Source organism: Patiria miniata, unplaced genomic scaffold (genome assembly GCF_015706575.1).
Source record: "Patiria miniata isolate m_02_andy unplaced genomic scaffold, ASM1570657v1 HiC_scaffold_7, whole genome shotgun sequence".
NCBI lineage: Eukaryota > Metazoa > Echinodermata > Asteroidea > Valvatida > Asterinidae > Patiria > Patiria miniata.
This window is the reverse complement of record NW_024037074.1, coordinates 27,374,279-27,435,226: the sequence shown is the minus strand read 5'-3', so window position 1 is coordinate 27,435,226 and position 60,948 is coordinate 27,374,279. Positions and strand designations below refer to the sequence as shown.

Genomic DNA, 60,948 nt, shown 5'->3' with positions numbered 1-60,948 from the left:
AGCTTTAAATACGTCTGTGTGAGGCATGTCCATGGGTCTGAAAAGGAATGAGGCTGATTTTTAAAAACAGATTTTTCATCCCTCGCCAAGCATTTTTATTGCTATTGGAGTCATGTAAAACGCGCTTTGACTTTAAAATTCAACGATTTTTATGTCTAAACAGCCATCACTGCCATCTGACAAAGATTTGGTCTCACGGATCTTCAGTCCACCAAATTTCTTTCCATTCTGCAATGAGCTGCATGAGAAAATCTATGTAAGTATGACGAGCACGAATAACGAGGACCAAACATTTTAATGTGACTGAGTATCTGTTTGAAACTTTAAAAGATCGGCTTATGTGTCACTTATTTTTTTATTCACTTGCAGTAGAACTGCACTATACTAAAAACCGCAAAAGTGTACCTAATATTTGGCTGTAACAAACATTTACTTAATTAATATACAATTAAACTAAACATTGCAGGCCAAAATTGGTGTAACAACGTAAAACTAACCGGACAAGCTTTGGGGAACCCAAATAATATTAACAATCTGTAATTGTTGAAAGACGCTAGGCTTTGAGTTGTTAAACAAACATGGTCACTTATGATACCACATTCGTGAGAAATGGTAAGACACGTTAAGTGTACCATTTGGAGCCAAGCCATCATGGTGTCATCAGAAAACAGGTTCTGTGTCGATGATTGAGAAAAGACATATTAGCAAAGGTTAAAATAAATAACTTTTGTGTATAGCATTGTAACAGATCTATGCTGTATATATTTCGACTTGTGTGACAAGATTCATTTCACCTCAGTTTCTTTATCCTTACCATGTGCCAATTTTATCCACAGACTTTGGGCTAAGTATTGAAAAACAGAAATTTGTGTATATTGCAATTACAGTAAATTTTGCCCCTGGTGTTAGTGTTTGCTCATTGCTAATTTATGGTCTTTGTGATACCGACAAGTGCTTTTGCTTACATAAAATTGTGGGCGGAGCAGTGCCATGAAATTGTTACATATATCTAAATTGAAAGTTTGATTTGTTTTTGCTCTGCTTACACATCTTTGATTGTCTGTTTCATCAGTTCACAGATAATGGTGTAATCGTCTTTACCAATGCGCAAAGTCTGAACAAACGAGCATATCCCCGTACCACAAAAAGTTTCTTCAGGGGCCCCACAAAAATGGTTGCGCCCTTTTGGGCTAACGTCAACAGCACAAGGTTTTCTCAGACAAGGAATGTCTTCTTTCAGGTGAGTTGGCTTTGACTATTATTACTCCCTTTATGAAGTGATTCTGTAAAAGAACAAAACAGCCAAAAACTAGCGATTTGCGTTTGTTGAGTTACAAACGCCGGGTGATCTTTTGTTTATTGGACATTGTCCAGTCATCTTTAATTGTTTGTAATTGAATATACGATGACGTCACAAACAAATTCTCATTTCCAGTCAAGGGTCCATGTCCATAGACGTTTCATCATCTTCTCTTAACTCGTTTCAAACAAAAGTTTTTTTTTTTTTTATTTTCACGCTTGTTTTGCACATTCCGGTAATTACCCTTTGAAGGAAAGGTCAGACGATTTTGACTTACAATATCCAAAATCTTTACCGGGGTGATTTGCCCCCCCCCTCAAAAAAAATCCTTGTAACTGTTGAAACAGATTCGCTTGATTGTACAGAGGTCTTCCTATTGGCTTTTTCCTTGGCCTTATCTTCACCCATACCCCCGTAGACGTTCTTTTCCACATCTCGTCTTTGGCGTCTTTCAACCAGTCTCGACAGATAGCATTGTTTTTTTTTAAGTTAAAACTACTCTCACCTTCATCCGATAATTCGTCTTCTTCCACTTCTGTTTCGAATTCCGAATCATCTTCCTCAAAATCGTAGTCCTCTTCCGGCGTAGATTCAGTTCCACAATTTGTTTTATCCAAATTTTAAACATTTGCTTTTAAAAATCGGGTTTATAACTTTCCACGACATAATTTTTAGATTGAATAGTTTCCACTAGAGATCATCGTCAACTATATTCATTTTAGATTCCTCTTCAGTATGTACACTTTCTGCATGACTCCGTAGGTTATATCTGATCCAAAGCTTTTGTCACTCTGATGACGACTATGGTGTTAGATTCAGCAGGAAAAAAACATTCACGTTGAATATGTAACTACTCACTTTGCGCGTATCTCTGGTCTCTGTGCTCAATGAGCAACCATGAGCGAATCAGCTGTGTAATGAGTAAACTGAGTAATACAAGAACAAGCAATATGCGAATGAGCAGTGAAATTAGTAAAATGAGTAATAAAAGAGCAACAAATATGCGAATGAGCAGCGAATTGAGTAAAACATGAGTAATAAAGGGCACAAATGAGCATCCGTGCAAATGAGCTGCGAAATGAGTAAAATGAGCATTAGTACAGCACGTCGGGCCATTAAGAGAACACATTCACCCGAAAACTTGTGAACAAATCGTGAAAAAAAACACACATGTATATATATTATGTTAGAAATCAATGACATTTTAATGTGGAGAATTGAGGACTTCAAAACTGCTTTGTTTAATTCAAAGCGGCATGCACTATTGCTTTTTTCCTATCTGACTCTACTCATGAAGCATGCAAGTATGCGTTGCAAGTACACGTACGCCGCTTTTAATACCCCCTGCGTACTGTCATGTTTTCGTGAAATGGATAGTGGACTGTCAGTATATTTAAGCTTATACAAACAATATTCTTACTATCTAATTACCTTTGGAAAAAAACATATGCGCAGTAGCATCTTCCACCAGAAAAAGAATGGGGGGGGGGGGATAGCTATGAAAGGAATATGTTTTCCAAGTTAAATGATGCTTCCAGAAATGTGCTTCTCAAATGTGAGCGAGGACGGTGCGTATACAACCGGTGCCCATATGCAAACCGCTAAACTTGCACCAATGAAAATAATAGATTAATAACCGCTATGATAAGTGGACATTGCAAGCACTGAATTGGATGGACACAATGCATCTTACTGACTGGCAAGCGTATGGCACTCTCAAAAAAAGGAATTTTATTTTGAACAGGCACGAGCCTGTATACCATGCTCCTGGCTCTCAGTGCAACTGAGTCAAGGGATGCTCTGTGTACGGATTGCTAATATTCAACCCTCCTTTTTTTTTAAAGGTATATGATGACAGTAGCTCCACCATGTTATCTACATTGAGTGGTATCGTGTCTGCCGAGTATGGCAACTTTACTGCAGCCTGGGCTGTAGTCATCACATGGCGCTATGTAGAACCTCTCTCACCTGATAAGGTAATTAAATATTTGCTGCATTTTCTGTCATACGTGTGGTGTAACCTGAACTTTCTTAGCAAATAATATGCAGATTTTGAAATTTTTCTGCAATGCCGAAAAGGTGAACTTTACATCCACAGGCAAAATGACCTTCTGACATTTGTACAGTACCGTATTTTCTTTAGGCACAGTTTAATGTTGACTACAAATTGGCTAGAGTGGGCCTGAATCTCCGACCCTCGGATTGCTGTTTCAGTAGCAATTGTGCTCTCCAGCTATGGTTTAGTCAGTTTACCATGTCTTTAAAAACATTTCAATTACAGAAAAAAAATCTAAGCTCCACTTCTAAGTTAAATTTGGGTTTTTCTGTAAATGTAGGATCCAAAGTCACATCATTTTGTATTTGATGGCTAGGTAGCTTGCTGTTTACGATACTCGTGGAGGACGACTGCATTCAATGCACTATAACGTTAAATGGTTTACACCAATCGATTTCATGGAACCCTGTGTATGGTACATGTAACTCTGTGCAATGTTTGGTTGCAAATAATATAGTGCAAAAAGTGCAAGAACATCACGTGCATGACAACATGATGATGACGTTGTTTCTAAAGTTGTTTGTAGGGGTATGCAAAATAATTTGTGTAACAAGGTTGAATACCATGCTTTAGTTTACACTGATGTGTAGAATAGACTGCCAGAACAATTTTCTCAGAAACATATCAAACCCGATAAAACTAGTCAGTTTTTGGTGTGTGAAGAATAATTTTACCAAACTGTGATTTGAGCCTGTTTGGATTCATATCATTATCCTTATTGTGCCTTTCCCCTTGTTTCAAAGAATACCAACTCTTTCCAAGCTGTGCTTGTGACAGATTACATTCATGGGTATGTTATCTTCAACTACGACCGCTGCGGCATGAACTGGAATATGAAGGCCTTAGCAAACGTCAACGTCATCCAGGGCTTCGCCTGCGGACAATCTGGCACCAAATTCTACCTGAACATACCGAGCCACCTGCGTTTCCGCCCTGGAAATGTTGTTGGGAATACTGGGTTATACGGACGGTGGGTCCAGCGACTTGACAGCCTGCCAGACGATTTTGTCAATCCCCGCTTGTTCTGTCGGAACTGGTACAGTAGGCAGGTTTTTGATGACTTCTCCCGTTCGTACTACAATTTGTTTGCTCACACATGTCCGTGCAGCTGGATCCAGGCATTTTTGGACCCAAGATGGGAATACATCGGCTACAGATATTTCCTCCCAAATTCAAGAAGGAGCACATATTTCGGTAAGTAGCCTATCCACTTCCCTTATATGTCAGTGCATGTTTGAATGCCCTCGCAAACAGTGGGCACTTGTCTTTTGACTTGATAGTCTAACAATCTTAAAACTATTTGAATAAGTCAAAAATTAACAGGTCAGGTAATCCAAGGCTTTTTTTATGAGTTAAAACTGATGCTACCGAGATATTAGGACTCTTTCAATCCGCATAAAAGCAGACATAATGTACTTAAAGATTGTTTTGGAGAAGTTCTGCATTTAGCACTTTCAGAATTTAGGATATGAAAGCCCAAGTCATAAGCTTTCTTTTAGTACAAGGAATAAATCAAATCACTCATGTACTTTTCAAGTTACGACATTTTCAACACAACCACCGTTTCAAAGTTCTGTTCACGGATCACAAAAAATGTGTGTGTTCTTTCAGCAAAAGGAAAAACAATTCACACACATCCCTATGTGACTTGTTTTCGTTTTGCTGAAAGAACACGGAACTTTTTTTGTGATCAGTGGACAGAACCTTAAAACAACGGATGTTTTTAAAACTCTGTACCTTAAACATGAGTGATTTGAATGATTCTTGTACTGAAAGAAAGCTTATGAATCGGGCTTTCATATCCAAGATTTTAAAAGTGCTACATGCAGAACGTCACTAAAACAATGGTCCCGACATTTGGGTTTCGTTATTTTTTACTCACCCTGTACAATCTCACTAAACATATTGCTGATAAATTCAAAATTGTAGAATCTTCTACAGTGCTACACTAAGAAAAAAAAATAACACGTAATATGCGTGACAACCAAGTTATTATGTACGTCTCCTTGCACACTAATAACTCCCTGTACTTTTCATATTCAATGTAATTTCCATGCAGCTGCTGTTTGCTATGTACGGATGTGGCAGTTTCCTTATACACCAGGCCCAATATGCTGCTACAGTACATGGACTTGGAGTCTTATCCGAGGCGTGAGAAGTGCAGTAATTGCTTCCGTATTTGCGTCTTATCCAGTCAGTCCGTGGTTTTACTCATCTAGTCTGTTTAATCAGTGGTATGGTAAGCACATAATAAGAAAACACATCATCCATAGTCCCCAAATACCTTAGCAACATTACATTTATACCATTAGCTAAAATACCTTTCCACACTTTATTTTGTGGGAGCTTGGTGGGACGAAAACCACCTTGTAAACAAAGCGAAATGATCATTATGTCTCAGGTAAATTCAATAAGAGTGTTGTATGGTACGCAAAACAAATCGAACAATATTTGACAGAACCCCCCCCCCCCCAGGATTTCAGCCAAATGTTCATGCAGTGCATATTGCCTATGACCTCAACCGATCCTCAATCGATCCTTAGCTGATGTGTGCAGTGCTTTCTGCTGAGCAGCTCGGTGACAATGAGGCCCAGCTTTGATGGTGTAATGTATTGTTATCGTGAATCCAATATGTTGTCCCATATTTGTTTTGGAACAAGAAGCAAAATGATGAGGTGGCCCAATTGCTTGGAATTTGCTCAGCAAATTTCCTATTTTATACACAGATGAGGATGTACTGGCTCGGTATTACTGCTGTTCATCTTCTACACTCTGCGACCTGTACCTTGAGAACAGACCGGCCATGGGTTGCTGGAGATACCAACCCCCACGGCGGGGTAGGTTTGCAACATTGATTTTAAACATTCTGAAAGATCGATGAAAAATATATATTACACAGACGAGGCTGGTGGAAAATAAGTCTGCCCTTTCAGATCTAGGCTGTGCAATCAGATAAGTTTCTGTATACATAACAAATATCCATACTAACTATACATCTGTACGTATTCAATTATATGAGACAGAGGGAATGTTTTTGTTGTAACTCACTTCGTAGGTCCAAACGTGAACACTCTTTCATGTCAATGAAAAGCTATATATTTCTCGGTGTTTAACATGCAAAAATTGGACATCCTGCAATATAGTGAGTCAAATTAAATGATCAGGCTGGTGTCAAATGGTCGATACAAGAGTCTGACATATTTGTTGAAGATTTTTTTTTCTGGTTTTATTCTAACACAAATGCAGGCATTGATTTTAATTTTTTTTATTTTCAAAGTCTGGTCTTGGGGAGACCCCCACATCAAAACTCTAGACGGAATGGAGTACACCTTCAATGGTCTTGGTGAATACACGGTAGTACTCGTCGAAGATGACAAAGGAGCAAACAGCTTTCAGCTACAAGGCCGGACACAGCGCGCTACCAATGCAGAAACTGGTCAACTGACGGATGCAACATTCTACTCTGGGTTTGCGGCAGAGTATCTCGGAGTTGCAAGGGTTTGTAACACTTCATTTTCTCGTGACACAACACAACAACCTTTGTCTCCAAACTTACAGAGATCGCACGTTTCTGCACGTGTTTTACACCAGATCAAGAACGATCAGAAATATTTCACTTAGAATAAAATAATGCACTTTATCACTGAAGGATATAATACATTAATCTCCACAAACACACGGTTGAGTCCCAAACTCTCTTTTATCACCTGATGGTTGCTATGGTGCCGAAAAACGCCTGATTGCAGCTGGACACCCCTTGATGGCATGAAGCCAAAAACGATATTCATAGGTGTAACGATAGATAATTTTCTAGGGTGATACAAATATCATAAGTTCAAGCACGCGCACAGCGAACTACGTCCATATCCAGGGCAAGAAAGGCCAGTTCGGCTTAGTGTTTTGAAACATCACAAATAAACCCACCTCCTCCCCTTCATATGCACCCACCAAATTTTACAAATTTATAAATGACAAAAAAATTGTTGCGACGAGCAGTGCCTCATTCAAACTAAATAAACAAGACTTTGGATTTGGACGTTAAATATTAAAAATATTAAATAAGTTGTGTTTAATCTTTTTAAAAAAGTAAGCGAAGCGCCTATTTGTACTGATGGGGCTTTATAATCGTATTTACGAGCTGTGGGAAAAATCAGCGTGCTTTTCCAATTTATAAAGTACTTTTGGCATATATTCAAGTCACGTGACAAAACTTAAAACACTTTGGCTGATGTGGCTAGTGAATTGTTGGCGAGGGTCCCAAGGTTTTGGGCCCAGTGATGCCAAGCATGGCAAGAAGGGGGAATCGTCCCCCGTTTTATAGCAAGCGTGCCAAAATGTTTAGGCAAATATCTTTTAGCAACAGAACGATAATTTGATTTGTTCCTTTAAAGTTGATCAAGGGATTCATGGCCATTTAATGAAGTTAAACATTGACCAAGTACAAATAAGATAGCGGTTCAAAAACAATGCCTCTCAAAAAAAAAACCAAGTCATCACCTGAATGTGTGGTTTTGTGTGTTGCCTGGCTTGAGAATAATGGTTTGTAAAGTTGCTGAACCTCTTCAACTTGACGTGCATCTGTTGTGTTTAATGAGGGTGAGTTTTCCCCCAGGTTGAAGTGAAATTGAACAGAAGACAGCAGGCTGATGATCTGATAACAACGGTCAATGGAAATATTGTCACGCCTACAACAGCAGGTACATGTGCAATTGATGGTGTTTACTTTTTATCTTCACGGTCACACCCCACCCCAGCCCCCCCCCCCCAAAAAAAAAAAAAAAAATAAATAAAAAGTATGGTAGAGTAATAATCCCAACATCGGTGCTTATCACTCCACCATAATAGCACGAGTAACTTGTTGACGCTATCGGATTAGGTCATGTGCAACTTCCTGTGCTGTCCTTAAATATTTTAGTGGCCCTTAATAACCCTTTGAGTGACAATTTACTAATTATAAAAATGGCCTTTGGATTAAGCTTGTGCAAATGTATTACGGTGACTTCAGTATATACAATTCCATATTTTCAGGATTGCTAATTGGCAATGTGACTGTCAAAAGGGATGCATCGACTAACAAAGTGGTCACCACGTTCCCCGGCGATATTCAGTTTACAGTAGGAGTAAACAACAGCATTGGAGACATGACTGTCCAGTTTGGGGAAACATACCGTGGGAAAACCAAAGGATTAATGGGTGAGTGCAACTCAAATTACTCAAATTAAATCTTTGAATACTTACTTAATTCCCTTGTAACTGTATGAAATTATAGAATGCACTCTGCCTTCATTCTGATTTATACGAATTTCCAGTGTTTTGTCAAGTCCTAACAAGCTGTTAGAAGTCCACCACTATCCAATTGCAAGCCATCTAGTCCTATTATTTCAATGAACTGACAGACGCGTGCTTTTGTTATCACCCATTTGGATATCTCGATTTACCTGTGATAGACTCTTTTTACAGTATTCGAAATATTTCCCGATAAATGCCAGCGCACCATTGGCCCAATGTTCTGTCACAAGGGTCTACTAATAGATCTCCAAAGAAATGCGAAGAAAGTGCTGCATTCTACGCATGACATGAACAAAGTGTTGCAAAAACATAAGACAAAAGGGAAGCCAGCATCATAAAGGCATCCGGCAAACAATACTTAGCAAATTATTATAGACCATGTGGTTTTGCTTACAGAGTTGGATTGTATGGTCATGTGAATTCAACATAAATCAAATGGTTTTCTTCCGCACTAAGTGTACATCTCTTGAAATATGACTGGTTGAAAGGGGTTGACATATACTTTTTAATGAGGCCAAATAACGTGCAAAGATTCTTACTTTTTTGCGGTTGCCCATCGGCATGACGTCACATGGCACATAGTTTATAAAATTTCAAGATCTTTGAAGGCATGGACTTTTTTTACGATGAAACCATTTCGGTCGGGTTCCCTGTATGTATTTTATTAATGTTTAACTGTTGAATTGGACGGTGCCAGACTATATACATCTTAGCCTTACTTTAATTTCTTTTTAAACATTGGGTTGTGTTGATCACACATTTGTAATTTATTCATTAGAGCAGACTGGTATGATAGGCCTATGTAATTAATTAATTGTTATGTCGTTGCTTTCATTTCTCTTCGCAAGATTGACAAAAGAAGATTTTACCTCACCTTCATTTCAATATGGCCGACCCGTGAATAACGCCCCTTGCCGTTCTCATATATCCTTGTCGTTGGAGGGAAGGTTCTTATTCTGTAAATATGAATGTCTGCTGTTTAGGTGTTTGGGATAGCGACCAAAGCAATGACGCAACCAGACGTGATGGTACTATACAAGCAGGCACCGGTGAAAACGGAGAGATGATTGAAAAAGACTTTTATAGTTTTGGTGAAACGTGTAAGTCAATCAATCAGGTTTAAGTCAATCAACTTTAAACAGTTATTGATTGTTTTGAAATTGTTTTGGATGGTATATTTACTTGCATTAAGTTGTGATACCTCTTCGAAGTTTAAGGTATTTTCCGAATGGAGTACGCAGGTAGTTTGGGAAGAGGTAGGAGGCAAACCAGGCAAAGACTTCCCAAGAAAAAAACCCACCTAATTAGGTAGGGACTAAAAACGCATTCCACATAATGGTTTCAGCAATATTGGAACCCAGGTCACAGTAATGGAAGGGCGAAAGATATTTAAACAGTAACCTGAGCCCTGATACATGCAGAGTATTCATGCAAATGCTGATTACAACAACAATTGCCGGATACAGATGATATGTGTTTGCCAGGTAAAGAAACCATTCTTTTCCTAGTTAATTTTTCAGCTTTATTCTTGTCAAAAGTCTTGTATACCTTTTGCTGCTTGCAGGGCGTATCACTGAACAGGATTCCCTCTTCTACTATGTGGGTGATGAGAGTTATGCTCTCTCAAACGACCATTCCTTCGTGCCAAGTTTCTATGAAGATCTTGTCGCAGCTGCCACTCCAGAAAAACTTGAAAAGGCACAAGAGCTGTGCGGGGACAACAAGATGTGCTTGTTTGACACTCTGGCTACAGACGACGAAAACATAGGACAGTCTACAGTGATGCTGAATGAAATGAACTCTGCAACCGAAAGTGCTGCAAGTAAGTACAGCCTATAATTAATATACAGGCTAAGTAAAAAAAAAAGCGGAACCCAAGCCTCCAAAAAAAAATTCATATTTCAAAACATGTAGCACCAAAAATAATAGAGACTGGAAAGCCAATTTAATAAACTACTTTTGGATAAACAATTACCTAAATTCCTCAATCCCTTCAAAGTATATCATTTACACACAATGACCTTAAAACCTCTCTTGTCCAAAAATGCAATTTCAAGAATTGTCGTCACAATGTCTTCAAACATCACCAGCGATAAAACCTCAGTTTAAAAGTTAAAAATATTCAACAAAATCCTTTTGAAGGCCCGCTTTGTTAAAAAAAGGGATCTCATTAATCATATTATTTGCCTAAGCGATATTCTTTGAGCGGATTGAGCAATTTCTGTAATTTTTTTCTCATCTAAAAGCAGTTTCTGAAATTGGCTATGCAGTCATTCTTATATTGAAATATGAAATATTTGTTTGGGGTTTGAGTTCCGCTTTTTTTTTGGACTCACCCACTAAGTAGCTCTTCGTAGAGAGCTCTTACGCATGCTCACTTAGTACCATGCTGAAGAGTATGCAAGTAACCTATCTTTCAAATACAGTATAACTTCCCTACAACCTCCCTATTTATTTTTGTTTTTGGTCAGTATTGGTAAAAAATGGGAGCCAAAGGCGATGATAATTATAGCCAAATGTCCGGTATTTGACTGTTGTTTGTTTATTTTTAACATTTCGCAGCCAATTTCCCGCCAAACATAACCGCTTCGGATACCTTGCGGGTGATCGTAGGAGTGGAATTAACGGAGCAACTGGGAGCCATTGATCCAGATGGAGACGATGTTACATTTGCATTGGTTGAGCCACTCGCAAAAGCAACCATCACTGAACAGGGTTTGCCTTCCATGAGCATTATTTTATGAGAGCAGTGTACTCACTGCAGTCAAATGTAACCTGCGAGAACAAAAGCATTGCCTCAATTGTGTGACTTGAACCAACGAACTAAAGCTCTTGCCAAGTCCAGATCCAAAAGAGATGCTTTCTTAACTCTTCCCGAACCACTCCTCGACTGGCCAGTGTTACTTATATGCATAGGCCTTATGGAAACTATCCAAAATGCCTGGGCTTACAAAAAGCCCAGCAACCCATGTCAGGAAAATCCTTGATCTGCCACCGCTAGCTACTTCAGTGCTGATGTTCATAAGCATTAGACTTAAAATGTACTGCTCACGCTTTTTGACAACAAATTTTATTCTCCTAAAAGATTGTATTATTGTATATTTTATCTTAATAACAAAAAACTACTATGTTCTATTTTGGGCAACCTTAACCCTCTGTAAAAACGGAGTTTACTATTGATCTGCCCTGCAAGAGTCGGTCCCTACATTACCCATTCTGATAGAGGCAGAAACAAACTAACTAAGCCGACCCTTCTAGGCAAACACATATTACAAACAGCACATCTAAAAGTAGAAGTACGGCAAATAAGGCACATTCAACTTAAAAATTTTAACATGCATTAACACTTCGATAATTACAGGTGGTCTCTTCAAATGGACACCAATGGACAAGTCAAAAGTAATGATTGGTTTCCTAGCAACAGATGGCAAAGCTAATGCAACACACGAACCTATCGTACAGCTCTGTGACTGCATGAACAGTGGCATGTGTTTGTGGGATGAGTTTGTGATCGGCACAAATATTGTCGAAGACCGTTTTGGGGTAAGTGCTTGTTGCTTTTACTGAACCTGACGGGCGTCGACGAGCGTGTCGGCCCTGATGGGCCAATGGACCTGACAGGACCTGATGTACCACATGGACCTGACGGATCTAATGAACCTGAGTGACCAAATCGGCCTGACATCCTGATGGACCTCAGGGACCTGATGAACCTGACGGGCCTGATGGGCCTAACATATACCTGATAGACCCGACAGGCCTGACGGGTCTGAGGACCCTGTCAGACCTGACGGTCCTGAGAGGCCTAACAGGCATGATGACCCTGAACCCGATGGACTTGACAGACCTGATGGACCTGTTGGGTCTGACGGGTCCGACATGGCTTAGGAGCCTGGAGGGTCTGATAGGCCCAACATACCCAACGGGCCTGATGGACCTGACGGACCTGGTGGACCTGGCGGTCCTGATGTACTTGACTGACATGAATGACCTGGCGTTCCTTAAGGACCTCTCAAGCCTCATGGGCCTCATAGACCTGACCGATCTGACGGGCCTGACGGACCTGACGGACCTGACGGACCTAAGGGACCTTGAGGGCCTAACGGACCAGATGGACCTGAACGGCCTGATGACGACGTAATGACAGTCACGAACCAGGCAGACCTGACAGACATGAAGAACTTGACGGGCCTGACGACACTTATATAAGTTTGTAAACGATCAGATTTTCCAGACGGGTAGATTTAGCCACGTGTGGAAGCTGTGTTGGATGCTAGTGTGAAAAATCGTTAGGTTCAGCACTGAGATTATGAAAGCATGAAAGGGCTTTCACAGAAAGTGTCCTGCTCGAGGACATGGGCTAAATTTGTAGAAACTACCTTAAAAATAGTTGGATGTCTATAGCAATATAATCACAAGTATGAAGTAATTTAGATTTTTGTTCACATTTATAAATTGGCCATTGTCAATCATTTCATATCTAGGTGGTGCTATGTGAGTGTAAACCTGGCTGGAGTGGTGAGTTCTGTGAAGTGAATTACAATGCCTGTGAGGACGGCCCTTGTTTCATGGGCGTAGCCTGTTTTGATGAGCAACCACCGTCTCTAAACAGCACCTGTGGCCCTTGCCCTGAGGGACTTGAGGGTGACGGCAGATTCTGTCAGGGTAGGCACAGACTTTCTTGGTAGGCCCAGACTTATTTGCCCATAGACCATAATATTAACAGTGACGTCAAATAGACAAGCCACCAATAAGCAACTCTAAGATTATTGCATCTTTTGCATGTTATGTCGCCCACAGTCAATTCAATTTCAAGAGATATGCATGATGTATCAAAAAAGGTAATCCACAAATAATGGGTTAATATGTAAACGTTACGAACTTGAATACTGTCAAAGTGGCTCCATCAGAAGGGGTAGTTCACTAACGTTTCGATAATATCTTAATTGCATCTCTTCAGTCATGATGACCGAGCACCATTGATTTAAAAAAAAACAAAGGCCAACAAACCCCTGTTTCCAAGTTTGCTGAATCAGTGGTGAGATATGTCAGAGATGTTCAAGCTTAAAGCATGATATTCCATCTATACTTACCTTTCAAGATGTTTTCTCCTACCCAATCAACACATAATCCACTGTGTCTGGGCACTTTTTCGGACAGCTGCTCAATTCACCAATGAATCAGCCAAACGTGGAAAAAGTGATGACAAAATCTCTGGAATGTTAAATAATTCATGGACTACATTATTTTGTACCATTTGAAGCAACAACATCTTTACCTTACCCCTTTTAACGCACTGTCCACAGCGACAGCGCATTCATCCCACAGCTTAACTCAGCAACAGGGGTTTGTTGGCCATTGTTTTGAAATCAATGGTGCTCTGAAGTCATCCGTGACTGAAGAGATGCAAATAAGATATCAGCGAAGAGCTATTGAACCACCCTTTAAGGTTCAAAATTCAAAACTGTTACATATTAGCCCATTTTTGTTTATTACCTTTATTTTGTACACCCTGTTCTTGCAATGCAGGTGAGAACAGAATTTTCATAAAAATTGGCTTCACATGACCACAGTGTATAATTGTAGAAAGTACTAAAGGACGTAAATCCTCGGGATAGAGAGGATATACCCCCACTCTTCTTTTGGCCATGGAGATGGGCCATTTATCCATTCCATTCCCCCCACATAAACAGAATAAACAGTTGAGTAGCTAAAAATGCACCAATTTTATTTAGGGGTAAAGGATGTAAGCGGGAAAGCTTACATCTTACTTAAAAAAGAATATGAGCCTATTTTGAGGGCCATGTTGTATGGTCGGTCAAAGTTTGAATGTAGTTTGCATCATTAGAAAACTACATGCAGTTGCAGAGTTTGATGGATCGGTGTTAATTGTCTAATTCGGCGAATGAGGGGTTGACGTCAGCAGCACAAAAGGAGGCACATATGGCCTTGGTACTTACTGAAAGGGAGGGGGAGGGGGGCTAAGCCACCTCTACCACCCACCATCTTCTCTCGTGATATATGATATCGACAAAGAACACAGTGATTCTAATCATCTGATAATGACGTTTTGAAACTGAATACTTAATGATTGATATGTATGGATCTCAGATCAATTTTGAATGGTGCACCATGTTACCCTGAAGATGCGCTGTTGATTTTCCTGCAGATGTCGACGAGTGTGAGCTGTACAAAGACGAGCCGGCCAGCAGTGGTGGACGCGGTTGTGATCAGATCTGCGAAAACATCCTCAAGGACTACAACTGCAGCTGCAAATCTGGCTACTCTTTGTACATTGACAACAGGCGATGCATCGGTATGTCCTGTATTCGTTGTCTGCACATATACATAGATAAGCCTGCGGAAAGTGAGCGGACACCATACATCAGAAGTGATCTCATTAAAGGCCCATGGTTGCAATTTTTTTTAATGCAGTCCTTGAAAATGCTTCTTTTTGTCCCCTTTAACCTTATGTGTAATTTTCGTTTTGCCATTCTAAGAGTTTTTAGTTGTTTGTTTTCATGCGAATCCGAATTTCAGTATTCGTGATCAAAACTGTAATCTCATTACGGGCAGAAACCTCAATGTCACAACTTTTTCAGCCCACAAAAATTGCTAATATGATTGATATTATGATGTCATTCTTTTTTTTTTTTTGGGGGGGAGGGGTTGAACAGAAAACCCCTAAGCTAAACAGTGTCTTTCTGAAATGACATCCACAACAACTATTGTTGCCCTCAGTTGTCCAGAAAAGCACGGAAATGTTAAATGTTTAAATGCGTGCACTTTTCAAATATATTATCTGAAAAGAGAAGTACAATTTTAAACATTTTAAACAAGTAGAAAGTTCCCAAAAAAATGTGTTCCCAAGAAAAAAAAGTAATTGCACGGATCCTGTGAATATCGGATAATTAGGTAAAGAAAAGGTTTCAACAATAGCCTTATTGTATCAGGTACTTCTTGTATAATATTCAGAGCAACTTTCACCGATCCTTCCTGTGATGAAGTTGTCATTTACATTTGGTGACTCAGACTATAGCATCCATGCTCATTTATTTCTGATGGTGTCCTGAATTTCTGCCAAGGTGCCCCATAAAGAAAGAAAAAAATAACCAAGATGAAAAAAACCACCCCCCCTTTAAAACTTTATTGAAAAGTATTCTAATTTCGGCCTTTTTCCTTCAAGTCTAGTTTAAGTCTTGTCGTATCAGAGGATTTCAGGCACATCGTTTCTTGTCAGCCTTTCACTCTGTGAAACCAGGAGTTATTACAGTTGTGTTTGATTCACATGATGTAGATATCGACGAATGTGAAATGGACCTGGACAACTGTGACTTCAACGCTGTGTGTAACAACACCCAAGGCGGCTTTGAGTGCAAATGTAATCCAGGCTTCCGGGATGACTTCATGGATGGAACATCATGTACAGGTATGTGTGTTTATGAGGACAGCTGATGAGATGTCAGAATACATTGTACAAGCACGAACTCAAGCACAGTTACAACAGTTACAAAGTGAGAGACAGTGGGGCTGAAGGACTGCTGAAGATGGAAGAGACACTTGTGTTCATTGGTGCTGTATGCCTGCTGCACGAGATGCAGCTACATGTTTGTAGACATGTAATTTGGAAATTGTGCATACTTCACACGCCTGTGCACGCGAACCTTTGCAATAGTTAGTTGTGGAATTAATTATTCGGATAATTCACCATTCACTTATACTATTGTGGTAAACGCGTCCATGTTATTAAGGGAAGACATTGAGACAAAGGCAACCAAAGAAACTTCTGTTAACAAACTAATCCCATCAGACACGTTGAAACACCTAAAAGCTTGATATGTGCCAGCCTTTGAGGCTAGCTGACAGCCGACTCTGGACTAGATTAAATTACAGGTACCAAACCACACCGTTTTTTCTGTATCATTGTCAAACCGACCATGCTCAAAAAGGATGACGAACTTACCAAACCTATGGCAAACAAATATGTCATTGAATAAATGGCAAGGATGGAGTGAGTGGTTGGAGGTAAGATAGGGCCGGTCACATGGAAAGTAAAACAAATCACGAAGATTCCCTTTTTGGGATAAGTATCCACTTGCTTATGCCGTGCAGGGTTAATTAAGGCACACAGAGTAACTCTATCTCGTTGGAATCCATGTTTTATGTTTCAAATTGTTTCTTTTCAGACCTCCTTGAATGCATGGACAGTAGTTTGTACACTTGCGACGGGAATGCTAACTGTGAAAACACCATAGGCTCGTACATGTGTGTGTGCACTGCTGGATATGAAGGTGATGGCAAGACTTGCTCAGGTAAGGCCGTGTGTATTTATTTATCAATTTGAGAAATACTTGCCTCATCTCCATTTTCTTGCCCATGCAAATGTGGAGTAAATTGGTGTAATACAAGTTTCATGGCGAAACCTGTTGGTGTTGAATTGCGTACCCATTTAGTGAGTTTGCAGCGTGAAAGCCTTGACGTCATCAAGTCAAACTCGGCTGCAAGTTTTTCTCAAAACATTTCTTCGTTTATATATATTAATAGACCTGAATGAATGCAGAAGGAACATGGATTACAAATGTCATGCGGAATCCGATTGTACAAACACTGTGGGATCATACATGTGTGCTTGCAAGGTTGGCTGGACTGGTGACGGCACCAATTGCACCAATATAGACGAATGTGCCGGCCTGTCACCAGTCTGCCATGAGAACGCTGCATGTACAGACACCCAAGGCAGCTTTACATGCCAGTGTTATGCTGGATACGCTGGAAACGGAATGATGTGTGTGGGTAAGTCATGCTATCACATACAGCCAGGTAGACGTTTGGAATGCTTTATTTCCTCAATGTGATGCATTGAAAAGGAGGATTTTGTGTTTAGTGTCTCACTTGTAAGGTCAATATATGTGACAGGGTAGTTAATTTGTGGACTTTCATCATAGTGTCATCGTCATCTAAACCTAAACCACATATCCAACACGTGGTCTAAATAGACAATGGCACACAGGGAAACTTGCAGGTAATTTATTTACAGGAATATCCAGGAACAAAATGAAAGGCAACTTTTAGTGTAATGTTAGTGTAGTGTTTTAGTGTCATGTAATTGCCATTAACTGTTTAAAACATGCAACTTGTTCATCGTGATGATTCCTTTAGCTTGTACTCAATTTGGTTGCCTCCAATTACTTCGTGTAGCTTTGATTTTAATTTTTAGATAACTATTCATTGTTGCCAACCATACGACAATGACACATTTGTAGCTACAAAATACCTTATTTCAGCACACCGTTATTTTTTCTGGTATAACTGTTGATTCCCAGATTTCAATGAGTGCACCACAGGTCAGGACAATTGTTTGGCCGTTACTGGTCAGTGTAGCAACACAGTGGGTAGCTTTGTCTGCAGCTGTAAGGATGGATATACAGGGAACGGTGTGACATCCTGCACAGGTATATGAAACAAAATGTGTTGTACGTATTTGTAAACCCTGTAAGTCCGGCCTAATACAAGGCCTGCGATGGGTAAAGGGCTGCCAAATAAAGGACCGGAAGCGGCAGGTACCGACAATTATTTCAATCAAACACTTTCCCCAGATATACAATCTTTCTCAAATGAAAATGCACGTTTTGTCCGTTGGACGTTGGTTGCCAGTGTTTTTGCATTCAGTGTCTACCTCTTACATTTCTTATGACTATAAAATGCTATGAAGATCTGACTGAGAACGTGTGTCCATGCAGCTATGATTAGGGGTGTTGGTTTCCACTGTGCAAAACGCGCAGTTTGCTATACGGCGTTTGTTATGGCCTATAAAATTAATCAAAATTACCTGTATAAGCACAACCACAATTTAAAACGTAAGCATGTGTAAGGCTGTGCCACGTGCAGGGCATTTCATGTACGGTAGGAAAGCTAGTGTGTCGTTGGTCCCAGGCACCCTCTTTTTTTTGGGGGGGGAGGGGTTGGGGAGTCCTACATCCCTTTTTTGTTATGTGCCGGGATGTGCTGTCACGTTTTTTCTTGCTCTGCAAACGCGCTGTTGAACGAAGAAGTTGAAATTGACTCCAATGGCAAAGCCAGTATTTTTTCATTTCCCACATGTTTTATCCTGTCGCAAACTTTGGTCGTTGTAGATATCGATGAGTGTCAGAAAAGTAATGATTGCTCTTCGAACGCTCGTTGCACCAACACGGACGGTAGCTATCAGTGTGACTGTGTGACTGGATACACAGGGGACGGGCAGACATGTACAGGTGAGATGTCCAATAATATATGATCAGCAATGCATAGGTAGTTGGGAATTTTTGTCTTGTTTGTCTGAATTATCAACCAAAAAATGCAATTTTTTCTTTTGGCATTCTACGCCTTTTCAAAAAAAATTATTTACTTTTAATATCCCGTAGTTAGCATTGCTCATTCATTGACATACAAATACCATATTGACAAAGAATGAAGCTGTTGTAGTGATATCCTAATGACAAAGTAGAAGCGATTACGTATGGGATTACTCTTGACAAAGTACAGAATAATTGTCAAATTTTTAACAGAATTTCTGTAAAACTCCATACAACTGTTAACAACACGCATCCTTTTTTAAAACTACAGTTGAAGAACGTTTGTGGCTCATTTTCATTTGATAAATTTGAAATTGAGAAAGTAAAATAATGAGATTCAGACATTTAAATCTAGTATCGGTAACATGAAACAAAAGCAAATTATTGTCTACTGCGAGACCAATATTAGTCTTGTCCTTGATGCATCTATAGTTGAATTCTAGAAAGAAATAACATGATGGCAATTACTTAAAAATAAGTGAATAGGGGTTTCTTTAAACATTGGAACCCAACTTGTTAACTTTTAAATAAAAACGAATTATGGCCCAAGATTCTTTGAATTAAACGGAACCGAAACCATTTAAGCTTGGAATCAACCGTGCAAGTTAATGTACATTAAAGACCCTACCCCACTTACAAAAATTGTAATTGTTTCCTTTCCCATTTGTCCACGAACTTTCTTACAACTTTTTTTACTCGAGATAAAAAATCTCGCAAGATCTGCGAGAACCCTTTTCTGTGCATCTTGCCGTGAAATCTGCTCAATACCGTAGCTGTAAACTTTAATAATTATTGCTCTCTGTCAACAAAGAATAAAACGAAATAATTATAATTTCAAATTGATTTCATTTTTTTCTTCTCTTTTGGTACTTCATGTTGTACATTTAAATCATAATCATCCGTTTTGGGGTGTTTTGACCCTCTATTTCCCCCATTGCGCAGCGTACTAAGTTTGCACTTACTTGTGGCAGAAACACAGTTTAGGATGGGAATGCCCCATTATAGTTTTTGTCATCTCTAATCACCTTTGAAATGGGATGAGTTTAAACAAATATCAATTGATGTTGAAGATCATACATATTTGAAACAATCTTTAAATTATTCACACGCGTAAAGGTGGCTCTGTCAAAATGCATAGCAACCAATACAACTTTAGAAGCAGTGTATGCCTCATAAATGTGAACGATAGGACACTTTTCCACTCACTAATCTACTTTGGTTTTGTACAGACATTGACGAATGCACTCTTGAAATAGACGACTGCCAGCAAGAGTGTTCAAACGCTGAAGGTACATTTACTTGCAATTGTAGCGCTGGTTTCATCTTTCAAGATAGGGTTTGCCAAGGTAAGATATTCATTTGCCTGACACGTCAACACATTTAGTTTATGAAAGTTCCATCAAAGAAGCACATTCAAATATACAAAAAAAAACACCCAAAACCATAGCACTTCGTGCAGGCGATTTTTTTAAATCTGTTTTGTTCGATAAGCAAATAAAATTATAAGAAGAAAATTGGGGAATTTAATTATTAAGTAAACATTAAACGACTTTCTTATAGTATGTGTAAGTTTCAATGCTGAATTCGGAGCCAGTTTTAAAACGGTCTTTAACTGAAAATAATATTTTGTGTGCAATTATTTCCTCTTCAGCACTATATACAAAGTGCGTATATACAAAGACTTGTATGAACTTATTGGCCATCACAATGTTTTTTATTTCTCACACAGCTGAAATGAAGTGTTTGAATACCAATTGTACCCATGGTGACTGCTACAGAATGAACAATACGGACTCATGTCTCTGCTACTCTGGATACGCAATCGATGGTGATCTTACAGTTTGTGAAGGTAGCTTTGTTTTACAGCTTCTTCCTACGTAATGTTACATTATTCATGATCTGTTACAACAAAGTAAGCTTAAGTACTTTTTTAAGAATTTCAGAAAGAATTATACGAACTGCTAGACAAGTGACAATTCCAGAGTAAGTTTTATTTCAAATCAAGACTGCAAGAATTTTTTTCCAGTGGCTTTAAACATTCGGGAATTCAAAGCCAAGTGACGGAATTACAGACTTCTAACTTTATTGCAGTTGAGCAATTGTACAGTAAATATGATACCTTCGTGTGTTTGTTGTTCTACCAATTGGCTTGGACAAGAGAAAGTTGACCGATCTAGGAATAAATGAAGACGAGTATTAGTAGGAAGGTCGACATTGCTGTCATTTTTGACTTTGTAACAATGCAGTGCAAAATGGCAATTGCTATTAAACTTTAAGCTAGTGTCTTGGTGATTTCTAGACACGATACAAAATATTCCTTAAAAGTGCATATATAAACAGTTACGTCTGTTTGTTGGATTGTTTTGTTCGTTTTTTGTTTGCTTTACGGGAACGACTTAAGGTTTGTGGGGTATGATTGGGGAGTGGAAGCTGACCCTCTGTTACAGTCCTTGCCTTCCACAAATTGTTTGTGAAGTTTAAGTTCTAGTAACTTAAAGGTAAAGAATGAGTATTTGGCACCTAATCCCTTTACTTGGTGTTACTGGAGTACTTACCTTTGAATGTTTTTTCCTCCCAACTCAATAATTTCACTTTCCTGTAGGCTTGCCAGCTTCCATTATATGTGCACTTGTGACAAAGGTGAAACTGTTAAGACCATTCTAGAGCTTCATCTTTTCTGACTGCATTTCAGATATCGACGAGTGTACAGTCTTAAACAACCCTCACATGTGTGGTGCCAACTCAATGTGTGATAACCTGGATGGCAGTTACGAGTGTCATTGCTATCCCGGCTACGCTCTCAATAGTGACAAACGGACATGCTCAGGTATGTCAATCTTACAATGAAACTAGGCACTAATAAGTACAATTTTGTTTAGCTTACCGTTGTGATATACGTCAAGTTGAACTCTGACAAACAATCACGGCATTATTTCATGATTTTTTAGATGTGAACGAATGCCAAGCTGATACTCATAACTGCGATGCTATGAGCCAGATGTGCATCAATGAAGAACCCTACTTCACTTGTGACTGCAGGCCTGGCTTCAGCAGCGACGTTTTCAACGGATCTTGCTCAGGTTAGCACTCTTTTCTGTTGAGCGTTCTCATTTAATGTTGTGTTCAATGGACGTGAACAAGAATAATTATCAAAGTCAAACATGATTCGCAAGATGCACATTATAAGCTTCTTATTGTAAAAAGAAGTAACCCACAAAATGATATGCAATTTGAAATACCAATTGCACATTTGACCCCCGATTACACAGTTTATTACAGGTGCCTAGGATCAGATTGTTCTTGTACATTTTGTATTTTGTTTAGCCCTAACTCACTAAGGGGTGTGCAAAATCATATTAAAATTGGAGGATTCAGGACTGTCAGGGTAGCAGCTTCGCATTCATCAGCACAGTATTTAAAGCTGGCCTGTTCAAACTTTAACTCACTGGATTTGATACATTTTGAGAAAACAGAGACAATGTATTCTTGAATTGTTTAGGTCTTGTAATTGGATTTCCTTGCCAACGCGTGTAACAAATAATGTGCCCATGGGCCCTGTAATCTGAAACCACCTTAAACATTAGTTTTTCTTCCAAACACCATTTCAAGCGAAAATATTCAACATGAATTTGACACATGTCTCCTCTTCACTTGGAGCATGTTTAAGGTTCTTTTTTTCCCTGGTAATTTAAATGATTATTCCTACCTGAGTTTAAAATTTCAAATATTTTTGGACTACTGTTTGTTGGACAAATTCTGAAGGTCGGTTGTGGACTTATTTATCTTAGACCAGTGAAGACAAAATAAACCTTACCTGCAGTATTGTCAATATGGCTACGATTTGTCAGTGCAGCATGTTACTTGCACCAACCCACAGAGCCGTATCCGAAACTACTCTATTCAAACACACCCAGTCATTGCCAAATATGTAATGTAGTCGTGTTGTTCTAACATTGTAAAGAATCAAGGGATCAACAACTCGGGAGAAATGCAATGGTCCCGCTTCAGATCATTTTTAATTTCTCTTTTGAAACATGTTTTTTATGTTTGCTAATTATGACAGACATCAACGAATGTTTGAACGACACTTTGAATGATTGCCACATCGACGCTGACTGCCTGAACAATAACGGTTCCTTCACCTGCCAATGCAAAGACGGATTTACTGGCACAGGACAGTTGTGCTTTGGTAATGTACTTTGTGAAATGTTCCATAAAGAATTAAATGACGCTTCGTTTTTCTTTTTGTTTTGTTCCGTGAAGTGTACTTGTGGATTTCTTCTGACTAAACTACACATTTACTAATTTGCCCCTTTTTTGTTTAAAGTTTCCACGTTATTGACATAGTTGATTTACTAATATTTGTCTCAATAGTTTCTTATGCAGTTGGCTTTTTAAGGTACATGTGTTTCTTAGTGGGATGGCAACAATTAGAAATCGTAAGATGTTTTGTTTTAACTGACAGGTGTTTTTTTTTAAATAGATATAATGGATGATTTTTTTTACCGTTTGCCAAGCGAAAACATCTGGGCTAGCATTCACAATGATGTCATGTATCTAGCTTTCAGTGTCCTTGTGTTTATTCCGTGTCTCAATGAAAGAGTTTGTGGATTGATTTTCTTTACGTTTTTGGCTTGAGAAATGTTTGGCATTCCAAAAAGAAGCCTCCATGTGCACAAAGTGGTTTTTGATTAACTAAACGAGAAATTATCAGCTAATTATCGACACAATGTTATTGACTGAGGCAGAAATCATCACTGAATTATCAAAGCCTCCTAGTTATTTTCCGACATTTTCTGGTAGAAAACGAGCCAGTCCCAAACAACACAATGTCATGAAAATTGAATAATAATCATAGATCGTTTGACATTTAAATTCGATTTTTCCCCCAGATATTGATGAATGTTCCCTACCTGCCAACGACCCAAACTATGCCAACTGCAGTCCCTTTGCATCATGTACCAATCTAGTTGGCTTATTCCAGTGCAACTGCACCACAGGATACGAAGGGGACGGGCAAAATTGCCAAAGTACGTGCAAACATGATAACCTGCTTTCACACATAGATGAGTGCCAGGTTATAGGCTTGTGGCAAAGTATTCTTATGGTTCACTTTTGGAATGTTGGAATAATTCTGCTGGGAATACAAATGATCCAGAGTATGGATTGTTTTGCACAAGTGCCCCTTTGTGGTTGTTAATAAAGTTAGGAGAGACACATTGAAGCGACCCTTGAACGCTTTGCTCAGGATCAGTGCACCCATGTTATGAGTTCCTACCACTGACGCTCTTGCGGGGGAAATGCCATCTTCTATTCATGTACAGGATCCATAGAGATTATCCTAATTTTCGAATTTACTCAGATGATGCTAATGTTGAAGTTGGTCATACTTTTTTTTAGTGTGAGTGCACTTTAATTGAAACAAGCTGGGATCTTCCAGGACCAGAATAATTTAGTTTCTGTAAAGTTAAAGCAATTGGGGTTTGGTATAAGCAAGCTTTAAAGGTAGGGTATATCAGTTGTCGTTTGAAGATCAAAATTGCTCAAAATTTACAGACGGGTGCAAAACAACTAACCTTATGAATTTTTAGGTCTTTGAATGCTGTATATTCCGAGAAAGCAATACTCTAGGATCTCGTTTTCAATTCAAAAGTCACGCACCTAACTGACGAATAACAGCAACCGCGCAAGCGTGTCCATCGTGTCAACGCTCGCGTTCACCCATTCACGGATTTGCCGAATTCCAAAATAAATACAAACGGAAAATTCCAAAAATGCGTCACTTGACACATCTTTTGAAATGTCCTTCTTGTATTGCTTTCTTTAAAACGAAAGCGTACTAGAAGGCAGCTTAAAAGAATATTTTAACAGGAAGTTTAGTTTCATTTCTTTAAACCAAATAAGACTGTCAACAATAATTTCGTCAGTGACTTTTTGGGTAGTTGCAAACGATACACTCTTCCTTTTAGTTTGATGAGCCCAGATATATTATTAAAAAAAATAAAAAAATCCCGCCAGATATCAACGAGTGCGAGACTGCAAGCTCCGCATGCGCTACCAACAGCACCTGCACGGACAACAAAGGTAGCTATCTATGCACATGTGATGCTGGTTTCAGGGGTGATGGCTTTACCTCGTGCGTCAACATCGACGAATGCCAAGATAATCCCAGCACATGTCACTACTTAGCTACGTGCAAAGACACTGATGGGAGCTACCACTGCGGCTGTAACCAAGGTTACCAAGGAAACGGAACATATTGTGAAGGTAAATATGGTTGATCAACCTTTGTTAATTTTGCTTGTGGCCTGTCTTCACCAAATGTACCCACGAATTGACATAATTGTATATCCAGATACTGCTGAATTTTCCCTTATCAGTGATACATGTAATGGGTATTGGGTTTGATAATGGAAACACATCCAACTAACTTTATTAAGTTTTTAAACCATCTAATTTGTTTTTGTAATAGCCAAAACAAGTCCAATGGCGACTAAAAACAAGAATTAAAGTCATGGATAGAGAGAGAAAGTGAGCGATAAAAGGGGTTAAAACGAGGGTTTAGTTAGAAGAGGATTTATAGCCTGAAGTTAATTTAACCCCAAAACTTAACATCGATCAAGAAGTTACCAGTATTTTGACAAGCAGGTTTTGAATTTCAGACTCCATTGAATGATTATGTTCTTTTCAGCCAGATTGTGTAGAGTGTATACACTGTATATACTGTTAGTATACCAAATTTGCAACAGTCAAGTACATTTGCAGACCAGTTGATAATTCCCACTTGCTTTCCACAAGACTGAATTTCAAATTTGAGATTCGAGAATTGATGTGTGTTTGTCTGTATGTAGATACTAATGAATGCATGACCGGTGCTCATGATTTTGCAGCCAACCTTGCTGATTGTAAGAACAATGTCGGTAGCTACATGTGTTCCTGCATAGATGGTTACGTCTCTGCGGAAGGCTTCCCAGCTGGTAGACAGTGCGATGGTATATACCCTCTCGCTTCTTTTAATATAACTAGTTAAAACCGTAATGGTGAAGTTTACACGTATGCTGGAGTATGAACACGCGCGGTGACATGCGACACTAGGTCAAGAACATGTGCGGCTAACTCGCACAAGCACATTCTAACTTGGGTGAATTTGATTCCAACGTTTCGTGAGTTCTAATTTGTCTATTAATCTCTTTCGAAAATCGCACCAAGAATGGCTATACAAGCCACTTTTGGCAAAGGGCTAGAAAGACGCAAAAATTTGATATAAGAAAATCAATATTCAGGAAAGCCGAAGGTAGGAATTGATATTCCTCTTAAAAGGGGTTAGATCATAGAATGGAGGGAAACAGCCACTAGGGAAGGAGTTCCCGCCAAAGATATAAAAAAATGTAAATGTATACGGATTCCAGTCTTGCCAGAACCTCCATCTTCCAACATGAGGTTTCAGAGCTGTAACAACACAAAACAGAAGCTAAAGCATATCCTCTGTTTGGGCTTGATGACAGTAGCATTTCCTTTTTGGGGTTAGTGGAAATGGGAATCTTTTTGTATAGAAAAAAAAGAAATAAAAACAGAATAAAATGCTGATTTTTAATTAAAAAGAAGACAACGTTTTCCAAAGGATTGCAACTTTTCCTCCCCTGCCCCCCTTGTTTTAACTTCCACTGTGCCACAACCCCTCCTCACTGAGAGGTGAAGTATACAAACATTGTGCCATAGGGTTCCTGTATAGTTCTTGATTTTGCAGGTTTCAGGGAAGTTCCTTCGCAAAGATGCAAACGATTAGACAAGCTCAATGCTTCTTGTTTTTCCCATTCTGTAGAGCTTTAGGCTAGAATTAAACTTGCCCACTAATGCTTGCTCATCATCAGGCAAGTCAATTACTGAATACCAAAAGAATATAATATATATTTATTTGTCTCTCCCCCCCTTTCAGATGTTGACGAGTGTGCTCTGAATCTTGACACCTGCGATTCATCCACTTCCAAATGTAACAACTCTGTTGGTAGCTACATGTGTGCTTGCTTGGAGGGGTATGAAAAGAATGCAAGGGGCCAGTGTGATGGTAATAAATGAAACAATTTTTTTTTTCTAAGTGTATTTAGTGATTTAGTGACAGTTTATAATTTTCCTCCTCCTTGTGGTTTGAAACCATTAGCTCTCACCGAATCATCAACACATTTTCAATTCCATTATTTTAATCTTTTTTTTTTCAGTGTAAGGACTGTCAATGTCTAGCAAAGAGCAAATATGTTTATTCGGGGAGAACAACCTTCCCCATTCAAGTGATAACATTTTTTTTTTTATATAAAAGTTGCTAAAGACACAGCAACATTTCCTTTCCTGGAATAAATGTAATGTTTGTTCACATTAAAAATCTGTAATAATTGCTTTAACTAAGGCCTTTTGCTTTTTTCTGCGTATGGATTTGAAAAACAAGTGAACTCATTTCAATCTACAAACTTTCCACTTAGCGGTTTGAAAAATGTTGCCACATAGAAGGAATCAAGTGCCCAACCAGTCAAAGCAATAAATTTGGTTTGATGGTCCGTTTAAATTAAAGAACAAAGAATTTGTCATCAGTGGACTTGATTGATTTTTATTTGGCATGATTCAGAAAGGTTCCTTGCTAAAATGATGAGCGAGTTTGGAATTTACGAAATGTTTGTTGGCATCTTGGTTTCATGGTGTGTAGATGTAAATGAATGTGATGATTCTCCATGTACGATGGCCAACTCCGGGTGCACCAATCTACCGGGGACATATGAGTGCATCTGCATGTTAGGATTCTATCAGCTAGGCACAATATGTCAGGGTAATATTGTTGTTCTAAATTTGTTGCATAAATGTTTTGTTTTCTTCTGAATTTACACTTAAAATAACAAATGTATCGTCCACATGATGTAAGAAGGAAAGCGTTACAATGTAAGCATGGCTTAGTAGGACACAAACATAAGAAAAGAAAACAATGAAAAGATGGATACACGGAAAGACGATGTTGCAACCTGCATCATTATACACCCACAGAAGCCTCTTGCAAAGACCTTAGCATTGTCTTAGCTATTTTTGGAAATACTCGTCGTACAAACAGGTAGCACAATGTTTCTGGCATTAGTTGGGGGTCATCATGTGAAAAGCGATTAAGTTTTCGGATTAGTTAATAGCTGTCGGGTCAAATTAATTAGCCGAATTATTATTTTTTTTCAGTGGCTTATTCAAAAGATGCATCTGCCGTGTTTGAAATCATCAGTGGCATGGTTGTTGGCAGTTCTGGATTTGATTTGCTAGCAGGCTCTGTTACCTTTCGCCAAGACTTGAAAACTTCGGTATGTAAATTACGAAAACTTCAATTTAAGTTAGAATACATCTATATTTTTTGTCTCGCCTAAACTGTGTGAAGGAAAGAGACTATGCAACTGCTATGTGAGTACGTGTGTATGTAGTATGTATGTATTCATGTGGTTTTTAGTTAAAGTTTCATTAAATTCGTCTCATTTGAAAAGTTAAATTCCAATTGGAACTTAACTTGGGTCACAGATGCAACATGAACACCCCCATATGATCATGATGTCTAAGATTACATACCAAGGTCAAAGGTTGTCTGAGGTCAAGTTGTAAAATAGGCTGCACGTGTAAAATTGGTCTCATTTGAAAAGCTGAGGTCCTACTGGAACCAAACTTGGGTCATAGCGCTGCAGCATGGGAATTTTCATATGATAATAATGTCAAATGTCACATACCAAGGTCAAAAGTCATCTGAAGTCAAGTTGCACAATAGGCTAAACATGTAAAATTTGTCTTATTTGAAAAGTTCAGGTCCAATTGGAACCAAACTTGTGTAATAGATTTAACATGGGAGCCTTTAAATGATAATGCTGTCAAAGGTCACACACCACACACCACGGTCAAGGGTCACTCTTTAAAGATAATCGCGAAAGCGGGTGAGACGCACGGTTGGAGAACCACCTTGTTTTAAGTACTATCAACATTTTGTTTTGTTTTTCTGATGCAAAACGACTTTTCTGGTATGAATGTCATGCTTACATGTTTAAATGAAATAAAAATAAAACAACCTGTTTGCATTTTTCGTCAACCTTGCAAACATGACCAGCATTTCATAAATGGATACCTACAATTGTATCAATGAGATTTGCATTCCAGTTGTTTAAATGCTAAAGCATGGGGAGCATAAAGAATTCGATGACATTCGAAGAAGTGTGACTTAAACATTTTCAATTACCATGAAAAATGGCAACTGTTTGCCCATTGACTCTCTTATGTGCAACCACACACATACTGGTGGAGGCTTTTGTAAAATGTTGAATAAACATTTCAAACTTCAAATCTTTAGACGGTGCGTGGCAGTTTGTCTGAACGTTTTAGATATTAAACATGGCTTCTCATCCTGAATTGCTGGTCCTCTTTATGACTCACGTTGCACTCAGATTGAGGAAGCCTTCCAAGTTTCTCCTTTGAGAAGTTCCTTCAGGGATGTGGTTGTCACAGACTTGACGCTTAACTCGGACTCAACAGCTCTGCTGAAGTTGGCCATCAACTTCGACAGTGGCTCGTTACACTCGGATCTGGACATCATCATGGCACTGCTTGACCAGCTGATGGGTAGCAGCGGGGGTCAGCTCGCTCCCAACCACAAGCTAATCAGACGGACATTCATCATCGGCGACCCCAGTAAGTCCTCGCACTCAAGATGAGTGATTCTGAATAGGCCTAACTACATCTGCAACCGAATATAAACCAATCACTATTTTCACAAAAATTACAACTGCAAACTCTGTGCAACAAAAATGAAAGGACAAAAGAAAAAACAAGCGGTTTAGCTAATAGCACGTTTCTAAATTGTATTTGTTGCAAATAACATCTTCCCTGTGGTAGCCACTTGTGGACATTTTCCTCTAAATCACACCTGTTCTTGGTGAGAAAACTAGGGGCTGAAGTCACCAAAAATCCTCTTTCTTATTGACCTGAAGACTTTTGTGAATAGTTCTTGTACTATATACCCTACAATTTTGTCAATGACAAATAGTTAAATCTCGTTATGCTATTTTTATTCATGGGCTTTTACATATCAGAGTTGAAATGTAATTATTACAATTTTGCTTTGCTCTTAACTGAATGTAGTTTGAAATCTTGTAGAATTATAAGAATACTGTGTGAATTTAATGCTCATTTTTGAAGCTTAATCAAACATATTTATTGAAAAATGGCCCATCATCAAAATAGAGCGAAAACAATTTGGATTGAGGATTTAAGTATAAATTGTATTCATCCCCAAACCCTTAGAAGTTAACTTATGTACTTTTGTACTAAAACAAAAATGCAATTTTACATACACTCTGTGTTGCCGTGTCACTGATCGACAAATTAAATATATCCACCACCATTGCTGTACAACAGCATTTTTAGTATTTTGCTGATTTCATTTAACAAGCAGATGTGACATTCACAGCATAGCAATTTTTTTTTGTAACCAGAGTGTGATGCAGCGCCCTGCATGAATAGCGGTGAGTGTATTGAAGACAACTTGGCCAAGGGAGGATACACATGCAGCTGCCCACCGGGCTACAGCGGACAAAACTGTCAAGTCGGTAGGTAAAATGTCCTTAAGACTCATTTCGTGGGATTTAATTAAATCTTAAAATCACAGGTTGAAGTTTACAAAACTCTCAAAGCTCAGTTCCTCAGTTTCTGTTCATTTTTGGAATGCATGTTGTGTTTAACTAACAATATTGACAAGGCGGTGTGATATACGCTAGAACGACGATACTGTGCACATAGTGTGGGCATGTTATATGCTTAGAGGTTTCATGTACATATTTAGATCAAAATTCCCATGGGCACAATGTGTAGTTTAATTGAACCTGTGTAGCCATGATATCAAGTCTCATCACAATTCCATAAAGGGTGCGGTTACAAGTAAATTACAAACGTCAATTTACAGGTCTGGTCAAAAGTAAGGGTTGGGGATGAAAAAAAGAAAAGGAAGGTCTTCGTCACAGTTCATTTGACTTTTTTTGACTTTGGATTTATGGTGGACTTACCAAGGAAGAGTTGTGACTTATTGACACTAGTCATACTGTAGTGAGTAGGTCATGCACTAAACCCGGACAGAGTCTATTACCTGCCAGTTTGTTATACAATGCATTTTTTAAAGCCCACCACAGGCACCTTTCCGATTTTATGTTCAACGGATCACTGATCACCGATACGATTTTTTTATTATATTTAATGATTTTGTGTCCAGAGAACTGTAAATCCGATTGGGTAGGAACCTGCATTTATATGAACAAGGACAGGTTACAAACGGATAGTGGAGTAAAGACGTGATGACTTCATCAGCGTCATTATATTTCATCTTCAAGTTGCATATTTTTTAAAGTCCTATATGTTGAGAACTACACGAACAACTAAGAAAGTCATGGAACTCAGTTTAAACATGAAACGCAAAAACTCCTTAAAAAAAATCATGCGGAAGAACCCTTTGTTCTGTTCCTCGAACAGACATACATCTTGTCTCTTTTATTTTTGTGATCTAATGTGTTTATGTTATTTTTGCCAAGCACCATGTGACAGAAACCCTTGCATGAATAGTGGGAGGTGCGCAGTTGACTCGTCATCAGACCCTGGCTACACCTGTACATGTGGTCAAGGATTCGGCGGCCCACAGTGCGAAATGATAGGTAACTATGAAACAACGTCTATTTTGAGTCGGTTGACATGCTTGCATTTATCTGTAGCTTATGTCAGAATGGAAATTAACATGAGATGTTTCTAACCATCCTCTGGGTTATACTTCGATCTGATTGTTTTTAATCTCCTAAGCACCTTGTCAAATGGGCAACGACTGCATAAACGGAGCAACATGTAACAACGCTCTGAACAACCCTCGCGGGTACACCTGCAGCTGTGGTGTAGGATATATGGGGCAAAACTGTGAAATAGGTAACAAGTTTATATTTTATGCTCGTTGAACTATAAGAAGTTTCATTGTGTATTAGGTTTTTGATACAATTTTGATTCTTTCAATAATGTCGTGTCAATTAAGGATATCAGTTAAACGGCTGTTAGTAAAGACTTAGCACTACTTTGTAAACGTGAAAACGTGAACATTTATATGAACATCTTTCAAACTACTTACCGGACATAACTATTTTTTCAGTATTGACAACATGGAAAAAATTCCAATCTACGCCCTTGTAATTATGTCAAACAGTTTGAGAAATGTTTTGAGACTCGAAACAGGAATATGAGACGAACACTGATTGCTTCTGTGTTCTCTTTTTAGCTTGTACCCTTACTTGCGCGAATGGGGGAACGCTCGATCGTGTAAAATGCACATGCATATGTGCTGACGACTGGAGTGGGCTGAGCTGTACAGGTCAGTAAAAAAAACTATAAATAAAACAAATAAACCAACAAAAAAACCCCACAAACTAGAAAGCACTCAGAAAGCGCAAACCTCCATCAAGCTAAATCACTTCCTAAGTCTAATGGGTTTGTAGTTGTACCAAGGACCACCCCGAAACAAAATGTCATGCAAATGAATTAATCAGAAAATGAATTAATCAGAAAATAAATACAATGTAGAATGGTTGTTTATGGACTACATGCTATGTGGTTGGCAGATTGTGGATTGGACTGCGGGAATGGTGGTAGTCTGGTGTCTACTACATGTCAGTGCACATGCGCAGGCGATTGGAGTGGAACAACCTGTACAGGTAATTATATTGATTCCCATTTCCTTTTCTCCTGTGCTGGGAGGTTGAAAAGTTATACAAGTTTGTGCAGAAAGTGTTAAACGCGTATTTTACAAACGATTTAAATCGTTGCGTCGCTAAATGTTGTCTGTGAAGTCAGTGCTATTTGCCGTGGCTAGCTACTGACAATGACTCATATAGACAGACGCAGAAAATCATGCCATTCGGTTATGTTGGAAATTGGGCGCTTTGGAAGTGTATGCAAATGAACTGTAAAACAAAAATTGACATGATTATAGCTAACACATTTACATCCACCATTAAGTATTCATCTCCCGTGTTAACAGAAAATTAAAGACATGTAAAAAATACATTCTATAAAATAATGAGTTAATTGCATTTAAACAAATAAATTCTAAAGCCATATTTTCGACATTGATTTGGATAATGTTTCTTTTTATTTATTAGATTGCGGCTTAAATAGCTGTCCACAAGGACAAAATCTGTTCAGCGGTGCTTGTCAGTGCTCAGGTGGGTGAAGAATTGGACACTATCTGAACATAAATGTATATCAATTAGCCCCTTGTTCTAAATTTCTTACAATAAAACATGAACTTGTATTTTAATAAAAATCACATGACCTACCTATTGTTTTCCAATTGACAGTGTGCGTGAGTTTGTTTCCGCATGCAATAGGGGACGTTGAACAATAGAGGACGATAGGGTCCCCAATTGACGATCGTGTACAAAACATGTGGAAGATCTTCCTTAAAAGTTAGACTACGAACAAAAGAGGGACAATAGGGGGTCCCCGATTGCAGGCAAATACACACTTGTGTGTGTGTTTTAAATCAGTTCTTTTGAAATTAATTTATTCCCCTCTGTCTTTCTAAAACAAAAAAGAAAGCATGACAGGAACTTGTCTAACTACCTAATGTTTACAAGAAACATCTAGTTGCATTTATTAATGTGCTCTCGTTTTTGTTGGTGTTAAAATATAAATATTTATATATAAAGCAACAAAGTATAAGGAATTAAATTGTATAATATTTTAACATTGTACACTTATTTTTTTCATGTTTGTCTCAGCTTGCTCGTCCCCCTGTTTCAATAATGGAGCGCAGGACCAAACAACTTGCCAGTGTACATGTGATCAGAACTGGACAGGGAATGACTGTTCTGGTGAATTAACATTCAAAATTTATACTTTGTCATATTAGTTTTGTCTAGGTGGTTTTTAGGAAATATTTTCCTATATTCAGCTATACCAAACGACACATAAATATTTTAAAAACAAGCTGCGTTATCCAACCTGTTCTATCGCTTTCTCCTGGAGTGATGCTGGAAGGGGGGGGGGGAGTTTCGGCATGATCCTTTCTATAATCGTCACTTTTGTCAACAAATTTATCAAGAATGCATGCTCCTCAGTAATATCCAAAACCTCGAGATTAAACAGCACTTTTGCGCAGCAGGGATACATTTTCATAGGCTATCGTTTTCAAACCAAATTCTTGTGCCCACTCCCTCCCTGTAAAATTTCAAATCATAACACAAATGTATCATTATTGCCAGGAAAATCATCGTTTGCGTAAGAGGTTTCCATGAACTATGCCACTTAGTGCAAGATGGTGAATCCAATCTTACTTTTAGAGTTGCCTGTTGAAAATGATGCTCAGAACTGGTTTCCAACTTTTCTCAAATTTGAAGTTTGTTTACACAGGTGAAAGAAGCTTGTCTGCAGTTCACATGCAGTGTTAAACCTTTCTTGGCATATCAAATGTTAGCTAACATAAGTAGGCCTTCTACTTAATAGTACGCCCTTCGAAGTGCTTGAAGACTGCCATCTGTTTTTTTTACAGAATGTTCACTGGTATGCAGGAATGGACAGCTTAATAGTCAAACCTGTGAATGCCTATGCACAGGTAACTGGATTGGAACGACTTGCTTTGGTAAGTGTTGTGCATACGTTTTAAAAATACCCAACTGTTGTGTATCATTTACCTTCGTTGAAAATTTAATGGAAAATGCATGATCTCCCCTGACTTTCATGTAAAGTTTGCATGGTGTCAGCATACCTTACAGTAGGAACATTGATCTTGTTGCATATCAAACACAATCATCTTTGTTGGGTGAGGAAATATGAGCCCATGTCATTATGAAAGAGTGAGCTTTATGGATCACCATGAAGTAAGTATTCATACTCAGTATCTTGTGTGACATAGCCTCCAACTGCGTGAAATGTCCAATTTACAACAAGCTGTATGGACAAGGGATAGTAAGCTCTGTTACTGGCAGCCACTGTACGCTGCACAAGGGTTTAAAAACAGGATAACTTGCAAACACTGAAAAGTATTAGAAACAGCTAAACTTAAACTTGATCGTAATTAAATAATATTTTGAAACGTCCTGTGAAATAATTGAGTCAGGAATTGTTTTATTCTCAACAAAGAGTATCAGTCTTAGCAATGATTAGCACCTCGCCATCGCTGAGAACAGGTTCTGAAAATATTCGATTAACAGCCAAGGGCGGATCCAGAACACAATTTTGGGGGGGGCCAAAACAATTTTTGGACCCCCCAAAAAGTGGGTAAAAAAAATTACGGCGTGGGGTTCGGGGCCCGCTTAAGGGCCCCGAAAATTTTTTGGATTCTAGATGCTCTGTGGTGCGATCTGAGGCAATTTCTGACCACTTTAACCAATGTTTTTTTGAGGAAAAGATGGTGGTGTACTCATTGCCTGCCTTTATTGCGATGTCACATAAAAAAAAAAAAATTGGTTTCGTTTTTGGGGGGGCCATGGCCCCCTTTGGCCCCCCCCCCCCTGGATCCGCCCTTGTTAACAGCTGCGAGCCAGCTGTTGACTTCATACCTAGTCGGGTATGCTAGGTATACGTAGGTGCTCGGGTATGCTATGTATATGTAGGTACTCGGACACAACCTGTGACCTACGGGCTACATAAAACCATTTTGCAAACTGAAAAATGTCTGCTGTATACTAAAAGCCCTTAAATCGGACTGTATAATTCCTCTACAAAAAGTCAGTTATGGAAATGTACATTGATCCCCTGTAAGTTTGTTCCTCTGCAGTTGTTAAACACCCGGGAAACAGTTGACCTTTTTTTAAGGATTATAGAACCGATTGCGATATTATCTGGACATTAATACAAAGTACACATCTAGTTCAAGTTGGTATCATAATGAAAGAATGAATTTGAACCATGTTCACAGATTGCCCATTGAGCTGCGCAAATGGTGGCAATCTCGATAGTCAGACATGTCAGTGTTCATGTTTCGGTAGTTGGACTGGAACTACCTGTTCTGGTGAGTTCTACTTTCAGTTGTAGATGATGATCTTTCTACGAAAACTTTTGATTATATCACACATTATTCCAGAAGATAATTTATTATTATTTTCGAGAAAGGAATTCAGCATGAACTGTTTACCCCTAATGCGCTCCTGAATGTATAAGATATTTCTCGACCTAACGAAGAAAACTCGGGTTTTTCTTTCAAATTTCAGACTAATTCTAATCACTACCGGGTACTTTTCAAAATATGTGACAAAGACGACACAAGCCTAGTTCAAACATTTTTTTCTCATAATACTTAGCTTACAGTACCTTTAAACAAAAGATATTTTCATTTTTAGACTGTCACCTTTCCTGTGCAAATGACGGTACACTGACTGAGGGAACTTGTCAGTGTGAGTGCGACCAAAACTGGATGGGAAATACCTGCTCCGGTGAGTACAACACAATTAATAGGAATGTACGCATACATGTATAGTATAACAAACACAAGCATATAACAATTACGACCATACCAACAATTGTGCTCCGAAAATTAAGCAAGGAATTGATAGCCAGAAAATCACGACCATATCAACAATCTTTTTGATCATTCTTCGTTAAAGTGTTCTAACATGCAATGCTCGTGTTGCTCGCATTCGTGGCCCGTGTTCGATTTTGTGGAATGGAAGATTTCATATGTCACCTTGTGAACTCATTCTTACCATAACACTTACAAGCATTCATTATTTGTATAGAATAAATTATAATTTACTAATGGAAATGTCCCTGTTCCAGACTGCAATTTGATTTGCATGAATGGCGGAACGCTCAACACTGCTACTTGTCAGTGTTCATGTGCCCAGAGCTGGACTGGAGCTGATTGTACAGGTATGCAATAAAAATCCATGTAACTCGGACCTTTAAACACTAAAAGAAAAACACCAGCCTTATGAATGGAATATGCAGTGTAGTATCAGTGTGCACGTGTTATCATCTTTGTCTGCATGGGCGGGGGGGGGGGGGGGGCAGGGAACACGTCTGGCCAAATCCTGCACAGTCCATTACAGGATTTAAAGGACAAAAAAAATCAACGTGCTTTATTCTGTTTGATTACAATGAGACTGCGACTACTTGCAAGTCAACTGCATCCCTACTTTAGGTTTATGCAGCAGTGGTCCGCATTTTGCAGGACTGTGCATGCGATTGTCAAGATGTGGCGATTTTGACTTAATGGTGTTCACATGAGATAAATGACAACATCCATCATGTTCAAGGTGAATCTAAATTAAGGTTACTTCGTTTTTTTCCCACCACTGTGAACCGGGTTTGAATCCAACGTGGGCCCATGCGTATAGATGTTCAAGGATTATCCGCTTCCGTAGTTTACCCAGGAAAGTCTCTCCGAGTTTATTTTCAACCATATTTCCTACCTCATCTCATACCCGAGGGACATCACCGAAAATAAGTCGAGAGACTTTCATGATCTATTCCGGCCAATTCCTAAAATAACACTTAAATAAAACACATTCGAAATATGAGATGTGTCGCGTGCAGTTACATGAGGATGAAAATACTGTTTGCACAGTTTAGCAATATTATACGAGTCTATAAAAATACGATTTCTGTGTTCATATTAGTGTGCCCGCAGGCTGAATCTAGTTGCTTAAATGGAGGTGCATTTGATGCAGACTTCTGTGAGTGCGTTTGTCCGTATGATTATTCTGGACCATCTTGTGCAGGTAAGATCTTACAGTGAGTCCTTGAAACCAAAAGATTTGCATGCGTTCACAATGCTTCCTCGGCAATATATATCACTTAAAAAAAATTATGTTTTCCCTTCGATTGAAGGTGCCGATTTCATCCCGAAAATTTTGATACCAAAAGTGGTATTGACCATTGACTTGCTGCATGATGGCAATCATGCAGCAAGTGGCGATGGTGTTGCACAAAAAAGAAGATGACTCAGCTGATTTTAATTTTCATGCTAATGCAAATTGCCATTTTCATGAACAAAACAGTGATGTCATGTTTGACAGCAAGATGAGTTAAGTTCTTCATGGTTTGACCTTTTTTTCTCTCAAACGTGTTAGTCAATTGATCACTGCTACAAGAAGTTAGATTGTAGGTTACCCTCTTTACGTATTACTTGGGTTCTAAGGTACGTACTGGCATTGACATCACAATAACAGCCTCACCAACTTGCTGTTATGTTATTTTTTTCAGATGTCAATCCGTGTTTGTCAGACAACCCGCCATGCTCAGATATTGCAGGGAAGTTCTGTCAACCGGCTGCCAACGTTGAGGGCTTCTCATGCCAATGCAATGGTTATGAAGGATTCTTCACTAACAGTGATGATTCATGCACACGTAAGCCTGTGCCCTAGGATTAAAGCCTGGGACCTATGAAATACTGCAAATACTGGGTTTTCTCAATGTCCATGCCACTCGAAGTAAAGATACTTACAATGCTGTATGAACAAAGCAAACTTTTGGAAAGGAAATTAAAGCAGCGAGGCAAGTAATTTTTCATGTTGGGTACCATTTCCCGTCCCCGAAATTTCAATGTGCCTAAAAGCACGGGTGCTGTTGGCTTAAGAACACCAAGCATAAGCTGGTTGTGGACAGAGAGTGTGTTCAGCACGTTGATCAAAGCTAGCTTTCCTCTCTTCCCTCTCCCTCCCCGTGACCACTATTAAAATATGTATTTAATTATAGGCAACTGGGTGTTCCAAAACCCTCTGACTATGTCATTGGCATTGTGGGTGAGTGAGATCACACATTTTTACATTATACCAATCCATGATCAAAATATGAAATTTTCTCAGTTCCCCCCCCCCTCCCCGAAAGAGTTACTTAATTCAATTACTTCACGACCGAATGTTGAAATGTATTGAAAAACACAATTTGTCGTGTATTTTCTTCTTTTCAGAACGCCGGTCACTCCAATTTGTCATGACATTAAACCTGCCTTTCTTTAGTGCCTACAACAACCCAACATCCGCTGCAAGGAAAAAACTAGCCAGAAGGGTTACTTCAGCGGTAATATACCATTCATTTATTCCATTAATATTTATTCGTGAATACATCTTTGGAAATGAACCTCAAACGTGTGTCGCTGCCCACTTGAATGCAGAAAACATCTCTACAACCAATCATATTCCTTGAGATGAAAAAGGTTCAATAGTTGGATTATTCACGAGTAGATCATCTGCTTCCTACGCGAAGCGAGAGAGTCAACGCCAAGTAATAAGTAAACAAGGCCCTTGTTTCGAATTTTGTTTTAGGACTTATCTTTGCCTTTCAGAAAAGTAAGGTTTGTATCTGCAAATGAAGGTTTTGGATAATAAAATGACAACAAATCTTGTTTTCCAAGGTGAAACTTGAAAATAGTGCGGGAACGCATCTTCAATATCACAAGTGACTTTTACAATTTATTTCAATTAAAACCGGCCTCATCTCTTCAGAAGGAACGGGGGAGAGAGCGACGACTTTCTGTGCCCCCGGCTAAACCAAAGCATGAGGGGTAGCCTATAGGTTTTTGTTAAGTAGCATGTTGTTGCAATGGAACAAACATTTAATTGTCCCCAAATAGCTTTTTGACCAAACAAATTGCAAACATTGGGAAATTGACCTATGTAGAAGTCGTTTGTGCCACCCAATGAAGTCGCACGACAGGTTACCGGCAACACACATATTTTAAAAACACGGCCACAGATCATGAAATATTATTACACTAGTGGGCCCATTGAGTACCCCCCCCCCATTTCAACATGGTTGCCTCGCCTCTAAAATGTGATAGCGATGGCTCCAGATCTGAACGATTACTTGTGTCCTAAATATCAATACCTGTGTAATATTTTTATGCTTTTATGAAAAAGTGCCCAATTATTTTTTTTTACATATCTCTGGAGTACTAGGAAAATAGCAATATAAAAATAAACAACAACAACGACAGCAACAACAATAATGACGAAAAATCTATATCCTAGGTGAATTTTGAAAAAAAAGCGCGTGGGAACGCACTTATGTCACAGGTGACTTTTACAGTTGCAATTATCTCGTCTCTTCACTATCTTAATATGTTTCTGCTTCATTATGCAGATCGTTAACAAACTTCGGGGAGATAGTTCCACCGACCGTGTGACTGCGGTACACGTTTTGAGCTTTGAAGAAGGCAGTGTAGTTACACACGTGGCACTAGCATTACAAGGGCAACAACCCTCGGTGAATGTCATCAGCAATGTCATAGCAGCCGGCGACACACTAAACGACGGTGTTGAGGACATACCTCTCCTCCCCAACTCTGTCAGTAACATAAATACAAGTAAGCCTTGTCAGTGCATTAGTTCCTGTACGGCCCCAAACCGCCCAGCCACTAGCCAGTCACTTTCAGTAATGCCCCCAACTGCCCCAGCACTGTATGGATTCTTTATAACAAGTAGTTATGAGTTAAAGGAACATTTTGATAGACCGGGAAACTTCCTCAATCAAAAATGCAATCTCTGCGACCATCCGCCCAGTTAAAGGTGGTCAATATATAGAGCCTGAAAGTACGCAATTTTGTCTTTGAGCTTTGACATACGAACTTTCACATCTGGTTTTTCGTACCTTTTATTTTGTTCGATCTCGTTTGTTTTCACATCGCGTACTTGCGTGATAATAAAAAATGATAACGACGCGGAGATTTAAGTACCTACATCCGATGGACTCGAGATTTAATCGGGCTCATCAACGGTCACTTTAGATTTGTTTGTAAATGAGAGTTAGTCCTTCAAGTTTATTAAAAAAAAACGTTTATCCCAAAAGACATTTTAGTCTCCTATTTAAGTTTTAGTTTGTACCAAAATGACCGCCACACAATTATTTATCTTTGTGCAAGAACACCTAGTTCTTGTAGTCCACATGTATTTTACAGTTTCCATACTAGATTTTTCAGTTTCCATAAATTGAGTTGCTAGTAACAACTTTACTTAGGACTTTGCGAAGGTGATTTTCTTAAAAAAATAAATAAAAAAATATATATATATTTTAAAAAGAATACATTTAAACATTCGGACTTTAAATTCTAATTTTCCTTTTCCAGCTGTCCGGAAGCGCGCCACCAGTGGTCAACTTCCAGGCTCTATTGAAGACATTGTCAGTGCGGTTTATTTAAACAAAAACCCTCAAGTGGATTATTAATGAAATGCCTTTTGTTTTCAATGCAGTAAATTACACTCTATTGATTTTGCCGTATTAGCGTTGTTATCAGACTGCACTCGAGATGATTGCTTGAATGGCGGAGTATGCGAGAGGTCAGACTTCTCCCCTCGGCGAACTTGCAGGTAATGTCAGGGGCGGAGCTAGGATTATATGAAAGGATCGGGGTATATTACAATACAAAGCAGAACATGACAAGTGGGCAGAAGAGTGCCTGAGTTCTTTGAGTATTTATTAATTACTTAGAAATGGAACAATGAAGAGAGCTCCAGAGCTGAATGTAGATTTTTTTTAATTTGGGCATCAGCCCAACACACTTCCGTGTGCCTCGTTTCAAATGATTAGATACACTGATGAATAATATATAAATGGATTTGTCGATTATCAGTTATTGAGAATTACGATATCGACTATTTGAGCTGATATTCTTGTACGCAGAGTGTTAAGTTCGTAAATATCACGTATCCATGATCTTAGACGGGAATGGTGCGATTCCTCCTTTCCTGTCCGTTTATGTTTTTTTAATTTTTAGCTTGACCCACATCAAGAGTGAATAGAGCTGGAGGGGAAAATCTTACGGGGAAATATCCGTTTGTTGAGATAATATTGTTGAAGGCGTGTTGGCATGTTTAGATACATTTTTCAAAACTTTTATGTGTTTTAGTTGCCCTGCATCATTTACCGGAGACCGGTGCGAGATTCAAATACCAACTTCAACACCAGCAGAGACAACCACAACGGTCGCCTCAGGAGGTACTTCCATTTACAATTAATGTCCATTACCAACCCCTTTTTTCATCATAATGGTCCTAAAAAGGTTTAGTTGACAGCCAATGCCTTTTTGTAAGATTGATAACAGACCCTTGGTGCAGATTTTATCTGTAGCAATTAACTCCAAATTGTTCTCTCATGAAAATAAGTCAAATACCAACGTAGAGAGGTTTGCTGGTAAATGTATGTAGAGTATGCAATACGGAAGTGACGTCATGACTATATTTTGTAAAAAAGAAAAGAAAACGAAACAAAAGAGTTTGAGCTCAACTGTGTTTCTTTCCACAATCTGAAGGATTTATCCTATAACAGAAATCTGTTGAATTCAGCTCTGTTGCACTATTTGTGCTGCTGCAGGTGGTGATGTATCTTCTCTAGCTACAGTTCTCATCATAGTCGGTTGTGTTGTTCTCCTGTTGGCGATATCAGGATTAGTTCTGTGTTTTTGCATGCTAATGAGGCGCCAATACGTTAAGGATCAAATCAACCGCCAGTCAACCAGACAGTTCCAAGCTAGTAGGGGACCCATCGATTTTGGAGAGTGCAGATTGCCCTCTGAAGAGGGCTACAGTGCAGCTGACTACCGTGGAGAAGAAAGGCGGATGAATCGTCTCGCTCATGTCATGAGCCAGTCCCCTTACTTGCAGGTAAAGCTGGTTAAAATGTTCTCTCCCAGGATGAGCAATAAATGTGACCCTATTGTAATATACATGGGACTTGAAGTCACTCAATTATGGGGATTGATGCTCCTTTAAATAAGACTCCCTTGCTTGAAATTAGATCCAGAAACAAATATACAAAAATTGTGTTCATTATTTTTAATTTTATTTATTTCTTCTTTATACTGGGTGGCCCATTCAGTCCTTTTTTTCAGGATTGATCTCCCATGGGTCCCTGGATTTTACAGGGTGTATATTTACAATTAAGTTAAACATCATATGAAACATCAATGTGTCCTCTTTCCAATGATACCTTGATTGGGTGTCTGTGGCCACGGATGACTGAGCATTCATTGTTATTCTGTCAAGGGTAAAAACCTTTACTGAGCCAAGTTTGTAGAAAAGGGTAACTGGTATTCCGGGCATGTGAAATGGCTTAATTTAAAGAAAGAAGACATCCTTTTCATTACACTATTTATTCAATTTTGACACAGTGATTTAACAGCTCTTGTTGCCTAATGCCTTCAACCTTTCCACCATCTCATTTCCACACAAAGCTCTGCTCGACGCGAGCGCAGTTCCGGGGGGGGGGACATTTTGTCCAGCCTCCCCCCCCCCAAAAAAAAAATTCCCCTTAAAAAATCATAAATGGCAGTAGCCAATGTTAGAATTTGACGTCACATGCGAATTGTCTCAGCGCCCCCCAAAAAATATAAAATAAAATAAAATAAAATACAAATTGTCGTGAGAAGGGGGCATTTGTACACTAATAGGAAGTGTGCTTGTAAGATTTTATCAGCGCTCCCCATTGACAATGTCACAGGTATAGCCTTAACAACAAGCCTAATTATTCTTTTGATGTGACACACAGACTCTGCAGAACCAGCCAGAATTATTCATCCGACCATACTTGGTGACTGGGAACGAGGAACTGGAACGTTACCGAGAAGACGAAGCGGTAAGTTCACAGGATCGAAACATTCACATTCAAATATTGAATGATGTACCTCTAATTCCAAGACTTGTTTATTTTAATACATGAATGATGTTTTTTTGTTGTTACAGCGTTATGGAAGGAATGTTGCAGGCCGCGTGGTGTTCAATCCCTCCCTCTACCGCTAAGCCTCATTATTGGCAACAGCTTCCGCAGCTGCAGCTGATGTTCTGTGAGGCAACGCCCATGGGATAAGTGGACCGAACCTTTATACCACGATTATTAGTCTCACAGTTATTCAAATTCAAGTGAGAAGCAATGCTTGGACTTGATATTCACCTTCCCATATTCTTTATTCATGTTTCTCTTGTTCTTAAAGGAGAAGACAAAGCAAACAACCTTTTCCAAAAGTTACTTTTTACGTTACATTTTAACTCAGTTGTAGCTGATCTTGGATTCCGTAAAGCATGTTGAAACTATACCCATCCTCTACCAAACACTACTTGAGTCATTAGTGATATAGAAAATATAAGCATTTAGTGTTATCGATGTTTTTCTTCAACCACCTACTTGCATTAAACAATACATTATGTGAAATATCTAAATAATCTCAGCCCCTTATTATTGCCGCCTTGAGCACACGTATTGATATTGAAATTCTACGCAGATAGAACTGTTAATTGATTGGTGAAGTGGTTCTTTTTATAGTGTGTTCTTTATTGGTGTATTCTAATCAGTAATGTGGAATACGGGATCTGTTTGTATGTAATCAAAAACACTGCTCAGGCTGTTTTAAATATTATATGTTGCTTTGCATTTTGATCAGCTATATTTTTCACTGTTTTGAGTTGAATACATTAATGAGCGGATGAAAATATTAAAGAATTGTGTTAACGAACGAGTGCACCGTACGAAGCGACTGCATCTTCACATCGATTCCAGTGTTCTTTATGCCCCCAAAATGTATTACTGACGTTATAGTCAGATTTTGAACACTTGGAGCAGTGTGAACCAACATCTACACGATTTGTCAGGTGCATGTGATATATTAATTTTCGCATTACTATCCATTTAATTTGATAGAAATTAGATGCTGTGTACACTTTATTGTAATACTCAGAGTAATGACACAAACTACAGCAATTAACGATAATTAAGTCCGCCATGTCTCTAAATTGCATCCATACTTAAGCTCAAACAGGCATATCAACATTTTTAATACAATATTTTACATGATTAATCTCAGTCACCGACCAAAGAAAACGAATGACTTATATAAAACCTATTGCTAGTGGCATTGTATACCTAATGAAATGCGGAAACAATGTTTGTTTTGTCCTATTCAATGTACCGTAATACATTTTTGAGGGGTGTTTCGCGTTTTCCAACTTTTGATTGTTAAAATTCTGGTTTTGCATCAATTTGAAAAAAAAAGAAATGTTGAGGTTTATCTTGAAACAGCTAAATATTTAAACAAAATGTATTCAATATGTCCAGTGTTATTCAATGTTAAGTGTTACACTGGCAACCCATTGAAATTCTACACAGTTGCTAGAATAGAGTTGTTAATTGATTGAAAAAGATTTTAATTAGTTTGTCTTTATTGGTGTATTTAACCTGCAATGGGGATAATGGGTCTGCTTGGTATGTCTTTCATTTTAAACATGAACAGACTGCAAAGGCTGTATTATGTTGCTTTGCATTTTAAGAGCTATATTTTACACTGTTGTATACATTGATGAGCAGAGGAAAATATATATTAACGTACTGTTGACACTTTAATGTAATACTCAGAGTAATGACACAAATTACATCAATTCTTCAATGATAATTAAAACCCTTATGCTCGTAAATTACATACATACTTTAGGTCGAGCAGGCATATCAACATTTGTTATACAACCTTTTACATAGTTAATATCAGTCACAAATCAAAGAAAATGACACATATAAAACTTATTGCTAGTATCATTTGATGCCTAACGAAATGCATAAACATTTTTGTGTGTTTGGGGGGGGGTGGATTTTTTTTGCTTTCCAGACGGTAACCATTTTTTTTTGGGGGGGGGGGGTTGTTTCGTGTTTGCCAAACTTTGATACTTCGAATTCTGGATTAGTGTCCGTTTTGAAATATTAATTGTCGTGGGTTGTCCTGCAATTTCGATTAATTTACGCATTCGAATAAAATTCAGCACGGGAAATGTTTGACGTTTTCCTTAGGTATTTTGTTTAATGTATTCAATATGTTAAGTGTTATGAAATGTTAGTGTAAAAACCCCGAGTTGTGTCAAACAGCTTTATTTTGATTTTTTTTTATTGACTGTTAAAATGATAGGCCCACCCAATCTCACGAACGTGTCCCTTTTTCATATGAAACAAAATATAAGCATTAACTATGGCAGCTGCCCAGACTGTGGCTCATGTAGACCCATCTACAGTTGGTTGGTTATTGTTTACGCATGTTTGGTCAAGCTATATAGTTAGGTGCGGAAGCGTATTTAGGACACAACCAGAAATGATCTCCGCCAACTATTCTGTCTGGGCTGATTGCTATTTCGCCCGGGCGGGTTACTATTCCAACCGGGCTGTTTTATTAGTATTCCGCCCGGGCGAAATAGTAATCCACCTGGGCTGAATAGTTATCCACCTGGGCTGAATAGTTTTCCGCCCTATTTCTTCCCGACTGATTACTCTTCCACCTTGGCGGAATACTAAACCGCCGGGCGGAAACCGGAGATGATAAAATTTCGTACCCCTCCCCTACCCTATACTTTAATCTGAAAATAAAGCTTTATGCTATTGGGCTTAAAACTGCTGTGCTACCCTGCGGCAAATTATGAGTGTTCTGCTTCGCATAATATGCAAAGAGCCGCCCAGTGAATACTTATATGTCCGTCATGTAGTATTATACTACACCTCATAAATATTTATGTTCAAATTAAAGTGCGTCAATGGCCGATTTCTCCGCGTGTCCGGGAAGTAAAAATGATACGCGCCCATGCCAGGTGACGTCTTCCCGATGAGTAGCCAGCTCGATGCCGTGCGGCACCAAAAATTTTCTCTGGAACCCGCCTCGTAGACATGTAGTCTGTGACATGTAAAATTTGCGGAACCAGTCTGTTAGTCCTTGTAACTACTGCAGTAAAGACACGTTAAAGAGTGTTGGCACCGCACTATTTCAACCCTGTGTCCGTGACACACAGAAATATACTAGTACGAGTAACGTTACTAGGTTTCCGGCAGTGACTGACGAAGAACTTGAATATCTTGTGGCAATATTTATTGAGCCGGTTCAGGGTGTTTTTTTGGGCTTTTGATTTAAAACACGCCACCTCTTCTTCCTTATGTGGGGTTGGGTTGATTTTAGCTGGTTGGGCTCGGGGTTAGTGGTGATTACATCAGGGACGTAGTTGATTTCATCATAAATCCAGTCACAATTTTACCACAAGACCAGTCACAAGTTTTTCACAAGTACAGTCACTGAAGACCAGCCAAAAGACACAGGAATTCTTTGCCAAAACTCATTTGAATATCGTGTGATTTCAAATGAGACCGAAGGACTGCGCTGACGAGCAGGTACAGGTTATAGACTCTACTACATACCTAGATGAAATGTGTAGGTGATAAAGATTCTTCTAGCACTATTTCATAATATACCATGGGTATATTTTGAATTAAGCCAACCCCACTACCTCTCAAGCCGCTCTACGTGATTCATTTCCGGACCTTATCTTCCATCCCACAAAGTCCTCAAGCTACCTAGGTCATATCAATGGGCCCAGGCTTGTACCAAGGTATGTTTGTATTAAAACAAAATATCCCCCCATTTTTGGATGTGTGTGCTGGGGGTTGTGGAATTGGGGATGGGGGAAGCCTCAGACAGAGGTCTCAATCACACCGATTAAAAAAAATGAACGGAAACGAATTTTCAAATTACTTTGGTAAGACCCTGCATCCTCTGATAAAGCCCGACAAGCCTGACATTTCTGATGGAAAATTAATTTAACAGGCTTCTATCCTCTCCTAACCGTGGGCGGGGCTAGTGTTTGACTATAAGCTTTCGTGAGACATTGACTAGCAGAAATGCACAACATTTTTTATATTCTTCTGCAAATAAACCGCCTGTGGGAAGTAAAAAAAAACATAGAGGTGGGGGCTAGATCCCATCCGACACTAAGTTAAACAGTTAAAATTAACCCTTTTTTTTCAGACAAGGGGCGCTTGTTGTCATAGCGACTTGGGCTGGCCACCGTTTAACAATGCAGCTTTCCATTGTGACCTTTCTATGCAAACAACAGGGGGAGCTGTGCAACATAGACACAACTTTTAATGTTTCGCTGACCATTTTTGGCACCCTAACAATTCCCAAACCTCTCGTGACGCCCCTGCCCCTAATAATCCTTTGTGCATGCTGGGATGAAAAGGGACTCTTTACTCTAGCACAACTTTAATCACATTGAGCCTCATTTTTTTCACGATCTTTTCAAAACCAACAATCAATCATAAACGCTCCAGCCTTCAGCATTCATCACACCTAAAACCCAATCCAACCGGATCTTCGACTGCCCCTATTTGGTAGATTAAGAACCCCATTTGGTGAGGAAGAAGTAGGCGGGAGTAAAAGTAAATAGGCTTCCGTTAGGTGTTGCAAATTTGAAAAGCGGTGGGGGGGGGGAACTAATTGTACACTAGAGTGGCCTCTCTGTGTTTTTTTCTGTCCATTAAGATTTCAAGAATAATAATAGTAATAATTTATTCATTTATAAAGCGCAAATTCCAATATGATTTTGTTCAAATGCGCTGAATTTTGTTCAAATGCGAAGAATCAGTGTAGGGAAACTAGATAAGTAGACAACTAAAACAGTTTTTTTTCTTGGAGGGACGTGGGCTTGCTCCCTCCTTCCCTTAACACCAACCTGTCCTGACCCCTACCTGAAACCCCACAACCATTAACCCCCAACTTCCTCACTCTTCAACCCCCACCCAAACTCAACCCCCACCCGAACGTCGAATCCCACCCATCCTCCGCCAATCTTCTAAAACCTATCCCCAACCAGTCTTAAGTTGACCTTTAAAACTCAGCGCATATGTGATCATCCTGACTTGCAAGACAATAATTTAAAAATAAAAAAAAATACCACAACATTTTAAAGTAAATTACTGACTTTTTCTGCTATCATTTAATATCATAGCGATTATGATTTTAATAGTCAACAGAGTAAACATAAGTGCTTGTTATTTTTTTTCCTAGTGAGTTTAAGTAGAATTTCATTGTTAATAACAAGGACAGACGATCACAATCGAAATTAAACAGTCAAAACGTCTTTGTACTTTAGTTTCCTGTGAATTAGATTGTCAAAACATAGCGTATAATATGAAAACAAATCTAACAAAATATATTTGATACATTTTATAATTATAAGGTGACTTTGTGTTGCACCTTTCAGGTGCTAGTTAAAATAGTACGATATGCATGAGAAAATTATCAACACTTCTGGGAACCAATTTCAGTATCGTAAACTTCATGTTTTTGAACAATATGCTATTTGGTTACAATAACAGTGCACAATGCATCGTTAATAATTGGTATAATTATAATAACATTCTTGGTTGAAAATATGTCATTTTATGCTTGATAGCCACTGTTGTTTTTGCCCTGTTCTCACAAAAGATTAATATAATGTAAAGGCCTTTTTTCAATGACAACTCTGCTACTTCTTAAATTATTGGATGAACATGCTAACAATTTTGTAATATAAGGTTTTGAGATTATCTTTTTAAATTTCTTATTACTAAGTACTCTTTCTTGTCATAAATCCACGCCTGTGTATATGCTCTAAATACATTTTCGAAATAAAAACAGCATTGTGTAGCTTGAAAAAAAAATAAAATTTAACATATTCATTCATAATATTTTGGAAAGATGTTTGAGCGATGGGTGATTATATGGTTGATATTTGTTTATTTGGGGTAGAGGAGGAAGCCGCTAAATGAGTTGTAGGGAAATTGTGTATCACCATACGCCATACCATGCATCGTGAGATACACCACGTCTCCCTGCTGCAGAACCAGCACCGCGCTCCCAGACACCTGCTCATAATGACTTGGATCATTGCTATTGCCAGTGACAACATAGTCGCTATTTTTCCTCAAATGAATGTAGAGTGAGCCAGTATTATAATATTTCAGCACAGAAAAATGAAACACATAGGTGCCCGGCACATTACCAGTGAATGCACCTGTTTCTAGATCAAAGTTGGTACCTGGCAGAAGTGTCTTGGTCTCCTGAAAAGGCAAACGGGTGTTGTGACTCGAAGAGGTATCAGTAGAGCTCGTCCTCGTCACAGTAAATGCCACCCGCTGGTTGGAGTCGCCTGGTGTCTCCCCTGGCTCACCCTTTTGACCTTTGACACCGGTTTGCCCAATTCCTCCAGCTGAACCTGGTGGACCTCTCGGACCTATCTTGCCAGTCAGGCCTATCGCATCGTCGCCTTTAGGCCCAGGATTGCCAAATGCTCCCCGCTCACCCATAGGTCCGATCGGGCCAATCTCCCCTTTTTGACCTGGCTCACCCACAGCACCCTTTGACCCCGGCTGACCGTACGGCCCAGGCAGACCTGGTATTCCGGGTGTGGCAGCAGGTCCTTGGCAGCACATTTGACACGTTGGGGACGCAGGACCGTCCGAGGGAACCGGCCCAGTATCGGAAGCTTGGAGCTTAACAGAGTTTCCCAGAAGGAGGGCGATTGACAGAATGGTTGCCACGCAGATCTTCATCTGTAAAGAAAAAATAAGGATACAATACATAAATATTAGAAAAATGTTGAGGTCAGGGAAACTTGCGGAATCGCATAGGAAAAATAAACATGCGATTTGCCGTGGTTAAAACAAAATGAATGTTAGTGTGTGAAGTGTGTGACCATTTCATATCACAACTGATGAAGTTCGAAAATGTTTCCGTTTTAAAGTTCCCAATGAACGGAATTCCTGGCCCACTTACTTCGCTGAAGCCATCGAAGTGATCACCTAAAAGAGATTCTTGAGAATCGTGTTGCTTCTGACCAAATAGTGCGTTATATTTTAACAATCATGTTTTTTTTGTTATATTTGTATTATTATTATTATTATTCAATAATAACTTAATTTGGGTGGATTATTTTGTTCAAAGTGTTATCCAAAAGTAAGAAACTTGCAACATGGGACAGACACGTTCATGCCAAACCAAAAGGAACGTTCAATGATTTTTAAAAATAATTGGTTTTAGCATCAGTCACCATCTGTAATTAACGGAGTGATTCTTAGAACCTTTTTTTTTAAATTGATGACATTCTGTTACAACGGTAAAATAAAAAAAAATCAACATATCAACATTAAAGAAATATGACTGTTTCGATCAATGTGAATCCCAGTTGCACGCTCAGTGAATTCCCAGGGTCTATTGAGAGTATCCATATCATTGCTAGAGTGGTCCATATTTCCTGTATCCGTTCTTTATGACCAACTTAAGCATACGTTTTAATGCAATTAGAGTAATTGACGGAAACAGGTAAACACATCACTACTTTTGTTTTGTCTGAAGAGAAAAAGTTTGAATCAACAGGGCAAAAACGAGAAATGAAAGACGGGAATGGGTTGATCTCACTGATTTTTTTTTTGGATCAGGTTATTGTAATAACCCTCATTATATCATTTAAATGATTCAATGATCAGCCAATATTATTCTACTTAAATGCTTCAATCACAGCAAGCCCACATGTAATGTATTTTGTTATGCATTGCAACATGGCACATGTATGCATCAGAACAACATAAATCGTGTCTGTGTCAGTATGAGATCAGATAATAACAAAGCATTGAACATTACATTGGCGATGAGATAAACAGAATAAACCTCTGATGCCTGGGTTAGCAAATGAATACCTAGTAAAGCAGAAACTAATGAAGAAAAAGGAGTGAATTTGTGGCGAAAATTGACATTGACATCGTGTACTTTTGTTGTAGTAACAGCATGACCACGGGATCAGGACATCAACCTGTACCGATAACTGTTGCAACTGAAACCAGAAACTTGAAGAGTCAACCATTTACTCGCCCTGATGACCAAATATCAACTGGAAAAGCTTGGGAAGAATGGCTAGAGGGCATAGAGAGAGAATTTTGCTACTTCAAAATTAGCAGCCCCATCGACAAAAAGGACGCCCTGATCATTTATGGTGGCAAAGAAATCGCCAGACTGAAGAAAACCTTACCCAATCCAGGGGATGTGGATGATGTTTATGAGAAGCTGAAGACACAACTGAACGGTTACTATACCCCAAAGAAAAAAAAACCTTCATGCCAGATACCTGTTCCTGAAGATGAGACCCACACCCCAAGAAACCAGCATGGCTTATGCAGCTAGGCTAAGGGAAAAGGCCATTCAATGTGAGTTTGGAGACACTCGTGATGACCGAATTCTAGAGCACCTGATCTAGCAAAACCATGAGACCCCCTGATGACGTAGCAAGCAATGTAGCCAAGGTGGGATATCAGCAATCATCACGACAGAAGAAATCCACAGGTGGGCATTATGGAAAGCCCAAATTCCATAAATCACCACCGTGCGCCTACTGTGAACTGACCGACACCCACCCACAAGGCAAAAACTGCCCAGCCTGCGGCAAGAAATGCAACAAATTCCAGAAGTGGAATCACTTTGCATTCGTTTTCCGAGCCGACCGACCCCGTGAAGAAAGCAGAGCCCAGCCCAGTCAGCCTGCCCCCCCCCCCAAAAAAAAAAATAAAAATAAAAAAATGTTAAACCCGAGAAGCGTGGGAATCGCGTCAAAAAGACGAGCATGGAAGAAGACGATCAAACTTCTTCTGATGACGAATTCTTTGACGAGGCAGTCAAACACCTGAAGCAATTGCGGGGAATCGCAAAAAAAACATCCATGACGACAGCACAGTCACAGTCTGCATTGACAACGTTGATGTGCGGATTGAGCCAGACAGCGGAGCAGAGGTAAACATCATGGACGAACACCAACACAAGGCACTGCAGCACAGATTGAGCAATCCACAAACACTACAGGCAAGCCATATCAAACTACACACCTTGCAGAGCGACTTACCTGTAAAAGGGGAGTTCCAGACGATCGTCAGAAATGACACACGTGGAGCAGCAACAAAGTTTGTTGTTGTCAAAGGCAGAATTTACTCGCCTCCACTTATCAGCAAAAACCCTCATTGAACTGGGGATGATGAAACTCCAACCAGAAAGCTTCCTTGCAGAAATAAACGACCTTCGAATTCTAGAGAAAACCCAGACTGTCAAATCAGTCAGCAACACCGCCACAGCTCGCCAACAGACACAGAAAGTCATCGAGAAATACAAAAAGGTATTTCAGGGTATCGGCCTGATTCGAGATGTCAAGAGCGACACAGACATCTTCGCAAAATTCAACATGAAGCCAGAAGCAGCACTGGTAGGCCAGAAACCAAGACCCGTAGCATACTACCTCCAGAAACCATTAAAAGAATGGTAAGACCAGTGCATCAAGGAAGGCATTTTTTAGGAAGTTTCCCCAGGCGAGCCAGTGACATGGTGTTCCCCACTCGTGTTGCAACTTAATACACGATTTGGACAGACGGTGAGAGATGAGCTACAACCACACATGATCAGAGCTAGCGTCGATCTACGCGTTCCAAACAAATTCATGGAGAGGAACAGGATCACCCAAGGGCCTATGGTTGACGATGACTGCAAAGTCTTCTCTAAACTTGACATGAAACAGGGCTATCACCAGCTCCTACTAGACCTAGAATCGAGAGGCGTAGCAACCTTCAGCACACCTTGGGGCAATCTTCGTCCAAGACGATTAATATTCGGTGCCAAATCATCCCAAGATATCTTCGATGACACTATCTTCAAAATCTTAGGGGACATCCCAAAGTGCCTTAACCAGCTAGACGACTTCCTCTCGGGAGGCCGTAACATCGAAGAACACGTCAAAGCATTGCAAGCAGTCTTGCAAAGAGCAGTTGACTTTGGTGTTACCTTCAACCGTGACAAATGCCAGTTCGGAGTTGAGGAGATTGAGTTCTACGGCTACAAGTTCACAAAGGATTGACTCAAGCCAACATCCGACAAAGTTCGAGCAGTCAAAGAGAGCAAGCCCCCAGAGTCCAAAGAAGCCGTGAGAAGTTTTTAGGCATGATTGGATATCTCTCCAAATTCATCCCTAGATGTACATCACTGACAGCACCGCTGAGAGAGCTGACACACAAAGACAGCAAGTTCAAATGGGGACCAGAAGAGAACACAGCCTTCGAGAAGCTGAAGGACAGTATCACCAATGAAGATACCAAGGCGTACTTCAACCCAAAACTGCCAACCACAGTGCAAGCTGAAGCAAGCGTTTATCAAGGTCTATCAGCTGGACTCTTCCAAGAGACTCCCAAAGGACTTCAACCAGTACACTTCATCAGCCGCACAATGACACAAGCAGAGAAGAGATACAGCCAGACTGAAAAAAAGCTCTAGCTGCCCAGAGGGCGAAAAGTGGGCATCTATCTTCACGGTACACCCAAATTCCGCATCATCACCGCTCACAAACCCCTGATACCCATGTTCAACAAGAATACAGCCAAACTTCCCCCAAGAATTGAGAAATGGGTAATGAACATGCAAGACTTCGACTTTGAACTTGTCTATGAACCAGGCAAGGACGAAGCAGACCCGCTAGACTTCCTTTCTAGACACCCCCTGCCGGAGACTGGAATGGATAGCACCGAGAAGATGATAAAACAAGTCATAGAAGCAGACCATGCAGTTATCATCGACTGAATCAGAGATGAAACTCAACATGACAAACAGCTCCACAAACTACACAAGAGAATCCGTGCGGAAGACTGGGAAAGTCACAGAAAGGATCCAGACATCACACCTTTCTATTCAATCCGACAGGAGCTGTACGAAGCAGACGGCCTGGAAGTTCCGACTTAACCGCATCGTCATACCCAACTGCCTGCAGCACAAAATCATCTAGGCAGCACACAGCTTAGGACATCTCGGGATGACGAAGACCAAGCAGATGCTCCGAGAGAAATACTGGTTTCCAATGATGAACAGTATGGTGGAGCAAATTCTTCGGACAATGCTACGAATGCCAGGTCACTACGAAAGACCATAAGCAATATCCAATCGAGATGACACCCATACCAGAGAAACCATGGGAAGTTATCGCTGTAGACCTCGGAGGACCGTACCCAGATGGTCACTACAGCCTAGTCGCTGTAGATAAACGTACGAGATACCCAGAAGTCAAGACTACCCACTCAACGACGTTCAAACCAACAATGGAGAAATTGAAGGAGATGTTTGCTGCACACGGGACACCACGACGACAAGAAAGCGACAATTGGCCCCCTTTCGATTCCAAGGAATTCACAGAATTCACCAAGCGAGAGGGATTCTACCACTATAAAGTCACACCAGACCATGCCAGAGCTAACGGAGAAGCCGAGAGTTTCATGAAGCTGCTGAACAGAGCAGAGCAAATCGCCCATCTTCAGATGAAAAGCAGAAACATCATCATCCAGGAGATGCTTATTGGATACCGCTCAAAGCCGCACCCAGCAACTAACATCACACCATACGAAGCACTGATGAACAGACCGGTGAGAACAAAGCTTGACCACAAACCCGCAAAACACACCCAAAATATCAAGGACAGCATCATTGACGAAAGCGACAAACAGTACAAGGAAAGGCTGAAACAGAATGCTGAAAACAGGAACACAAAACAACACAACTTTGTAGTTAGTGACTACGTCCTTCTCAAACAGATGAAGAGGAGACAAATGGAGTACAGCATATAGTACACAATACAGATGACGTAACCGTGCACCAGGATGATGCACAACCCGCGAACGACTGGAGAGAAGACATTCTTCTTCAATCGTATCTTCAACCAGATCTATCTTCAAACAAAGAATTTACATCCAGATCTGTCTTCACACCGCCAGAAGTAAACCCATAAACGCAGACATTACCAGAACCAAACACTAGGCCAAGAAGGAACCGCCAACGACCAAAAACAGACAACAAAAACAGACTAGAAATGTGTTTGTGGACAAACACTGAGCTGTTTCGACCGTTTTAGTAATGACTGCCGTAAAGGGGTTTCATCCAGGTCGAATGAACATGTACATGCGTATTCTATATACAAAAAGTGTCCATCTTATGTAAAACAAACCCAATTTTTCATGACGTCAAGATGACGGCACACATTTTTTGAAATGTCCTGTATCTATCTACGACCTAACAAACCTTTTGCCAAAAAGAATTTTGAATTAACCACGTTCTATCGATGAGATATGACTAAAAGGTCCAAAAATTGAATAATTCATATAAAATCTTATGATGACGTCATCGAGACGTCACTGCAATTTTTGTCTATAACACTTCCTGGAATATCTGCATACCGAGATTGAACCCAACCGGACCTCAGGTTCTCTAGATATAGTGACTTAAACTATGCAGTGTTAGGATGATGTCAAGTGACACGTGATGACGTCATGATTCGACCTGAATCTTCAGATGGTGGTCTAAGTGTGTGCCAGGTTTGAAGTCAATCGGACCGTATTTCATATTTTTTTTGCAAAATTTGAAGAAAATATTAAAATTTGAAAAATTCATAAAAATTCAGACGATGTTGTCATGATCACGTCACTTCAGATTTTGAATGCTTTTATCTATACCTACCTACCCACCAAGTTTCATAACGATCAGACATACCCTTATATGTGAATCACAAAATCACGTTTTTGATGACGTCACGATGACGTCACACATTTTATGAAATTTTGTGCATCTATCTTTCACCTAACAAACATGTTACAAAAAGAATTTTAAATTTACCACGTTCCATTGATGAGATTTGAGTAAAAGGTCCAAAAATCGCATAATTTATATAAAATCACATGATGACGTCATCATGACATCACTGCTATTTTTGTCTATAACATGTCCCGGAATACTTGCATACCAAGTTTGAACCCAATTGGACCTCCGGTTTTGTAGATATAGGGTCTTAAAGTATGCACCTTTAGGATGACGTCATGTGACACGTGATGACGTCATGATGACGTCATGATTCGGCATACATCTTCAGATGGTTGTTTAAGTGTGTGCCAGGTTTGAAGTCGATCGGACCATATTTTATATAATTTTGCAAAATTTGAAGAAAATATTAAAATTTGAAAAATTCATAAAAAATCAGATGATGACGTCATGATGACGTCACTTCAGATTTTGCATGCTGTTATCTATACCTACCTTCCCACCAAGTTTCATAAAGATCGGACATACCCTTATATGTGAATAAAAAAAAAATCACATTTTTGATGACGTCATGATGACGTCACACATTTTATGAAATTTTGTGCATCTATCTATGACCTAACAAACCTGTTACAAAAAGAATTTCGAATTTACCACATTCCGTTTATGAGATATGAGTAACAGGTCCAAAAATGGAATAATTTATATAAAATCACACGATGACGTCATCATGACGTCACTGCAATTTTCGTCTATAACACGTCCCGGAATACTTGCATACCAAGTTTGAACCAAATCGGACTTCCGGTTCTGTAGATATAGGGCCTTGAAGTATGCTCTTTTAGGATGACGTCACGTGACACGTGATGACGTCATGATGACGAAAAGTTTCGGCACACATCTTCAGATGATAGTCTAACTGTGTGCCAGGTTTGAAGTCGATCAGATTTGAAACAAGGCAAAAAGTGACTTGTAGAACGAAAACACGTGTTATCCTAAGGGAAAAACAGTGGGAAACTAGAAATTGTGGTTGTGAACAACCACAGAGCTGTTCCCAATATTGATTATCTGTTGGACCCATAGACATATAGGTAGAGATCTATGTCTGTTTGCAACATAAGATAGGGCTTTCCGCATTATGATTTGTTTTAATCAATGTCCCTGACTATCACTACGAATGAACATAAAATCTGTCAAAGTTAGCCGGAAATCGGCTAAAACGGTCACTGTGGACAGGATTTGACCTCAGCAACACGTGCGCTGTGCGCGGGCTGACTGACATACGATATGTACAACGTACAATATACGTGCATGTACTGTACATTGTGGACGTCCTGTGCATGTTTTAAAGCAGAGGTATTGTCAACCTGAAGTTTTAAGCGTGCGCGGGGCATATCCGAGTTTGCTTATTGCCTCGAATGTTTGAAACGTTTTAGACCTACCCTTAAATAGACAATTAAGGTAAAAACTAATATAAAAACTGCCATGGTTGATTTTTCAGGAATTTTCTAAGGAAAAAGAGTCTTTTCATTATAACTTCCGGTCTGATGACGTCATTCACCTTAAACTTCGCACACGTCTTAAGTGGGTCAAGGTCATCATATACACCAATATTTAGGCGATTCCGACAAACTTCGCCACAGACATCTATTCAATATACATTTTTGAAAATTTTCAACCTGTCGCTAGAGGGCGCTCGAAGATTGCATGACGTCATCGGTAGATGATTTGAAGAATACTATCAGCCAAGAGACTAACACCGTTAAAAGCAAGTTCATATCTATTACCACTTTCAAATTATAAGCCACTTCCGGTTTTGGCCTTTTTCGACCGGAAGCAAGGATCACGTGATTTCACGCACACTGAATGAAATATAGACCTCAACCTACTCTACCACTTGCTGGCAACAGAATGCTGCGGACGCGTACGATTGATTTCTTATGCATTTTTAAATATTAAAAGTGTAACAATTTAATTGCCTATAAATAAGCACCGGATGACGTCATCATGACGTCATCATTACACAATGTTGTTTGAATAAGGGTCTTTGCTTGGACAAAGATTGGTGTAAATGAATTACTGGCAAAGAGTCCAAAATGCCCTCTGAAAATTGACATTTTTTTTAAATTTCTGTGTACAAAGTCTATGGGAAAAATTAAATATTCAAAATTCTATAATAAATCACGTGATGACGTCAGCATGATGAAAAGTTTCGGCATACATCCTCAGATGATGGTTAATAACTATGCTGAGTTTAAAGTTGATCAGATTTAAAATAATTGCCAAAGTGGCTTGTAGAATAAAAACGTGTACAAAACCTATGGGGAAAAGTGGAAAAAGAAAAAAAAAGAAAAAAAAAAAGGAAAAAAAAAAACTTTAACGAAAACAATAGCTGTTCCCAATTGAAATTGGGAACAGCTAAAAAAAAAAAAAAGGAAAAACTAGAAATTGTGGTTGTGAACAACCACAGAGCTGTTCCCAATATTGATTATCTGTTGGACCCATAGACATATAAGTAGAGATCTATGTCTGTTTGCAACAGAAGATAGGGCTTTTCCGCATTATGATTTGTTTTTATCAATAATACGTCCCTGAGTATGCATGAACATAAAATCTGTCAAAGTTAGCCGGAAATCGGCTTAAACGGTCACTGTGGACAGGATTTGACCTCAGCAACACGTGCGCTGCGCGCGGGCTCACTGACTACGATATGTACAACGTACGTGCATGTACATGTACATTGTGGACTGTGCATGTTTTAAAGCAGAGGTAGTGTCAACCTGAAGTTTTAAGCGTGCGCAGGGCATGTCCGAGTTTGCTTATTGCTTCAAAGCTTTGATATGTTTTAGACCTACCCTTAAATAGACAATTAAAGTAAAAACTAATATAAAAACTGCCATGGTTGATTTTTCAGGAATTTTCTAAGGAAAAAGAGTCTTTTCCTTATAACTTCCGGTCTGATGACGTCATTCACCTTAAACTTCGCACACGTCTTAAGTGGGTCAGGGTCATCATATACACCAATATTTAGGCGATTCCGACAAACTTCGCCACAGACATCTATTCAAAATACATTTTTGAAAATTTTCAACCTGTCGCTAGAGGGCGCTCGAAGATTGCATGACGTCATCGGTAGATGGTTTGAAGAATACTATCAGCAAAGAGACTAACACCGTTAAAAGCAAGTTCACATCTATTACCACTTTCAAATAATAAGCCACTTCCGGTTTTGGCCTTTTTCGACCGGAAGCAAGGGTCACTTGATTTCACGCACACCGAATGAAATAAAGACCTGAACCTACTCTACCTCTTGCCGGCAACAGAATGCTGCGGACGCGTACGGTTGATTTCTTATGCATTTTTAAAAATTAAAAGTGTCACTATTAAATTGCTTATAAATAAACACCGGATGACGTCATCATGACGTCATCATTACACAATGTTGTTTGAATGAGGGTCTTTGCTTGGACAAAGATTAGTGTAAATGAATTACTTGCAAAGAGTTGAAAATGCCCTCTGAAAATCGGCATTTAAAAAAAAAAAATTGTGTACAAAGTCTATGGGAAAAATTAAATATTCAAAATTCTATAATAAATCACGTGATGACGTCAGCATGACAAAAAGTTTCGGCATGCATCCTCAGATGATGCTTAATAACTATGCTGAGTTTAAAGTTGATCGGATTTAAAATAATTGCCGAAGTGGCTTGTAGAATAAAAACGTGTACACAACCTATGGGAAAAGTGGAAAAAGAAAAAAAAAAAAAAAAAAAAAAAAAAAAAAAAAGGAAAAAAAAAACTTTAACGAAAACAATAGCTGTTCCCAATTGAAATTGGGAACAGCTAAAAAAAATAACAAAAACAAGAGCTGTTTTCGGCGTGTACACCGAAACAGCTAAAAAAAGGAAAAGAAAGGAAACGAATCAGTTTCAAAGAAAAAAAAAGAAAACTAAGGATTTGTTCAGATATTTTTCCAAAAGAGATGAAGAAAGAAAAACAGTTTCGGTTGGATATTGTTCATTATAATTCAGCTTCAGTTTATTCCTCCAGAAGTACAAAGGAAATTAAGACAAATTCAGATGAGAGCGAAAAGAAAAAAAAGGATTTGCAAGAAACTGAGACTGGAAAAAATGAACACTAGGATTGTTTTCTGTATAGCAAACGAGATGAGACAATCTCATTTAAACTTTCAGAGTTAAGTTCTTCAAAGAAAAGGAGACGTGTATTAACCCTCATTAGCTGTTCCCAATTTCAATTGGGAACAGCTATTGTTTTCTTAAAGTTTTTTTTTTTTCTTTTTTTTTTTTTTTTTGGCTTTTTCGCAAAATTTGCGAAAAAGCCTTTCTTTTTGTTCTTTTTTTTTTTTTTTTTTTTTCATCATCTTCTTTCTTCTTTTTGTCGCCTAAACCCCATAGACTTTGTGTACGTTTTTTCTGGCCTCCACTTTTGGCATTAATCTTTGTCATACATCATTCTAAGTTTGCATAAGCATAGTCACAATAGCAAAGATGTGTCCCGAAGATTGACGTCATGGTGACGTCATCGACTGATTTATTATAGATTTTTGAATATTTAAT

General features: G+C 39.1%; 3 protein-coding genes across 3 annotated transcripts; 2 read left to right on the top strand and 1 right to left on the bottom strand.

Annotated features, from left to right (window-relative positions):
- Positions 1-1,171: 1,171 nt before the first annotated feature.
- On the top strand, positions 1,172-43,734 carry LOC119745073 (fibrillin-2-like). Its single transcript, XM_038221296.1, has 51 exons — positions 1,172-1,240; positions 3,145-3,276; positions 4,100-4,550; positions 5,416-5,595; positions 6,083-6,193; positions 6,634-6,854; positions 7,969-8,053; positions 8,385-8,549; positions 9,629-9,745; positions 10,210-10,467; positions 11,208-11,360; positions 12,007-12,188; positions 13,130-13,310; positions 14,815-14,961; positions 15,943-16,074; positions 16,832-16,957; positions 17,190-17,438; positions 17,969-18,097; positions 18,779-18,898; positions 20,209-20,325; positions 20,709-20,828; positions 21,672-21,806; positions 21,928-22,059; positions 23,043-23,168; positions 23,872-24,009; positions 24,998-25,246; positions 25,831-25,971; positions 26,916-27,044; positions 27,675-27,794; positions 28,187-28,305; positions 29,425-29,668; positions 30,472-30,585; positions 31,558-31,677; positions 31,820-31,939; positions 32,283-32,375; positions 32,623-32,715; positions 33,163-33,225; positions 33,784-33,876; positions 34,554-34,643; positions 35,922-36,014; positions 36,343-36,435; positions 36,779-36,871; positions 37,621-37,722; positions 38,207-38,350; positions 38,913-39,022; positions 40,085-40,307; positions 41,223-41,307; positions 41,847-41,935; positions 42,311-42,600; positions 43,484-43,570; positions 43,678-43,734. Exons 1-51 carry the CDS (start codon positions 1,172-1,174, stop codon positions 43,732-43,734), a joined length of 7,230 nt encoding a protein of 2,409 aa, XP_038077224.1.
- A 5,097-nt stretch (positions 43,735-48,831) lies between these two features.
- On the bottom strand, positions 48,832-50,323 carry LOC119744534 (complement C1q subcomponent subunit B-like). Its single transcript, XM_038220501.1, has one exon. The coding sequence runs from the start codon at positions 50,321-50,323 to the stop codon at positions 49,508-49,510; it is 816 nt and encodes a 271-aa protein (XP_038076429.1). The 3' UTR covers positions 48,832-49,507.
- A 4,413-nt stretch (positions 50,324-54,736) lies between these two features.
- On the top strand, positions 54,737-55,408 carry LOC119745072 (uncharacterized protein K02A2.6-like). Its single transcript, XM_038221295.1, has one exon. The coding sequence runs from the start codon at positions 54,737-54,739 to the stop codon at positions 55,406-55,408; it is 672 nt and encodes a 223-aa protein (XP_038077223.1).
- The last annotated feature ends 5,540 nt before the right edge of the window (positions 55,409-60,948 follow it).

Coding starts and splice junctions, on each gene's coding strand:
- LOC119744534 (XM_038220501.1), bottom strand. CDS start 50,323: ATGAAGATCTGCGTGGCAACCATTCTGTCAATCGCCCTCCTTCTGGGA.
- LOC119745072 (XM_038221295.1), top strand. CDS start 54,737: ATGACACCCATACCAGAGAAACCATGGGAAGTTATCGCTGTAGACCTC.
- LOC119745073 (XM_038221296.1), top strand. CDS start 1,172: ATGGTTGCGCCCTTTTGGGCTAACGTCAACAGCACAAGGTTTTCTCAG. Junction 16,075..16,831: donor GGATGGAACATCATGTACAG/GTATGTGTGTTT, acceptor GTTTCTTTTCAG/ACCTCCTTGAATGCATGGAC. Junction 25,247..25,830: donor AAACGGAACATATTGTGAAG/GTAAATATGGTT, acceptor GTCTGTATGTAG/ATACTAATGAATGCATGACC.